The following is a 72,089-nucleotide window of genomic DNA, read 5'->3' on the forward strand; positions in this document are numbered from 1 at the left end:
CCCCCATATAACGGTACCTCCCGATATTCGGTATTTTGATGATTTTAGCGACATTATTCACCGGAATAGTTTTAAATTACGCATTTAGAGTTCGTTATGGGAACTACAGTCTGTGACAGCAAATTGTCTATACAAGTCCAGGTCGTCGTATAGGCCCCATATATCAGTACCTCCCTATATTCGGAATTTTTATTATTCGTTCAAAATGGTGAAGGGTATTCAAAGTTCGAAATTACTGTTTTTAAACTTGTTGTTTTTTTAATTTTATTGAATGAATCCAAAAAATATCGGAAATAGCATCAAATTTTAGAATACGTTTAGATTTGTTCGAATTGGTCATCTTTGGAATGAATTATGGCCAATGAAACCGTTACACGTTGACTGAATGGTATTTCGGCCCATTCCCGGCGAAGCGCTTGCTTGAGGTGATCGACACTTTGGTATTTTTAGTGCCAACCTTGCTTTCCAAAATACTCCAGACACAATAGTTCAACGGATTGGTATTCGGAGATTTTGGTGGCCATTGTGCGCTGGAAATGAAGCGAGAAAACTCATTTTGTAACCATTCGTGGATGGAGCTGAGGGCGATGGGGCTGAGTCCTGTGGGAATGTCCAAGTTCTTCGGCCAAAATATTTGCGTGACCTAAGCTTTAATACACCCTCCAGAATATTTTCGCTATAATATTCGGCATTTATTCTGATGCCAAGGTTGATTAATACGAGCGGAGAGCGACCATCGGCTGTTATGGCGGTCCTCACAATTGCCGGCGCTTGAGTTCTGGCGGCCAACCGAAGGTGCACATTTTCAGCGGACCTCTTTGGCAAGTAAACACGATCATTTTGTTTGTTTACAAACTGCTGAACAACGAATGTTTTCTCATCGGAGAAAACCAAATTCGGCAGTTCACCACTTTCGGCCAAGCGAAGCAACTCTTTAGCTCTTTTGAGTCTATTTTCTTTCTGTTGCGGTGTAAGTTCTTGCACTTTTTGGAATTTCAATGGCTTTACCTCGAGCTCAATTTTCAATATTTGCCGAATGAAATATTGCGATATGTTCTGCTCACGAGCCATTTTTCGGCCACTGCGACGCGGGTTTTGATCAGGTCGATTCTTTACTTTTCGAAAAATTTCTGCTAATGTTGCTGTTTTTTTCTGTCCACTTCCTTGTCGTCGGCCTAAGCTATCAGCTCACGATAACGAGCGATGGTACGAGACACAAAAGATTTAGTCACATTTAAATGCTGGAGTGCTCTAACGGTAGTCACTTGTGATTTTCCAGTCAAATATAAAGAAATCACACTATCACGGATGAATTCCACCACGAGTAACTTTTTTTCTGGAAAGTTCGCATCAAAATGCTTTTGTACGCTTGTAGACAATATAATGAGCTGTCACTGGAATAATTTTAACAGCTGCCGGACGAGTGGCTTAGAAATGACAACAGTCCAAAGTTGGTTGCAGTTGGTTTTCATCTCACCCTGTATATCATTTGATACGGCCAAAAAGTGCTATTTTTGTCAAACTTAGATCGAGTTCGGAGATGGGCAATATCGGTCCACTCCTTCTGGTACCTCCCTCACAAATGGTCAAAATGTTCATAGAAAATAATTTACCGCATATCAAGAGAACGGATGATCTGATTTTATTCAAATTGTCATATTGGTGTTACCGGGTGCGAGAATGGACAAGATCGGACCACCACTTTTAGTACACCCCCTCCCCCACAAAGGGTTTGCATTTGGAATATATAAAATATACCTCCCCCTTCATTGGGTCACCATTTTGAGTAACCAAATCGCTCATAGAATGCGAAATAGGCATCCGATTATTTTCAAACTTCGCACATCCCAACATTTCATCCAAAACATAATACATCACACCACTCCTTTGAATACCTTCCACACAAAGGGTCAAAATTTGGAATATCTTAAACGCTCATAAAATGTGAAATATGCACAAAAAAATATGCAGATTCTCTTTAAATTTCGAACATCCCAATATTTTTACCATTACATGATAGGGTGTGAAAATAGGATATACTGGTTCACATCTTCTGTTACCTCCTCTACAAAGGTTAAAATTTTGAATAAAGTCGGATATATCGGCCCATTCCTTCTAATACCTCCTCCAACAAAGGGTAAACATTTTGAATAATATTAACTATTATAAAATGTGGAATAAGAGTCCTATTGTCTTCAAAATTTCGCACATCCCAATATTCAATATTTTGAATAAACAAGCATGAGACAACTTGAAATAACCTTATGCTACATAAGATCTACTATGGAGATATAATATATCGGTCTTCTCTTTTTTTGTGCCTCCCCCACAAGGGGTCACAAAAAACCCTCATAACATGCGCAATATGTTAACGATTTTCTTCAAACCTTGCAGTACCTTCTTCATTTTTATACCCTACACCACTAGGTGGTCAGGGTATTATGACTTTGTGCATTTGTTTGTAACAGGCAAAAGGAAACGAGATAGACTCATAGTTCCTTTTGATGATCTGCATAGAATCACATTCTGACTTGATTTATGCATGTCCGTTCGTCCGTCTGTCTGTCTATGTATTTTTGTAAACAAAGTACAGTTCGCATTTATTGCCCTATCCAGATGAAATTTTGCACAAATCATTTGTTTGGCCCAAGGACGAACCCTATTGAAATAGGAGATAATCGGTCAAAATTTAGATATAGCTCCCATATATATCTTCGTCCGATTTGCCTTGTATTGTGCACCAAACGTGTAATATCAGTCCGAATAGTATGGAATTTTGCACGTACGATCAGATTGGACCTGAAAATAAGTATGCCAAATTTGATCAAATCGGTTCAGACATAGCTATAGCTCCCATATATATTGTTCATCCGATTTGTTATTTGTGTCCTCCGCAGCCGTAATATACACTCTGTAACAACAATATTTGGGGATATATATCATATACAGCTCAAAAATACATTTGCTAAATTTTATCGAGATCGGTTCAGATTTGGATATAGCTCCCATATACAACTTCGTCCGATTTATATTTTATTGTGCACCAAACGTCTAATATTTGTCCAAATTGGATGAAATTTGGCACTTACGACCGAATTAAGTCTAGAAGTTATTATGTCAAATTTGGTGAAGATCGGTTCAGATATAGCTATAGCTCCCATATATACTGTTCATCCGATTTGTTATATTTGTTACCCACAGCCGTAATATGCACTCCGTAACAACAATATTTGGGGAAATATATCAAATACAGCTCAGAAATATCTTTAAAAGTTACATACATACATACGAATTTAAAAGATACAAATGCTACGGCATATTTAGTCCTTTGAACTATAAATTTTAATTATAATCATAGAGTGTATGATTGAATTCTCTCCTAAAAAATTTTAATTGTTATGCGGAGCTCTACTTAATTAGCAAAGTGGTGTAGGGTATCATAAAGTCGGCTCCGCCCGTCTTTAAGGCTTTCTTTACTGGTTTAACGTTATGAAAACCGTGTACAATTCAGCACAACTTTAATTTTTTCGAAATTCGAAAATTGTAATTCTCTCAGGTTTTTCAAAAAAAAAAAAAAAAACTTTTTTCAAATATCAGAGAAATTTTTTCGAATTTCGAAAAAAAAAATCGGCACAATTGAGCACAATTTAGTCCAACTTTCCTTTTTTTCGAAATTCGACAATTGCTATTCCAAAGGACACCATATTGTGAACAATCTTCTTTCCATCCTCCACCCAAAGTTCCGTTATTACGTTAAAATGTTTGCCATTACACAACTATGTTGCTATTATGGAATTGCTTGTTACGTTAGCTATTAAATGTATAAATATGGTCCTTTATCTTCCCGCCCTAATCTCTTTTTGATGGCCTTGTCAATATCCATCACCTAATCTTATCCATCTCCTCTGGAACAAGAGTCCTTGCACATTTTGCATAGCGACAACAATAATGACTCTGCTGTGACAACACGCCTTTATCTCGTGCCTTTATCAATTCGGGTAATGTTCGCAATATGCTGCGTGTCTAGGCCATACAAATTCCCACCGAACAACATATTCTGCAACGACGACGACGACGACGACAAGTACATGTTGCATAAAAATATCAATTGCCCAGCCGATACAACAAAGGACGACAATGCTAATCATTTGGATATTATCTGTGAAATTTGTTGGGTTGTATGACATTCGCCTCGCATGGCCAACTGTGACATTCAACATCGAAGGCGAAGCGATAACAAGAACAACATCTGTGTTCGAAGTCACACCGGTATGTTGCAATTGAGAATAGTTAAGCAAACAATTGTCGATGTCGAAATAAAGATTAGGTGTTGTATGTTAGCTGTGTTTCGTAGGCTACCCGAAACAAATACACACACACATAGAGAGAGAGGAAGAAAGTGACAGTTGCCAGGCCCATAGATATGAACAGGTGAGTCAGGTAAGTGTCCTCTTTCTTCCCCATTGGCATATGTAAATGTTATCTGGTGTAACTGCAGTTAAAGGTTGAAAAAGGACTCGTACATCATTATTGTGGCATGTTGACAATTGTTAGTTTTGACTTTGAAAAAAATAAACAACAAGATTAATGGCTATGCCGATGTTGATCTTGTGATAATTTCTCCTAGGACTTTCTTTTTCGTTCAAATTTTCAAATTATTGAAAAATCCAATGTCTCATGAATTCCATCTAAAAAATTTTCCAAATGACTAGAGATTCTTTCCCCCCACTCCGTGGTTAATTAAAACTACGAATTTTTTGTCTCTTCTTGTCATGCCTTTGCAAACTTTCCAATTATTTAAATGTTTTTGTGTTCATGCAACAACTACTGCTGCTGCTGATGTCTGCTTCTCTGCTTCGCAGTGTGTAGCAACCGGATTTTTTTTTTAGCATCAATGCCACATTTATTCTAATGATAATAAATGAATGCATTAAGCATTTATCAACAACTGATGATGGTTCTTAAGTCTCAACATATAAATTACACCACATGCTGCATCCGATGGGAGCGATGCAATCGAAGCAGCAGCAGCAACAACATCAGCAACCGCGTCTCTGTCCAGCGCCAACATTCCCGATCAATTGCAAACATAGCTTTTCGAATTGAGTAGCAAAACATGGAACTTGTTGGCTTGTACCCAGGCGTTTCGATGAAAACAGTGGGCTACTACACAATTGGCGATCGTACAATGAATTGATTTATGATCGAGATTCGGGTGCTGGGATGGATCTAGAAATGGGAGAGAAAAACGACGTTATGTTTGGCTTGGTCAAAAACGGGAAAACTTGGCTTAAAGGCAAATCGGTCATACTCAAAACCCATCAAATTTGGAAGTTCCGCCGTTAGGATGTAGGTAGCATATTTTTTAAAACGATTAAATTTACCCACAAAGAACCTAAAATATTTAATATAATTTAAAGTTGGGGCGAAACCTCAAACCGCCAAAATTCAAAAGGTGCATTTATGTGGAGAATACACCTACATTAAATATTTTTAGTACCCACTGAGAATGCAAAATGTTAAATTTCAGATTGTATGGTCTAAAATTGGAAAAAAACCCTTTAAAACGCCTAAAATCAGGAGGCGAAGTTATATAAGGATGATGCCAAAAAGTGGAAAGGGACTAGATGGGGACTATACCAAAAAGTGGGCCTATATTAAACATTTTGTTTTTTGGAAAGTATTGGAGTACCCTCCAAGATGCAGAAATTGGGTCGTTGCAAGGGGGCTACAGCCAAATTTGGACCCACATATTTTATTTTTATTTTTATATATATCCTACACCAAATAGAGGTAAGGGTATTATGTCTTTGTGCATTTGTTTGTAAAATGGGGAAGGATGGGGAAGAAGGCACATAGTTATTTTTGAGAATCTACATAGAATCACTTTCTGAGTCGATTTTTTCATTTCTGTTTGTCCATATCTGATTGTGAAGAAATATTCCAAACAATTTTTTTTTGTCCCAAGGGCCAAAGCACATCAAACTTGGTGAATCGATTTAGATATAGCTATAGCTCCCATATATATGTTTCATCCGATGATATTTGTTACCAGATAACTTATGGAGGTCAAAAATACCTCTGTCAAATATTATCATGATCGGTTCAGATTTGAATATAGCTTCCACATATATCTTCAACCGATTTCGGGTTAATTGTGCACCAAACGACCAAGATCAGTCCTAATTACCTGAATTTTGGCAATTCCGACTGAATTCATCCTAGACACAAGTACTTTATATTTGATTAAAATCGGTTCAGACATAGCTGCAGCTCCCATATATATGCGTAATATCCACTCCACAACAATAATCTTCGGTAACAGATATCAGATACAGCTCAGAAATAAATTTTTAAAATTTTGTCAAGATCGGTTCAGATTTGGATTTGTCCAATATCAGCCCAAATAGACTGAATTGTGCTTCAAATTTTAATGAAAATCGATTCAGATATAGCTATAACTCCCATATATGGTTCATCCGATTTGGTGTTAAAGTCCCTCACATGCGTAATATGCACTCCACACTAATAATATTTGATACCAAGCATCAGATACAGCTCAGAAATAAATAATTAAAATTTTGTTGAGATCGGTTCAGATTTTTATATAGCTTCGATATACATCTTTGACCGACTTTTGCTCACCATAAATCTAATATCAACCGAAATTGAATAGATTTTTTCATATTCAACCGAATTTTTAAATTTGGTGAAACTCAATCCGGTATATATATATTGCTCAATATAAATTACAGAGTGAGATAAAAAAACTACGACCAAGTCAAACGCCATAATTTGTAAATTTTTTTAATTTTATTGAATGAAAGCAAAAGATGTCGGAAATAGCATCAAATTTTGGAATAAGTTAAGATTTGTCCGAATTGGCCACCTTTAGCAAGAATTATGGCCTTCAAACGGCCAATGAAACCATCACACGCTGCCCGAATGTTGTTCTGCGGTATTTTGGTCCATTCCCGGCGAAGCGCTTGCTTGAGGTGATCGACACTTTGGTATTTTTAATGTCAAAATTGCTTTCCAAAATACTCCAGATACAATAGTCCAACGGATTGGTATCCGGAGATTTTGGTGGCCCTTGTGCGCTGAAAATGAAGCGAGGAACCTATGTTTGTAACCATTCTTGGGTGGCACGTGCTGAGTGCGATGGTGCTGAATCCTGTTGGAATGTCCAAGGTCTGCGGCCAAAATATTTGCGTGTCCAACGCTTTAATATACCGTCCAGAATATCTTCGTGATAATATTCGGCATTTATTCTGATGCCACGGTCTATTAATACGAGCGGAGAGCTGCCATCGGCTGTTATGGCGGCCCACACCATCACCATGGCCTTGATGGCGCGTGAGTTCTGGTGGCCAACAGAAGGTGCACATTTTCAGCTGACCTCTTTGGCAAGTAAACACAATCACTTTGTTTGTTTACAAACCTCTGGACAACTAATGTTTTCTCATCGGAGAAACCTAAATTCGGCAGTTCACCACTTTCGGCCAAGCGAAGCAACTCCTTTGCTCTTTTAAGTCTATTTTCTTTCTGTTGCGATTGCGGTGTATGTTCTTGCAGTTTTTGGAATTGCAATGGCTTTACCTCGAGCTCAATTCTCAATATTTGCTGCATGGAATATTAGGATATGTTCAGATCATGAGCCATTTTTCGGCCACTACGACGCAGGTTTCGATCAAGTCGTTTCTTTACTTTTCGAACATTTCTGCTGATGTTGCTGTTTTCTTCCGTCCACTTCCTTGACTTCGGGCAACGCTATCAGTATATCGCGGTAACGAGCGATGGTACGAGACACAAAAGATTTATTCACATTTAAATGCTGGAGTGTTCTAACGATAGCCACTTGTGGTTTTCCAGTCAAATATAAAGAAATCACACTATCACGCTTGAGTTATATCACGAATAACTTTTTTTCTGGAAAATTCTCACCAAAATCCTTTTGTACGCTTGTGAACAATTTAACAACTGTCGGACGAGTGGCTTAGAAATGACAGCAGTCTGAATTTGATTGCAGTTTTTTCATCTCACCCTGTATAGCGGTTTTCATTTGAGCGGTATTCTTCGACGGAATTTCTTTTCAAAAATTTCAAGTTTCTTCCAAATGGTGGAGGCTATAAAAAGTTTTTTTTTAATTGTCCAGAGAAACCCGGCATAGGTTCTTCTGTACAGAAAATACTTGTTGAAGTTCTTCTATTTATTGAATACCTATTCAGCATGGCCTTCTATCCAGAGAAGACATTTAAAGGTTTTTGATCCAGAGAAGACCTTTCCTTGGTCTAAAGAAGGTTTATAAGAATTCTTCTGTAAAAACCCTTTTGTCCTTCAGAAAATATTTACAAGGACTTAAACCCATAAAGGACCTGTGAAATGTTTCTAACCTATAAAAAGTCTGCTGTCTGTAAATGACCTGTAGGGAGTTATTTGTCTGTAGAACTTCTTGAAAATATCTTCCTTCCTTCAAAGGCTTTTTTTAAATTTGCAACCCAAAGAGAACCATCAGCAGGTCTTCGGTCCTCCAAGAGATTTGTGACCTTATATTTGGCTGGGAAACCACAAGTGGCTATCGTTAGAGCACTCCAGCATTTAAATGTGAATAAAGCTTTTGTGTCTCGTACCATCGCTTGTTACCGTGATACTGGTAGCGTAGCCCGGCGTGATACTGGAATGGACGGAAAAAAACAGCAACATCAGCAGAAATGGTTCGAAAAGTAAAGAAGCGGAAGAAGAAGGCCCTAAAATGGCTCCGGAGCTGAACATATCGCAATATCCCATTTGGCAAATATTGAGTAATGAGCTCGGGGTAAAGCCATTGAAATTCCATACACCGCAACAGAAAAAAATAGACTCAAAAGAGCTAAAGAGTTGCTTCGCTTGGCCGAAAGTGTTGAACTGCCGCATTTGGTTTTCTCCGATGAGAAAACATTCGTTGCCCAGCAGTTTGTAAACAAACAAAATGATCGTGTTTACTTGCCAAAGAGGTCAGCTGAAAATGTGCACCTTCAAGCGCCGGCCATGGTGATGGTGTAGGCCGCCATAACAGCCGATGGTCGCTCTCCGCTCGTATTAATCGATTGTGGCATCAGAATAAATGCCGAATATTATCGCGAAAATATTCTGGAGGGTGTTTTAAAGCCTTGGACTCACAAACATTTTGGCCGCAGACCTTGGACATTCCAACAGGACTCAGCACCATCGCACTCAGCACGCACCACCACGCATGAGGTTCTTCGCTTCATCTCCACACAATGGACACCAAAATCTCCCGATTCCAATCCGTTGTACTATTGCGTCTGGAGTATTTTGGAAAAAAAGGTTGGCACTAGGAAATACTAAAATGTCGATCACCTCAAGCAAGCGCTTCGCCGAGAATAGGCCAAAATACCGTAGAGCATCATTCGGGCAGCGTGTGGTGGTTAAATTGGCCGTTTGAAGGCCATAACTCATGCCAAAGTTGACCAATTCGAACAAATCTAAACTTATTCTAAAATTTGATGCTATTTCCGACATTTTTTGCTTCCATTCAATAAAATTAAAAAAAAAATAAAAAGTTATGGCGTTTGACTTTGTTGCAGTTTTTTTATCTCACCCCTTATATCTACCTACACAAAGAGTCAATATTTTGAAGGATTATCTCACATTAATAAAATTAACTCTGGTGCAATAAAGGTCTGACTTCTGGTACCTTCCCCACAACGAATCATTATTTTGAATAATTGCAATTCTTATAAAATGCGAACATATCCAAAAATATTTTCTAGTTTTCTTCAAAATTCAAAATCTGTAGGTCCGATCTTTATGACAATTCTCAAAAAAGGATACGTAAATAAATTGTCAAATGCAAACCGACTGATACTTTTCAACTGGGGCTTTTAATTACCTCTATGACCACTGTTGTTTAAAGTTGCTGAAAACATTACAGAATATCACCCTCCTGATCTCTTCGACCACCACTTCCCAGCCTATTATATCCCACTAACAAGATTGTATTAAAGTAATGATGCTAAAACCATTTTCTTTTAACATTTCACTAAAACGAACCGGAGTGCTATGTTCTTAGCGTTCTTTTTAAGGAGAACAAGTAATGGTACATCAGTTTGGAAATTATTTATCCACCTTTCTCCCCTTCGCTACCTCACATTTAGCCACCAAATCCATACAACCCAAACCATGCCAAATTCCATTGTATGTGTGTTTGTGTGTGGTGGGGACATGTAGCAACGAGAGCGAAAGCTTTGTGTGTTGGTCCAATTTAGTGCTTAATTTGAATGTTATTCTCGTACATGCATAGTCCGCAATATCAGACTGAAACGCGACGGGACATAGGCGCCAGTTTCCTCCAGCACATAACAAAGCCAACAAAAAGAAAAAATAACATCGTTTCGTTTCATTGCATCTGCATCTCTCACCCGTCCGTCCATCCAACCACCCGTCAGATATTGCAACATTTAACAGCACAACAGGTAAATAACCTGAGCACGCATGCGTGAATTTAAGTTGTCAGTTGTGTGACTGGAATTCTTTTCTCGGTCAATGTGTACGAGTTCGGGCCCAGTGCGTGAGTGTTTTGGCTTTTCTAGAACTCCGTTTTTGTCGTTTGCATTGCTTATCATCATCATCATCGTCACCGTCCATTTCGGCTTGTACATTCCCTCCTGGTGTTCTTTTGTATTTTTCTTTATGTCAGTTAAACTACTTGACGCCGTTTTTCATAATCTCAGGGGATTTTAATTGTTTCTTCTGCTCGTGGAGTGCCCTATCATAATCCCGAACCGATGACATTGATCCCAAAACCCAAACTCCGCAGAAAGGTTAACATGTCCAATTGAGAGTCAATGAAAATAGATGATGTGTAAATCAATATCGAGTCATCGAAGGACAATGTTGTTTCTGAATAGATTTCAGTGGCATGGATACTCTACATTGGGCTTAAAATCAAGAAGGAATCCAAATTTGAGTTTCAATTGCTATTGTCTGTAGAAGACCTGTATTCGTCTACGGTCTATAGAAGTCCTCTACTCTACTCTACTTCCTATAGGTGCCCTGTAGGCGCTCTACTTCCTATAGAAGACCTGAAGGAGGTCTCCTGAAAGTCCTTAACGCCTATAGAAGACCTGGAGGTCTTCAACTGGCTATTAAAGGTCTGAAGTTATTCTACTGCTTATAGAATACTACAGGCCTTCTAATGCCTATAGAAGACCTAGAGGTCTTCTACTACCTATAGAAGACCCAGAGGTCTTATTCTGCCTTTGGAAGACTTGAGGGTCTTCTACTGCCTCTAGAACACCAGAAGGCCTTCTACTGCTCTAGAAGACTTCTACTGCCTTCAGAAGACATAGAAGTCATCTTCTGCCTGTAGAAGAACTACTGCCTAATCTGGAGACTTGGAGGTCTCCTATACTCTGTAGAAGACCTGGAGGTCTTCTATACTCTATAAAAGACCTGGAGGTCATATATGTTCTATAGAAGACCTGGAGGTCTTCTATACTCTCTATAGAAGACCTGGAGGTCTTCTATACTCTCTATAGAAGACCTGGAGGTCTTCTATGCTCTCTATAGAAGACCTGGAGGTTTTCTATGCTCTCTATAAAAGACCTGGAGGTCTTCTATGCTCTCTATAGAAGACCTGGAGGTCTTCTATGCTCTCTATAGAAGACCTGGAGTTCTTCTATACCTTCTATAGAAGACCTGGAGGTCTTCTATACTCTCTATAGAAGACCTGGAGGTCTTCTATACTCTCTATAGAAGACCTGGAGGTCTTCTATACTCTCTATAGAAGACCTGGAGGTCTTCTATACTCTCTATAGAAGACCTGGAGGTCTTCTATACTCTCTATAGAAGAACTGGAGGTCTTCTATGCTCTATAGAAGAACTGGAGGACTCCTTTGCTCTATAGAAGAACTGGAGGACTCCTATGCTCTATAGAAGAACTGGAGGTCTTCTATACTCTCTATAGAAGACCTGGAGGTCTTCTATACTCTCTATAGAAGACCTGGAGGTCTTCTATGCTCTCTATAGAGGACCTGGAGGTCTTCTATGCTCTCTATAGAAGACCTGGAGTTCTTCTATACCTTCTATAGAAGTCCTGGAGGTCTTCTATACTCTCTATAGAAGACCTGGAGGTCTTCTATACTCTCCATAGAAGACCTGAAGGTCTTCTATACTCTCTATAGAAGACCTGGAGGTCTTCTATACTCTCTATAGAAGAACTGGAGGTCTTCTATGCTCTATAGAAGAACTGGAGGACTCCTTTGCTCTATAGAAGAACTGGAGGACTCCTATGCTCTATAGAAGACCTGTAGGTCTTCTATACTCTCTATAGAAGACCTGGAGGTCTTCTATACTCTCTATAGAAGACCTGGAGGTCTTCTATACTCTCTATAGAAGATCTGGAGGTCTTCTATACTCTCTATAGAAGACCTGGAGGTCTTCTATACTCTCTATAGAAGACCTGGAGGTCTTCTATACTCTCTATAGAAGACCTGGAGGTCTTCTATACTCTCTATAGAAGAACTGGAGGTCTTCTATACTCTCTATAGAAGACCTGGAGGTCTTCTATACTCTCTATAGAAGACCTGGAGGTCTTCTATACTCTCCATAGAAGACCTGGAGGTCTTCTATACTCTCTATAGAAGACCTGGAGGTCTTCTATACTCTCTATAGAAGACCTGGAGGTCTTCTATACTCTCTATAGAAGACCTGGAGGTCTTCTATACTCTCTATAGGAGACCCGGAGGTCTTCTATAATCTCTATAGGAGAGCTGGAGGTCTTCTATACTCTCTATAGGAGACCTGGAGGTCTTCTATACTCTCTATAGAAGACCTGGAGGTCTTCTATACTCTCTATAGGAGACCTGGAGGTCTTCTATACTCTCTATAGGAGACCTGGAGGTCTTCTATACTCTCTATAGGAGACCTGGAGGTCTTCTATATTCTCTATAGAAGACCTGGAGGTCTTCTATACTCTCTATAGAAGACATGGAGGTCTTCTATAGTCTCTATAGAAGACCTAGAGGTCTTCTATACTCTCTATAGAAGACCTAGAGGTCTTCTATACTCTATAGAAGACCTGGGGGTCTTCTATTCCTTATAGAAGACTTGGAGGTGTTCTATTTCCTATAGAAGACTTGGAGGTGTTCTATTTCCTATAGAAGACTTGGAGCATATTAGCTACTGCTTACAGAAGACCAGCATGATTGATCGATCATGACCCAACTGCATGTGCAATCGAAACATATTTCGTTTATTTACTCATCAATGCGGCAATGCTGTCAGTGACTGTCACAACGAAACGAAGAAGATGTATTGCAGGTATTCATTGATTGATTCATCCATAAGGTAATGGACACCACTTGTGTGGGTCTTCTCCTCCTTTTTTTTCAATTTTGGGAAAGTGATACCCACTTTCCCTCAAAAAAAAAACTCCAACGAATGATCGATGTTCAATGTGGTTAAAGATCATTACCGCAAGATACCCAGCTGCTTGTCAATATAATTTTAAGTAGCTTAGGTCAAGGTTAGGAAGATTTCACCACCACAACAAACAAAAAGGGATTAACTTCATTGTCTGCCCTCTTAGCTTCCATGGATCACTTAATTAGTGACTTTTTTCCCTTCGTTTCTTTTTTTCGATTTTTTTTCTTCTTCTACCTTGGTCTTGATTTGTGATAAGAATCCTGACAGAGTTCATGTTAAAAAAGAATTTGTTCGGTTCAGGAACTTCTTTAAAACGGCAGCTTTAGTCTGATCTTCTTTTCTTTTCGCAGAGACACTGGACATGAACTCTTAGTAATTTTTGTGTCACAACAGCTGCTGCCGGTGCTGCTGGGACAATTTACCCAAGATCGCAATCGTAAATGCGGTTGCAGTTTCTGGTCAGTGGAGTTTATTTTCTGTTATTAAAGCTCCGTTTAATTGTTTCTTTTGAGAGCTTCCTCTTCTTTGTGGGCTTGGCCAACTTTGTTTTGTTATTGTTGTTGTATGCCAATTAAAGGAAAACGTTTTTTGGCGACCTTTCCCTTGGGTAGAAGTCCTTAACCGCATCGAGATTTGTAAATTTTGATAAGAATTGGCAGTCATGTTGGAAGTCAAATAAAGTCGTAAAGGTTTTTGGGTCTGTGAATGTTCTTTTTTTTGCAAAATAATGATTTAATTAACAAAATGCTATTTATAAGGGATACATCAGGTAGGTAAAGCAATCACAGGTTGTCACAGGGAAATGTCATATTTATGAGCTTGCTCGAACGGTTAAGGGTTTAAAATGTATACAATTTCCGCTACAAGCCCTCTGCTTGTTATTGCCCACACTTAACCGTACCTCAAGATTTGCGGTATTTTTAAAGTTTCTGACACAATTTCCAACCAAATTAGCTGAAACTTGACATTTGAGGTCCTTCCGAGATCGGTTCTTTCCTTGCGAAAAAAATGTTCAATTCAGGCACCTCCCGATTTTCGGTCTTTTTTAGGTATCTGCAATATTTTTTCAATCATTTTAGATTAATGTGGGTTTGGATGTTTGGGTTATTATACCCTTAGCCATATGGCTACGGAAGGTATATATCATTTGATACGGCCAAAACGTGCCTCATCGAAATAACGGTTTAAGGCCCTAGGTCTCTTTGGACTAACTCCGTTTTAGGACATTTGGGGTCGATCAAGCGATGTCCGGCTGTCCGTCTGTCTGGCTGGCTGGTGCGCACGATAACTCTCGAAGGGAGTATCCGATTTGGTCCAAACTTGGTACATCGTATTACCTTAGATCGAGTACGGAGATGGGCTTTATCGGTCCACTCCTTCTGGTACCTCTCCCACAAAAGGTCAGAATTTTATATTTTACTGCACCCAAGGAGAAAGGATAATCCGATTTTGTTCCAACTTTGCGAATCCTAATATTTTCATCAGTGCTAGATCAGGTGCGAAAATGGACAATATTGGTCCACTTCATCAGGTACCTCCCCCACAAAGGGTCTGGTGTGAAAATAAAATTTATCGGTCAAAATTTTGAATAATTACAACTCTTCTAAAATGTGATGTAAGAGTCCGATTGTCTACAAATTTCACATATCCAAATATTTTTATCAACCTGGTGTTAAAATGGAATATATCGGTCCACTCCTTCTGGTACCTCCCCCACAAAAGGTCGAAATTTTGAATTCCAAAAATCTGTTGTAAAGATGGGATATATCGGTCCACTCCTTCTGGTACCTCCCCCACAATAGGTCAAAATTTTAAATATCCACGAAGCTCATGCAGCACGAAATTAACATCCTATTCCATTCAAGACTTGGTACATCTCCATATTTACATCACCACAAGATCTGCTATAAAGATGGTGGATGTCGGACCATTTCTTTTGCTACCTGCCCCTCATACATATACAATATCTGTTGTGCAGATGATATATATCTGGGAACCCCTTCTTGTACCTCACTTACAAAGGGTCACAATTTTCTATACTTGTATATGTCATAACTTGCGAAACAGCGATTCTTTACAACTTGCTATATCTAAATATATGTCTCTCACCCAGAATTCTGAGACGAATATAGAATTTATGATTTTCCATAAATTGGATTTTCTTGTAATATTGTCCATACCATTAGGCCCATTCCTTTGGAACCTACTCCATAAGGGGTTAAAATTCAAGTCAAACAGATGTCAAAATATTTTAAAATAATCATACCTTAGCTGAGGGTATACATCTGTCGGCAAAACAGACAAATGCTTTTTAACTTGTTTGTGACACATTTTTCAACGGATTTATCTAAAAATTGGTATTTGTAGTTCATAATGGGTTCTACCTCCGGTGCCAGAATATTGAATATTTGGGACGACGTTTTCCTATAGCGCACATATATTGGTATCCCCCGATATTAGGTATTTTAATAATCCTAGCCACATTTACCCACGAAACTGTTTCAAATTTGGTATTTGATGACAATTCTTGAAGGTTCCCGCTTTGGTATGGCCCCCATATAAAGGTCTCACCCACTTTATGGTATTTTGAAAAGTCTGTCCTTCTGTGGAAATCACTCTAGCTTCCGAACGAAATGAAGTAGGTTGATAAAATTTTACTCAAAGGTATATTATGTTTGCAGGACTTTTGGAACTGAAAATAGGCCATGAAGGTCCACGTTTTGGTATGGTCCCTACATATTGTTACCTCCCTATTTTCGGTATTTTGGTGATTTAAGCTGCATTATTCACCGAAAATGTTTCAAATTTGGTATTTGAAGTTCGTAATAGATACTAAAGCCTAAGACAGAAAATTGTCTGTGCAGGTCCACGTTTTGGTATATCCCACATATAATGGTACCATCCTATATTCGTTATTTTGATGATTTTAGCTATATTATTCACCGATTTTTTTTTTTAAATTTCACATTTGAATATTGAAATGGCTTATGGCAAAAGTTGCCTATGCAGGTCCACGTCGTCATATAGATCCTAATAACGGCTAGATTCGTTATTTTTAAGATTTTAACAGAATTTTTAACGGATTAAATTTTTTGTTTATACCCTACACCACAAGGTGGTCAGGGTATTATGTATTTGTGCATTTGTTTGTAACAGGCAAAAGGAAACGAGATAGACCCATATTTGGCAACAATATTTGGCGGAAATATATCAAATGCAGCTCAGAAATACCTTTGCTAAATTTTATCGAGATCGGTTCAGATTTGGATATAGCTCCCATATATAACTTCGTCCGATTTACCTTTTATTGTGCACCAAACGTCTAATATTTGTCCAAATGGGATGGAATTTGGCACTTACGATCGAATTGAGTGTAGAAGCTAGTATGTCAAATTTGGTGAAGATCGGTTTAGATATAGCTATAGCTCCCATATATACTGTTCATCCGATTTGTTACCCACAGCCGTAATATGCCCTCCGAACAACAATATTTGGGGAAATATATCAAATACAGCTCTGAAATATATTTGTCAAATTTTATCGAGATCGGTTCCGATTTGAATATAGCTCCCATATATATCTTTATATGATTTCAAATTAATTGTGCACCAAATGGGCAATACAAGTCCGAATTTAAAGGATACATATGCTTCGACATATTTAGTCCGTGCGTGTATGATTGAATTCTCCCATAAAAACTTTTAATTGTTATGCGGAGCTCTACTAAATTAGCAAAGTGGTGTAGGGTATCATAAAGTCGGCCCCGCCCGACTTTAAGGCTTTCTTTACTGATTTTTTTTTTTTTTTTTTTTTGAAAATTGCCAAACTCGTTCCAAATGGTTGAGGACATTCAAAGTTCGGCCCGGCCGAACTGTCAGATTTTTTACTATTTTTTTCTTGTTTTTCTTTAGAAATACAAATGGCGATACCAAAACTGTTTTCGGAAGTTTTCAGACATTGAATAGATAGTAAACTGTTTTACCTAGAATTCTAAGACAATGTTACTAAGCCATCACATGCATTCATAACATAAAATAATTAACTTGTTCCCCAACTCTCTCTCTCTCTCCCTCTCTCTCTCACACTGACTATCAGAGCACCTAACGCCAATGATTGCTGCCATCAATTCGATACAGCATGAAAAATCAATTAAACTGATACCGACTGTCATTAATCGTATGTTCTTAAATGATAATCCATGATAAGTTCCGACATTTAGTGACACATAAAAATGATTGGCCGCAGACTATATAGCCAGCTACTTCCCCACAAAAAAAAAAATATTCTAAAGACTATGAACCAAAAACAAAATAAATTCATGAAAAATGTTCATCATTTGTGAGACGATGAACCTTTTCTTCATTGGAGTCGCTCACTTCCCCCAGAAACTAAATGAAACCAGACAAACATATTTTATTTGCATAATTTCAGAATAAACAACCCAAAAAAGAGTTGAATGTGCCATATTGCAGGGGTAAAGGCAGTGACAGCTATGAGGATGGCCATAATAACTGACAATAACGAAATTATAATGTTAAAGGTGCTAATTAAAATTATCTTTATGTGGACATTTTGGTAGTAAGGTTTTTTCCTCCTCTCTTTCCTTTCTCCCTCCCTCTGCCATATATGAATTGAAGACCGACGAAATAGACTTTAAGCCGCCTGAATTTTCAAAATGTCTCTAATTGAGCACATGGCTTAGTGGTCCCTGGCTAAGGGTTTATCTATGAAATGCATAATTTTTGAATTTATTTTAAAGATAACTGCCTGTCGGACAGTCTTGGGTCGTTCGCTTCGTTTTCCTTAAATGCATGGCTGAAAAAGGTGTTGGTAATGACTTTGGAAATTTGTCGTTAATAAATGATGCCATTAAAATTAAGCATTTTTCATCTGCCATGGAAATGTCCATTCAAGTGGTGTATTTTTATTGAATTGTAAGCTCTGGTTGTAGATGTCGAATGGAAAAAAAGAAATATAAAGCTGTGAAAGTCGGCGATAGGAAAGCAACATAAATGACCGACCTTTGTCGTCTGAAAAATTGCTTTCCAATATCGAAATCTTTTGAGATACAATTTTCTTACGAATAAAAATTTTCAATTTGTCTTGAATTCTTGACACGTTTTAACACCTTGATGACGATCTTTCTGCCTGGCTCGTACATAGTTACAAATGGAGTCATCTATGAATTGACATGAATTTTTCAAGAAATATATTTTTTTTTATTGGCCAATAATCTTCTTTGGGGCTTTTGACCTACGCACCGAATATTTCCAAATCCACTTGGAATTTTTCAAAAACCAGACTTGCTATTGGACAGTGAAATTATAAGAAAAATTGCAGCGAATTGAGAAAAAGTTCCAAAAATTTGGCAAAGATATTTCTGAGCTGTATTGGTATATTTCCCTGAATATCGTTGTTACGGAGTGCATATTACGGCTGTGGGTAACAAATATGACAAATCGGATGAACAGTATATATGGGAGCTATAGCTATATCGGAACCGATCTTCACCAAATTTGACATACTAGCTTCTAGACTCAATTTGGTCGTATGTGCCAAATTCCATCCCATTTGGACAAATATTCGACGTTTGGTGCACAATAAAAGGCAAATCGGACGAAATTATATATGGGAGCTATATCCAAATCTGAACCGATCTCGATAAAATTTAGCAAATGTATTTCTGAGCTGTATTTGATATATTTCATCAAATATTGTTGTTACAGAATGCATATTACGGCTGAGGAGGACAAAAATAACAAATCGGATGAACAATATATATGGGAGCTATTGCTATATCTGAACCGATTTCGATCAAATTTGGCATACTTATTTTCAGGTCCAATCTGATTGTACGTGCAAAATTCCATACTATTCGGACTGATAGTACACGTTTGGGGCACAATAAAAGGCAAATCGGACGAAGATATATATGGGAGCTATATCTAAATTTTGACCGATTATCTCCAATTTCAATAGGGTTCGTCCTTGGGCCAAACAAATGATTTGTGCAAAATTTCATCTGAATAGGGCAATAAATGCGAACTGTACTTTGTTTACAAAAATACATGGACAGACGGACGGACGGACATGCATAAATCAACTCAGAAAGTGATTGTATGCAGATCATCAAAAGGAACTATGGGTCTATCTCGCTTCCTTTTGCCTGTTACAAACAAATGCACAAAGACATAATACCCTGACCACCTTATGGTGTAGGGTATAAAAACAAGTACAAATGCTGCAAGTTCGGCCGGGCCGATCCTTGAATACCCTCCACCATTTGGAACGAATTTGGCAATTTTCAAAAAAAAATTAATAATAAAATCCGTTAAATATTCTGTTAAAATCTTAAAAATACCGAGTACAACGACGTGGACCTGCAAAGGTATCTTTTGTCATAAGCCACTAGAATATTCAAATGCGAAACTTGAAACCGGAGAATAATGTAGGTAAAATCATCAAAATACCGAATATCGGGAGGTACCGTTATATGGGGGCTATACGAAGACGTGGACCTTCAAAGACAATTTTCTGTCATAGGCTGAAGTATCCATTACGAACTTTAAATTCCAACTTTGAAACAATTCCGGTGAATAGTGTCGCTAAAATCATCAAAGTACCGAATATCGGGAGGTACCGTTATATGGGGCTATACGAAGACGTGGACCTTCAAAGACAATGTTCTGTCATAGGCTGAAGTATCCATTACGAATATCAAACACCAAATGTGAAACAATTCCGGTGAATAATGTTGCCAAAAACAATCATAAAACCGAATATCGGGAGGTACCGTTATATTGGGGCTATAGGAAGACGTGGACCGGCACAGACACTTTTTTGTCATAGGATGTAGTATTCATTACGAACTTCAAATACCAAATGTCAAACAATTCCGGTGAATAATGTCGCTAAAATCATAAAAATACCGAATATCGGGAGGTACCGTTATATTGGGGCTATACGAAGACGTAGACTTACACAGACAATTTTCTGTCGTGAGCTGTACTATCCATTACGAACTTCAAATACCCAATTTGAAACATTTCCGGTGAATAATGTCGCTTAAATCATCAAAATACCGAATATCGGGAGGTACCATTATGTGGGGGCTATACGAAGACGTAGTCTTACACGGACAATTTTCTGTCTTAGGCTGTAGTCGAATCGAGTCGTTACGAAATTCAAATACCAAATTTGAAACAATTCCGGTGAATAGTGTCGCTAAAATCATAAAAGTACCGAATATTGGGGGGTACCATTATATGGGGGCTATACGAAGACATACACAGACAATTTTCTGTTTTAAGCTCTACTATCCATTACGAACTTCAAATACCAAATTTGAAACATTTCCGGTGAATAGTGTCGCTAAAATCACCAAAATACCGAAAATAAGGAGGTACCATTATATGGGGGCTATAGCAAAACGGGGACCTACGTGGCCCATTTTCAACACCAAAAGTCCCGCAGACATAATATACATTTGAATAACATTTTTCAACCTTCTTCATTTCGTTCGGAAGCTAGAGTGATTTCCACAGACGGATAGGCGGACGGACATCGCTAAATCGACATATAATTTTATGCTGATGAGGAATATATATACTTTGTGGGGTCTAAAAGGTATATTTCGAGGTGCTAGAAACGGGACGACAAACTTAATGTACCCTCCATGAAACCGTCACACACTGCCCGAATGTTGCTCTGCTGTGTTATGGCCCATTTCCGGCGAAGCGCTTGCTTGAGGTAATTAAAACTTTGGTATTTTTTGTTACGGGTACTCTACTAAATACGCATAGTGCTATAGGGTATCATATAGTCGGTCCCGCCCGACTTTTGACCTTTCCTTACTGGTTATATATGTAATTATGGATGTAAGGCAGTATCGACCAGACGGTTCACATTAGTGACGAAAAGTTTTTGCTATTCACATGGATACGTCCTGAACGCACACAGTTTTTGAAGAATTGTATAAAGCCTGCCCTACACATTATAAGCAATTATATCCTGCCAGTAGCCCTAATATTCGAATAATATATACGTTCTTAGTTCTCTCTTTGAAAAATATCATGTTAATATTATTATTCGTTTTACGATTATTACGACAACCCTAATAAAGCAAAAACAAAAAAAAACATTGTCTACAATCACGTTATAAATGATATTCATTTTCAATACTCAGCAATATTTCATGTTATACCATCATTAATTATGTCTCCAAATAGCCAAAAACAAAAAAGGAAACATAAATTATGTCCTTTACGGCTTCCCAAATACAAGACAATAACGAGGCAATACTTACACGGAACGAAAAAAAAAAACGAGGGGGAGAGAAGAAAATGGAAGCAAAAAATACATAATGAAATTAAACATCCTCCCTTTCAAATAAAAGTACTCTCTCCCCACAGAAATGGGAACAATATTGAAAAGCATAAAAATAGGAATAAACATACAGCGGGCTCCAATCCGCAACGGAAGCTTTGGCTGTAAACAAACACCACATGAGGTTGGTTTCATTATTTCACTCGGCATATTTCGGCACACCATCCATGCCTTCCTGTCCTCCCTTTCAGTTGTGGCTACCAACAACAAGCCATACTCAAATAAAACAACAAATATAACAATAAAGTAGTATCCATACCAAAAAAAAACACAAACCTTTTTAAGTGTCCATATTTTCTTCCCTTGTTAGGACAGAGGAAGTTTCCTTATTTCACACCATTGCGAGAAACAACACCGCCATAAACATTTGTATAACATGATTATGAATGCCCCTCTCTTAGGGTGGTGGTTGTTTCCTCTCTTTTGTTCTCATTTTTTTAAATGGGTGGTTGTGTTATTTAGCTACTGTTTGCCGAAGACCGTTTAATTGAGCAACAGGGAGAATGAGAGTGCTGAGAGAACACTTCAAATTTGTTACACGACTGTCGGTGTGTTGGTGCTTATCTATGTGAGTTTTGTATGCCTGAGTGTTTGTTTTTGTTTGTTTGCCTTTTGGCTGAATTGTGCCGTGGAAGTCAAAAGAGGCGGAGACTATTTGTGGTAATTTATGGTAAATGAATTCATTCATAATTGGATTGTGGTGAGCAAAATGGGTACTAAAATAAACAAAGCCAAAGAAACAAACGCACACATTCCCTCTTGGCAACGAAAAGAGATGCCAGATGTGCTAGTAAACGAAATGTTCAATACATTAAAAATATAGGTATGTATGGTTAGAGTAAAAATAGTGTTGTTGAGTAGTAAATAATAATTTTATGTTTATTGAAATTATGTACATAAAATATGTACGTTTGTACCTATGTTATTAGAATTTATGGTCATGTTTACTTGACTTGTCTTACTGCTCAAATAATAAAATAGTGGGGGTCCCTACCTATTATTTTCATTTTCCAGATAAGGTATATTTAGCTAATGGCACACATACATTTGCCATAATGAATGAGACCAATGCTATCAATATTTTTTGAAGTACCTACTCGAAACTTGCAAGCTTGTAAGGGACCCTTTAAATTATGATAACGTAGGTGCACCTAAGGTCAACATGGTCGTCAATTATTTGTATTTAAAATAAAAAAGAATTTTCACTACCTAATATAAAAATAGACTTATGTAAGCTTTAAGGATACCCACTCTCTGCATACAATTTCGTTTGAGAAATTTTTTCCTCAATTTCGGCATTAGTGTTTTTAGATATTCGGTATACTTCCAGACAAAGTGGTTGTAGGTTGTATCCGAGCTAAACACCTTTTTAAAAATACTTCCAGACAAAGTGGTTGTAGGTTGTATCCGAGCTAAACACCTTTTTAAAAATTTTCACTACCCATAATTTTGGAAGGTCCAAACTACATTTTTAAATCTCCTCCTTCTGGTAACTCCCAAAACGAAAAGTCGAAATTAAAAAAAATATATTTTACTGCACAAAAAGAGAGAGGACAATCTGAGTTTGCTCTATCTTTGCAAATCCTAATATTTGTACCTCCCCCACAAAGGGTCAAAATTTTGAATAATTATAACTCTTATAAAATGTGACAAAAGAGTCAGGTTGTCTTCAAATTACACACATCACATTACTTTTATTAACCCAATGTCTGGTGTAAAGATGGAATATATCGGTCCATTCCTTCTGGCAGCTCCCCCACAAAGGGGGGGAGTATCCATGAAGCCCATAAAACACGAAATTAGCATCCGATTCCATTCAGACTTGGTATATGTCAATATTTCTATCAACACAAGATCTGTTATAAAGATGAGAGAGGTCGGACCATTCCTTCTGGTACCTCCCCCACAAAGGGTCAAAGTTTTTAATAATCAAAACGATCATAAAATCCAGAGTAAGCATCGGATTCTCTTCATATTTTACACATCCCATTTTTTCTACTAACACATCTGCTGTAAAAATGGCATATATCAATCCACTCCCTCTTGTACTTCCCCCACAAAGGGTCAAAATTTTGAATAGGCCTGAAGATCATAAAACGCGAAATTAACATCCAATTCCATTCAGACTTGGCATATGTCAATATTTTCATCAACACAAGATCTATTATAAAGATGGTAGAGATCGGACCATTTCTTCTGGTATCTCCCCCACATAGGGTTTAAGATTTTGAAAAAACAAAATTAGCATAAAACCTGAGATAAGCATCCATTTCTCTTCAAATTTCACACATACTATTATTTCTACTAGCATAAGATCTGCCGAAAGGTCGGATATATCGGCGAACTCTTTCCGGTACCTTTCCCTCAAAAGGGAAAACAGACTGATAATTTTTTTTTAACTGTTTTTGTTTGTTTAATTTTTTTTAACATAGTTATAAGCCCTTAATATTCGACCTCTTTACCATTTTTTTCTTAGGCATATGAATTGGCTCGGTAAGGCTGGAGGACAATTGAAAAAATGTAAATTTAGAATAAATCCTCCTTTCTCAGCGAAATTAGTATTTTTAATTTTGTCATTCTCCTATGAAAATCTTACATAAAAATTTCCTTTTTGTATTTTTGTAGAGAATTTAAATATACAATACTTAATTAAATGGTACAATGTACGAGTAACAAATTGGGATTGAATATAAAATATTATCAACTATTTGATATCGCTCTTAAAGCAAATGCGATGATTTAGTGAATCACCCGTTTAAAACCCATTTCTTTTTTAATGAATCTTTTTTCCAATAAATATACAGCACAAGAAAAAACATACCCCATCATTTAAATACAAAAACCCTAAAAAGTTATTTTTTAACCACAAGATAAACATAAACGCCATCGCTTAACCGTTCACTGCTCACATAACCACAAAAAAACAAACACACAGGCCACAAACAAACCTCAACGAATTAGAAACCAATCCAAAGCCATGAAAATGGACATTAGCCGATATATAAATACTAGTAAAAGACACATTCATAAATGTTTTCGAAGAGGTGTGAATATGGAGAGAAATACAAAGCCATACAAACATTGCAACAACGACAAAAACAAACAACCCGCTTTTGTGCAAATTCACTCCAACTATATTATGTTGTCTCTTTCTAACCTTTGGTGTCTCTCATTGGGTGCTCATAATCAATATGGCCACCAGAGTGAAATATAACAAACAGATTATAAGGGTGAGAGAGTGTAAAACTTTTTTGTTTACCAAAACAACAACAACGTGAATGGGACACACACATACACTCAGATACTTAAAGAAGAGCAACCAAATAGTAGGGCTGTTGGTATTTGCTCTTTGTTTTGTTAAGGGGCATGGAGAAGAGCCCAAAAAGAAAACAAATGAGCTGCAGAGACACTAATGCTGTGGCCGTCATCGTCGTTGCCGTTGCTGTCGTCGTCGTCGTCGGTCGCCGTCTTCTTGCGGTGAATTAACCAAACGAGACTCAGTCAACATTTAGAACTTGACGACGACGCGTGAACGTGTGGTGGAGTAGAGTAATTGTGTGTGACGTCGCGTGTTTTGTTACCTTTGGTTCTCTGGTTCAACGTCGTCTTTGCCAAAGTTTGTTTTTCCCAAATGTAAGCGGATGAAAAAAGCGTCAACATTTACACAAGAGAAAATAAAGTGAAAAGATTTTTTAAAGCAAAAAATTAAATTATAAATTGAAAAGAGAAAAATATTGAAAACAAGAAATAACAACAAAAGAAAAAAATACAAAAATTAGCACAAGTGTTTCTAAGTACCTATTAGCCGCGTACTGTTTTGATTTACATCTCTTATAATACATATAAAACAACAAAATGCTGGTGCCGTCGGATATGATTGCGGCCCAATCAAAAATGGTCTATCAAATGAATAAATACTGTGCAGATCGTGTGCAGACACGCAAGGCCCAAATACACAAACAAATCTTGGAAGTGTGTCGCATTGTCCAAGATGTCCTCAAAGAGGTGGAGGTGCAGGAACCCCGTTTTATATCCTCCCTCAACGATTACAATGGCCGTTTCGAGGGTCTGGAAGTTATATCGCCAACAGAATTCGAAATCATTATCTACCTCAATCAAATGGGTGTTTTGAATTTTGTCGATGATGGCACCCTGCCCGGTTGTGCCGTGCTAAAGCTAAGTGATGGCCGCAAACGATCCATGTCACTGTGGGTGGAATTTATAACAGCATCTGGCTATCTATCGGCAAGAAAAATCCGTTCCCGCTTTCAAACGCTTGTGGCTCAGGCCTGTGATAAATGTGCCTATCGTGATATTGTCAAAATGATCGCCGACACAACGGAAGTGAAGCTGCGCATACGTGAACGTATTGTTGTACAAATCACACCTGCTTTCAAGTGTGCCGGCCTATGGCCACGTTCAGCCTCCCACTGGCCCATACCCGGTATACCATGGCCACATCCGAATATTGTGGCAGAGGTTAAGACTGAAGGATTTGATATGTTGTCCAAGGAATGCATAGCGTTGCAGGGTAAAAATTCCGCCATGGAAGGCGACGCATGGGTGTTGAGTTTTACCGATGCCGAGAATCGTTTGCTGCAAGGTAAGATTTGTTTTTAAAACGAGAGACGTGTATTGTATACAGTTGTGTGTATTCAAATGCCGTCGGTAAATAGAGAAGTATGATTTAAATATAGTCGATTTGAAGGTAATAGGAATTCCATCCAGTCAGGTGTTACTGAAAGATCTTTAAATGGAAGATTATGCCATCAGAAGATTCTAAACGAAGAAAAAAAAAGCTTACAGGCGACATCCGAAATACACAAAAGGCGAACTTCTGGCTTTTTTGTGTTGATTTCGTTGACGAATATAGTCAAATATCGTAGACAAACAAATCATATAGATGAGACTCAATTTGGAGACACAGAGGGCCTCTTGTTTTTGGGGATAATCTCAAAATATTTAGGGGTTCAAATGAACCAAAAACAGACAATTGTTCCTGATCACACAATTGAAGCCAATCGAAACGCCTGAGAAGAGAGCTAAGGACAGGGAAGAAGTCTAGCATTTTGGATGACCATTGGATTATATTTAGCTGTAAAATGGATCACAACAACTAACATCACGACGGAGAGCGTAAATATTGTGCAAATGTCTCTGGTCAAGAAGCTAAGGGCAACATCTGGGCAGTGCTCCATGACATAATTTCAAAAGCGAAATCTTCCAAAATGGATTTAAACATAAAGGGGTGTTGTAGGTCGACCCTCACCACTATAGCGTTTGCTTGCTTTTTTTGTCTTGAAAATGTGTCATAAAGCGACAATTTTTAGTACAGCCACGATATAACAAAAACGGTTGATTTGATCCGAATAGGAAGTATCCTAGAGGGGAAATGTTCAAATAGGTCCAAGTTTTGGTAAAGACCTCATATAACTGTACCTCCAGATTTTTTGCCGCATTTGAAAATTTTAGGTCCATTTTGTTGAAGAGAATTTTTGCAAAATTTACGAGTTTCTTCCAAATAATGGAGGATATTCAAAGTTTGGGCGGATCGAACTTAGCTTCTTTTATTCTCGCTTTGCAATTAGAATTTTTAAACAGAAAACAAAAAAATAAACTAAAAATACAAAAACAATTAAAAGAGAAGTTATGTTCGGCCGAGCCGAACTTTTAATATCTTCCACCATTTGGAAGGAACCTGAAAAATTTCAAAAAATTCCGAAAACTACAACTTAAATAAAAACGTTATATAAACGTTGTATAGTCCCCATACAAAGACCTGAACTTGCGTACGACATTTTTGCAATAGGTTGTAGTACCCATTGAGACCTTCCAATACGAAATTGGAAATGATTCCGGTGAATAAATTCGCTGAAATCATCAAAATACCGAATATCGAGAGGTTCCGTTATATGAGGGCTATACGAAGACGTGGACCTGCACAGACAATTTTCTATCTTAGGCTGTAGTATCCATTTCGAACTTCAAATACCAAATTTGAAACAATTCTGGTGAATAATGTCGCTAAAATCATCAAAATATCGAATATCGGGAGGTTCCGTTATATGGGGGCAATACGAAGACGTGGACCTGCACAGAAAATTTTCTGTCGTAGGCTGTAGTATGCATTACGAATTTCAAATACCAAATTTAAAACATTTTCGGTAAATAAATTTCGGTCGCTAAATTCATCAAAGTACCAAAAATATGAAGGTACCATTATATGTGGGCTATACGAAGACATGGAACTGACCGCACAATCTTCTGTCTTAGGCTGTAGTATCTATTACGAACTTTAGATACCAATTCCGGTGAATAAATTCGCTAAAATCATCAAAATACCGAATATCGGGAGGTACCGTTATATGGGGGCTTTACGAAGAGGCGGACCTGCACAGACAACTTTCTGTCATAGGCTGTAATATCCATTACGAACTTCAAATAACAAATTTGAAACAATTCTGGTAAAAAATGTACATAAAATAATTAAAATACCGAATATCAAGAGGAACAGTTATATGGCGGCTCTACGAAGACGTGGACCTGCACAGACAATTTTCTGTCTTAGGCGGTAGTATCCATTACGAACTTCAAATACCAAATTTGAAACAATTCCGGTGAATAATGTCACTAAAATTATAAAAATACAGAATATCGGGAGGTACCGTTATATAGGGGCTATACCAAAACGTGGACCTCCATTCCACTTTATCAATCTACTTCAATTCGTTCGTAAGCTAGAGTGATTTCCACAGACGGACAGACGGACGGAAATCGTCATAGAATTTTATGCTGATCAAGAATATATAAACTTTGTGGGGTCTAAAATGTGCATTTCGAGGTGTTACAAACGGAATGACCAACTTAATATACCCTCCATACTATGATGGAGGGAATAATAAAAAACAAGAGTACGATATAAGTTCTTCAACACCCCGCTACGTTCTTTTTTATATCTCAATAAAGCAACAATAAGGTGTTTTTAACAAATTATTATGTTTATTAAACAACCAATATTCGCCTGTTTAATTACACAAAACCCATACAATTTTATTTCAATTCCACTTTTATTGAACTCATTGCGGTGTATTGTTTAAAATAAAAAGCGGTACCGTTTCACAGATTTATGCATGTGAGAATAATTTTGAAAACGATGAACCAATACAATGGCCAATTGTCGGCTATTTTGTGTTAATTTAATTAGAAGTTATGAATAAAATTGATATAATTTACTAAAGATGTACACTCGGGAAAAGAGATTAGTTGGAGTGATCAAGAAAAAACATTAATTAATAAATAAAAAAATAAAAAAAAAAAAAAAACAAAAAACAAAAAATAACTATGCGACAAAATTTAGTTATTCCTATAATTAGGGGGAAAATCTAGCAGATTATAAAAGTAGAGTTTAAACAAGTTAAAAAGTATAAGTCGGTTTTACCGACAGATGTATACCCTCAGCCAATGTTCGATTATTTTTTAATATATATTTTGATTTCTGTTATGATTATTCAAATTGTTAAACCTCTATGGAATAAATTCCGAAGGAATGGGTCAATATTATCCATTTCGTATCGGACCTAAATAAATATGATATTATGGTTATATTCTTCACTATATATGAGATATGTGATAATTTTTAGAAAATGTTAAAATGTGATATCGTCGACCAAGATATTGGTATGGGCAAAATTAATGGAAAATCGAACATTTATATCCAATTTTATGTGAAATCATAAATTCCATATTCATCTCAGATTTCTGGTTGAGAGAAATATTTTGATATAGCAAGTTGTAAAGAACCACTGAATTGTTTCACAAGATATGAAAGATAAAAGTAATGAAAATCGTGACCCTATGTGGATGAGGTCCCAGAAGGGGTATAATGTATTTATTCCTATAATTAGGATATATAGCATCTTTACAACAGATCTTGTATTAGCAAAAATGTTTGTATGTGTGAAATTTGAAGAGAGTTGGATGTTTATTTCGCTTTGTTTTTCAAAATCTTGAACACTATGTGGGGCGAGGTGCAAGAAGAAAAGGTGCGATCTCCACCATCTTCATAACAGATTTTATGCTGATGGAAATATTGAGATGTGCCATGATTATTCGTGGATATTGGGAAACGTACCAGATAGAATGAATATACCATCTCCACACCAGATCTTGTGTCAGTAGAAATAATGAGATTTGTGAAATATGAAGAGAACCGGATGCTTATTTCAGGTTTTATCATCGTTTTGGTTATTCAAAACTTTGACCCCCTGTGGGGGAGGTACCAGTAGCAATGGTCCGATCTCTACCTTCTTTTTAACATATCTTGTGATGATAGAAATATTGAGATGTGCCAAGTCTGAATGGAATCGGATGTTAATTTTGCGATTTATGAGCTTCGAGGATATTCAAAATCTTGACGCTTTGTGGGGAACGTACAAGAAGGAGTAGAACGATATATCGCATTTTCACACCAGATATTGTGTCAGAACCTTCCCCTTCCCTACCTTCTTTTTAACATATCTTGTGATTATAGAAATATTGAGATGTGCCAAGTCTGAATGGAAGCGCATATTAATTTCGCGTTTTATGAGCTTCATGGATATTCCAAATGTTGACCCTTTGCGGGGGTGGTACCAGAAGGGGTGGACCGATATTTTTCATCTTTACAGCGGATATTTTGTCAGTAGGTCCGATCTCTACCATCTTTATAAAAGATTTTGTGCCGATGGAACTATTGAGATGTGCCAAGTCTAAATGACATCGGATGTTAATTTTGCGTTTTATGAGCTTTATGGATATTCAAAATGTTGACCCTTTGTGGGGAAGGTACCAGAATTAGGGGACCGATATATTCCATCTTCACATCAAACATTGTGTTAATAAAAATATTGGGATGTGTGCACAATCGGACTCTTACATCGGATTCACACAATCGGATTCTTACATCACATTTTATAAGAGTTGTAATTATTCAAAATTTTGACCATTTGTGTGGGAGGTACTTGATGGAGTGGACCGATATTGTCAATTTTTTCACCTGACCTAGCACTGATGGAAATATTAGGATTTGCAAAGTAGGAGCAAAATCGGATTATCCTTTCTCTTTCTGTGCAAAAAATATATGTTTTGGAAAATTTCGATCGGGGGAGGTACCAGAAGGGGTGAACCCTTTACACCAGACCTTGGTTTTATAAAAATATTGGGATGTGTGAAATTTGTAGACAATCGGACTCTCAAACCACATTTGATAAGAGTTGTAATTATTCAAAATGTTGACCTTTTGCGGATTTTTAAGATTTAAAAAGTTGGAGCAAAATGGTATTATTCTTTCTCTTTCTATACAGTAAAATATTGTTTTTGAAAATGTTGACCTTTTGTGGGGGGAGGTACCAGAAGGAGTGGGCCGATATTGCCCATCTCCGAACTCGATCTAAGTTTGATAATAATATAACGATGAACCAAGTTTGGACCAAATCGTATACTCCTTTCGAGAGTTATAGTGCACACCAGCCAGCAGACAGAAAGACGGGCGGAAGGCCATCACTAGATCGCCTTCAAATATCCTGAAACGGATTTGGTCCAAAGAGACCTAGGGTCGAAATCCTTTATTTCGATGAAGCACGTTTTGACCGTATCAAATGATGTATACCCTCTGTAGGCTTATGGAAGAGGGTATAAAAAGACTACACGTGTATCGACATCGCAAAGTAATCCCCCTTTTTCCACAATCCCTGAATTTGAATAAATTTTAAAATTTTAAACCTCAATAGACTTTTGGGCCCTCTTTTAGAATTTGTTTAAAAGCTGCCTTTAAAGAGGATCATAGTCAGATAAAATATTTTACAAAAAAAAAGAAAAAAATGGGAATATCTGGCACTGAAGCTATTTATTTTAACTTTGCACTATGCATTACTTTTCAACGAAATTATCTCCAAATTGCCATTTTGTGGCATAATTTTAATCAAAATTATTCCTTTCAAATAGTGGCCCCTCCCGGGCCCGGAACATAGCTTTTTTGCAGTTGTTTTATAACAACATTTTTTAATTCGGGAACTCAAATTTCAATAGGAAGTCATATAACATTTATTGACGAAAATGAATTTCCTTCAAAGAAATTTCATTATAAAATATATTCGGAATAATAAATTCTGAAAACCAAAAAAAAAAATCTTAACTGTAATGGGCATGATTTTGCAAAAATTTTGAAAATTTATTCAAACATGTGTCAGACAAAAAAATGTCAGCTATGTCCGCTGGCTTAATGCAATAATTTAAATACCATGAAAAGAAAATCTCCAGCTGTCAATATTTTTTGTTGGCTGGTAATTTGAATTACGAGCGTGAGATCAAATAATGACTAACTTCTAGATCGGAAATTTACCAATGTCCAAGAGACAAAGACGCCAATTAAAACAGCCACAAACAAAGAACAGGTATGATCAATATATAATGCCGAGCTCCACATAAACAGCAGGTTAGCAGAAAGAAAACATAAATAAGTCACACACACCAACCAAAGATCTTTCGTTCTCTCTCTCCCTCCTCGTGCGATCGTCGATCGTTGTCGTCTGATTTCTTAGACTTCTATCAAAAAAAATCTATTATCGCATTCGCATTTAATTTATAAGTCATTATATCAATCGGCATTTAAAGCCCCCTCAAATAAATCAATTATGGTTAAGTGTGTCACTGATTACTGCCAATAAATACGACAGACGACCTGGCATTTGATATTTTTCTGCTTTCTGGCTTTCAAATGGCTGGACTGGGCTGGGGGATTTTAGTTTCACGCACTATCACTCAAAAAAAGAAGAAAAAAGAAAAACTGGTGTTTCTTTTGTTTCAAATTTTTGAATTTGTAAACGGAACAAGAACAACAACAACAACAGCAGCGAACAACAACAACACCAATGCCAATAAACATTTGACATGATATTTTCATAGACATACCACACTTCCAGCTGGGAGCTATTTATTATTGATTTCGCTTTGATTGTTTTTCTTGTTGTTTGTTTTATTGTTTGTGGTCGTCATAGGTGTCGTCTACGAAATCTCCTCACAATATTTTTTGTTTGGTGGCGTCTAAGTTGTTGGCCAGTTGGTAGTTGTTTTTGTTTCGCCAGCTATGCTGATGCATAGACAGCTTATGTTTAGCATTGTTGTTGTTGTTGTTGCTGGTGCTGTTTTAGTTAAGATTTTAAGTATTTATAGTTGTCGAAAGTTGACACCTTAATTTGTGATCACTTGTTTGTTTGCTTTGCAGTCAGCAAGTCAGTCAGTCGGTCACTGACTGCTGCAGTTGTTGCCGGCTAAGTGATCATGGAATCAGTTAACATTTTCAATTTTTTGATAACTTTGATTTGTTACTTTTCAGCAAAAGATATGAAGCGCCAGATAAAATGTAGGCATAGCCAAGAGAAGAATCTAGGAAATTTGAGGGACGGGGTTTTCCAGCACCACTTGGGAAGTTATGCTGGGCATAAATATGGGAGAAATTCAAAAAATTCGAAGCACTTTTCTCCAAGGGTATAAGAGAGAGATAGAGAGAGAGAGAGAAAGAGGGAGAAGAGTGAACTGATATTTAGACGATGTGTATGTAAATATTCTAAAGGAGTTTCGGGTCCTTCAGTTTCAGTTCGAAAAGTCCGCCTTAACATTTCGTGTTCGGCCTTTTTATAACCTACACCACATAGTGATCAGGGTATTATGTCTTTGTGCATTTGTTTGTAACATGAGGAAGGAAGCGGGATAGACCCATAGTTACATTTGTACTTGTTTCATAGAATCACTGTCTGAGTCGATTTATGCATGTCAGTGCGTCCGTCCGACCGTCCATGTATTATTGTGTATTGTGAACATAATGCAGGTCGCATTTATTATCCGATTGATATGAAATTTTTCAAACAATATTTTTTAGACCGAGGACCAACTCTATTGATTTTTTTTCAGAATCGGTTCAAATTTAGATATAGCTCCTATATATATATCTTCAACCGATTTCGTGTTAATTGCGCACCAAATGGGCAATATCAGTCCAAATGACCTGAATTTTGGCACTTTCGACCGAACTTAGTCTAGAAGCAAGTACATCATATGTGTAATATGTTCTGCACAAGAATAATAATTGGTACCACCATATACAGCTTAGGTGTTTCAAAAATTTTTTGAAGATCGGTTCAGATTTGGATATATCTTCCATATATATACCTTTATCCGATTTCGGGTTAATTGTGCACCAAATGGGCAATATCAGTCCAAATGACCTGAATTTTGGCACATTGGACCGAATTTAGTCTAGAAGCAAGTACATACAATTTGGAGAAAATCGATTCAGATATAGCTATAGCTCCCATATATATGCTTCATCCGATTTGGTGTTTTATACACTCCATAACAAAGACCTTTGGTACAAGATATCAGTTATAGCTCAGAAATAAGTTCCTAAAATTCTTTCAAGATCGGTTCAAATTTGTATATAGCTCCCATATATATCTTTATCCGATTTCAGGTTAATTGTGCACCAAATGGGCAATATCTGTCCAAATGACCTGAATTTTGGCACATTGGACCGAACTTAGTCAAGAAGCAAGTACATCAAATTTGGTGAAAATCGGTTCAGATATAGCTATAGCTCCCATATATATGCTACATTCGATTTGGGGTTTTAAATCCCTCACATGCGTAATATGCACTCCACAACAAGGATATATGTTATCGAACATCAGATACATCTCAAGAATATCTCTGGCAAATTTTATTGAGATCGGTTCAGATTTTTATATACCTTCGATATACATCTTCATCCGATTTAACAGTTATTGTCCGCCATATATGTAATAACAGCCTAAATTAGATAGATTTTTTCATATTCCACCGAATTTTTACATTTTTGTGAAACTCGGTCCCGAATATCTACAGGGTGAGATAAAGAAAAAACTGCAACAAAGTCAAACGCCATAATTTTTACATTTTTTCAAAATTTTTTTGAATGAAAGCAAAAATATCGGAAATAGCATCAAATTTTAGAATAAGCTTAGATTTGTTCGAATTGGTCACCTTTGGCACGAATTGTGGCCTTCAAACGGCCAATGAAACCGTCACACGCTGCCAGAATGTACGGTATTTTGGTCAATTCCCGACGAAGCTGTTGATTGAGGTGATCGACACTTTGGTATTTTTTAGTGCCAACCTTGTTTTCCAAAATACTCCAGACACAATAGTCCAATGGATTGGTATCTGGAGATTTTGGTGGCCATTGTGCGCTGGAAATGAAGCGAGGAACTTCATTTTGTAAACATTCATGGGCGGCGCGTGCTGAGTCCAAGGTCTGCGGTCAAAAAGATTTGCGTACCCAAGGCTTTAATACACCCTCCAGAATATTTTCGCGATAATATTTGGCATTTATTCTGATGCCACGGTCGATTAATACGAGCGGAGGGCGACCATCGGCTGTAATGGCAGCCCACACTATCACCATGGCCGGCATTTGGGTGTTATAGACAAAGCCATCCGATCACCATCTTGTGGATAGGCAACCTCCGCCCAGGCACGGAAAGACCTTCATGATCTAGAGAGAGAGCCTTTAGATCAACAGGCCTATCAAGCGGGACTGATTATTATTCACTCTAGTGCGGTCTCAGAAGCCATTAAAGGATATAGAGTGAATACTGTGCTAGGAGACCATCCCCCTCCCGTCGCATCTGAATAACGAGAGCTGCCCCGAAAAACCCGAGTTGTTTTGGCTCAATTACGATCCGGTTGGTGTAGCCGCCTAAATTCCTACTGGGCCCGGATTAACAGCGACGTGCAGAACATCTGCCCAGCTGGTGGCACAGGCCCACATGACACGCTGCACCTATTTCATTGCCCAGCCAAGCCTACTCACTTAACTCCAGTCTCGTTATGGACACAACCCATACAGGTTGCATCCTTTTTGAGACTGGACTTAGAGGCAGAACCTAATTGAATGGAGTCGGGAAAATGGAAACCAAACGAACAGAGAAGTATGAGCTGCTACAACAACAACAACCATGGGCGGCGCTTGAGTTCTGGTGGCCAACCGAAGGTGCACATTTTCAACTGACCTCTTTGGTAGGTAAACACGATCATTTTGTTTGTTTACAAACTTCTGTACAACGAATGTTTTCTCATCGGAGAAAATCAAATTCGGCAGTTCACTACTTTCGGCCAGGCGAAGCAACTATTTAGCTCTTTTGAGTCTGTTTTCTTTCTGTTGCGGTGTAAGCTCATGCACTTTTTGGAATTTCAATGGCTTAACCCCTAGCTCATTTTTCAATATTTGTTGAAAGGAATATTGCGATATGTTCAGCTCACAAGCCATTTTTCGGCCATTGCGACGCGGGTTTCAATCAAGTCGCTTCTTTACTTTTCAAACCATTTCTGCCGATGTTGCCGTTTTCTTCCGTCCACTTCCTTGACGTCGGGCTACACTACCAGTGCCACCGGTAACGTGCGAAGGTACGAGACACAAAAGATTTATTCATATTTAAATGCTGGGGTGCTCTAACGACAGCCACTTGTGGTTTTCCAGCCAAATATATAGAGATCACACTATCACGCGTGAATTCCATCACGAATAACTTTTTTTCGGGAAAATTCTCACCAAAATGCTTTTGTACGCTTGCAAACAATATAATGAGCTGTCATTGGAATAATTTTAACAGCTGTCGGACGAGTGGCTTAGAAATGACTGCAGTTTGAAGTTGGTTGCAGCTTTTCCATCTCACCCTGTATATGTATATATTTTGTAGGGTCTCGAAAAGTTACAAACGGAACGACAAAGTTTATACACCATCCATAATATAATGGAGGGTATAAGAAATGGTAAAATGGCGAACTTTGAAAAAAAATCACACAAGTTTTGCATTTGGCAAAAAAAAATTTTTTAAACCACCTGAAAAGAATTGCAGTTTTTTTCTGATAAGAATAATTCCCCCAATGTCTGAATCATATGATTCCAACCGAAATATACAATGGGAAATTACTCTTTTTTTTGCAAAACCTGACGTTATTATTAACAAGAACAACAACAATTCCACATTTAGTGTGCCTCATGAGATTATCACTAAAAGATAAGCTTTTCGTAGGGATTATTTTTTCTTAGACTTTGAAAGATTTGTGTTATTGGTCGAGAACAACAAACAGCAGAAAAACAATAACAACAATAATAATTTTAAAACACCGAGAATTTAAAACATTTCTTGCGGCTGCGACAAACTCTTTTAACATGAAAAGTGCTCATAAATCTGTGTGAAACATTGAAATGTAATCTAAACGACAAGAGGCCAGCAAAGATTTGGGGGGTTTGATATCGTCGAAAATTGTTTTTGTAGATTTTTTGTTTTGGTTCTGGCTTGTTTCGTCGGCATTTCATTTTGTCGTTTGTTTCGAAGCAAAAAAAAAAAAAAAAATCCAAAATCGAAATGTCTACAAAAAATTTCAAAGAAATTCTGTGATTTGTTTGGTTGTTAGCAGCGTCGTTTCAATGAAATCGAAGGTGCTTGCATGTGAACTCAAAACGCATTTTTTTTTTTTGAAAATAAACAAGTTTTTGAATTTTGTATTTGAATTTGTTGTTTTTTTTTTTTCATTTTGGGGTTCGGTGGTTGGTTGGCCACCTTCTCAACTTCTTTTGTTCTCGTGTCTCTCATGTCTCTGTGTTCAGGTTAATTTGTGTTATTGTCACATTTTATAGATTGAATTGATGATGGCCACAATCAGATATTGACTTGGACATTTTTGTGCGGTTTTTGGAAAAGAAATTCATAAATATTTCAATATTGAAGCAAAGTAGTTGTAAGGGGGAAACAATTTGGTGGGGACGACATTGTAATGCCCTACATGAAAGAGAATTGGAATATCTTCTCTCTGGAAGTTTTGACGATATTTTGTTCAAAGAAAGATCTCTAAAAGATATCCTCTTGACTTAAAGATCCCTGAAAAGTCTTCTAGCTGTAGAAAATCTAGGAGATCTTCAAAAAACTCACAGAAGGCTCCTTTGGCATTTTCCTGATGATATAAGAACTTTGGAAGTACTTCTGTCAAAACAAAACAGCTATAGAGTACCTTCAGACAAAACTACACCTTTTTACGGGTTTCGGTCAGTATTAGAATCTTGGAAAGTCTTCTTCTGCCTATAGAAGTCCTACGGTTTTCTAGAAGGATCTCTTAAAGGTACTTCATTGAATAAAATACCTCTGAATGGTTTTTCAGTTACAGAAGACCTGTAGAATGCTCTCCGGCAATAGAAGACCCATAAAAGATATTCGCAAGAGTCATAAGAAATATTTTGGCATTTGCATTTTTTCGGACAATATAAGAACATTAGAAGTTCATCTGTGAAAAAAACAGCTATAGAATGTCTTCAGACAAAACGGCACCTATATAAGGAGTTTGGTCCAATAAGGCTCTTGGAAATTCTTCTGCCGATAGAAGACCTCCGGTAAACGTTTTTAAAGATAACAGACTTTTAAGAAGATTTCATCAACAGCAGATCTATGAAGGATTTATCTGTCATGAGAAGACATTTCGAAGATCTTCTGTCAATTGTATACATTTTAAAGGTTCCCTGTCAATAACAAACTTTAGGAAGGAGTTTTTAATATTCTTGGAAGGCTCTTCCTTCAAGATCTTTAGAATATCTTCCCGTTGTAATGGAAGTTATGAAGGTTCCCTAGGAGAATCTCTTAAAGGTATCCCATCGAATTAAAAAGGTCCCTGTATGGTCAATAGAAGACCCATATCAGATCTTTAGAAAAAAATATAGGAAATATTTTGATATTTGGAATTTTTCGGGCGAAATTCTTCTGTCAAAAAACATCTATAAAATGTCTTCAGACAAAATGGCACCTTTATAAGGGATTCGGTCAATATAAACCCCCTTGAAAGTATTCTGTCAATAGAAGACCTCCGGAAAGTCTTTTGTCAATAGTATCAGACTATTTGCAGGTTCTCTCTTAATTACAAACTTTAGAAAAGTGTTCCCTTGATCGAATATTTTTAGGAGGCCTGCTGTCTATACGAGAGCTTTAAATTGTTTTTTCAATAGAAGACGTTTAAAAACACTCTGACCACGGAAGACCTTGAGATGGTATCTTTTTTAATGGGGGACGTGTAGAAGATCTTATGTAACTGAATATCTAAAGACAATTTCATTTCAATAAAAGACCTTTAAAAGGTTTAGGTAGGAGTTCTCTTAATAGAAGATTTTTAGGAAGTCCGCTGTCTACAAAATACCTTAAAATGGTCTTCTGTCTATAGAAGAGCTGTAAAATGCCTCTGCCCATGGAAGACCTCGAGATAGTAATTTTTTATGAAGAAGATCTCCTCTGAAAATAGAGGATCTTCATATTGTATTGACTACTATAAATTGAAATCGTTCAAAAGTTCGCCTGTCATTAGCAGAATCCGATAAGAGATTTTGTTAATAGAAGACTCCCAATAGAAGATTCAGAAGATTTTGTTTTAACGGAAGATCTCGAGAAGTTCTTCTGTCAATAAAAGATCTATAAAAGGTATATTATTAACAGAGGACTCTCGGAAGATCGTCTTTGAATAGAATACTTTAAAAATAACCCCTTCTAATCGGTTTGTCACTAGATGATCAGTGGGGAGTCTCATTTTAATAAAATATATTTAAGAGTTCGTCTTTCAGAAGCAGGCAGTTATTCTGTTATTCTGTCAATAGAACCATTAAGAGGGCATTTTCTAAATTAAAGAGCTGTAGGTTGTCTGTTAATACGAGGCTTCAAGAATGCCCAGTTTAAATGAAAGACGTTATAAGGTCTTCTGTTACTTTTGTCACCATCAGAACTTCAAAAGGTCTATTTTCAATAGAGGACCTTCAGAAGGTCGTCTGAAGATTTTTTTATCATTTAGAAGATTTTTTGAAAGCTTTCTTTCAGTAGTTATCTTTTCGAAAATCTTCTTTCAGTAGAAAACTCCGAGAAAAGCTTTTGTCAATAGAACCCCAATGAACGACAAATATGATTACGGTCTTCTTGCAATAGCAGACCTCAATAGAAGATCCTTAAAATATATAAGAAGTGAAACGCCCTCTGTCGATACAAGACCACGAAAGGGGGTTCTGAACTTCTATCGACCGCAGACATATAGGCCTCAAGGCCGCAAGAAGGTATTCATTTAATATAAATCTTTTGAAAGATCTTCTGGATGTAAAATGTCGGAAATAGCATCAAATTTTAGAACGTGTTTAGATTTGTTGGAATTGGTCATCTTTGGCACGAATTATAGCCTTCAAACGACCAATGAAAGCGTGACACGTTGCCCGAATGTTCCTCTGCGGTATTTTGGCCAATTCCCGGCGAAGCGCTTGGTTGAGGTGAGTGACACTTGGATATTTTTTAGTGCCAACCTTGCTTGGTATCCGAAGATTTTGGTGGCCATTGTGCGCTGGAAATGAAGCGAGGAACCTCATTTTGTAACCATTCTTGAGTGGCCCGTTCTGAGTCCAAGGTCTGCTGCCAAAATGTTTGCGTGCCCAAGGCTTTCTTATTGCGAATTTTCGCAATAATATTCGGCATTTATTCTGATGCCACGGTCGATTAATATGTTGTTAGCTCTTTAGCTCTTTTCAGTCTATTTTCTTTCTATTGCGGTGTAAGTTCTTGCATTTTTTGGAATTTCAATGGCTTTACCCCGATCTCACTTTTCAATATTTGCCGAATGGAATATTGCGATGTGTTCAACTCACGAGCCATTTTTCTGCCGATGCGACGCGGGTTTCGATCAAGTCGTTTCTTTACTTTTCGAACCATTTCTGCTGATGTTGCTGTTTTCTTCCGTCCACTTCCTTGACGTCGGGCTACGCTACCGAGCGATGATACGGGACACGAAAGATTTATTCACATTTAAATGCTGGAGTGCTCTAAAGATAGCCACTTGTGGTTTTCCAGCCAAATATGAAGAAATCACCCTATCACGCTTGAATTCCATCACGAATAACTTCTATTCTGGAAAATTATCACCAAAAAGTTTTTTTTACGCTTTTAAACAATAAAATGAGCTATCACTGGAATAATTTTAGCAGCTGTCTGACGAGTGGCTTAGAAATGACAGCAGTCTGAAGTTGGTTGCAGTCTTTTCATCTCACCCTGTATAAAAGTATAACATAAATTGTTTTTTATTTCCGACGAATTAAGCACTTGTTTCGAATTCGCCGCAAACTTTCTTATAATTTGTCTTTGGGTCTGTCCTGTCGGGACTTCCAAGCAAATAGTACTCAGTTTTGTAGATCAAAATCCTATAAGAATGTTCTTAAGTCACATTTTCTAAGGCTTTTATATATCCTTGCCCCTATTCAAAGGGACCCGAGTATTTTGTATTTTGAAAATTTATAGGATTTAAAAAACCGGCCATATTGGTACACTTTTTGCTGTCGGACAAGTGGCAGTCTGAAGTTGGTTGCAGTTTTTTCATCTCACCCTGCATAGAAAAATAACATCAATTTTAGTCTCTATCTTTTTTATTTTCGAAAAATTAAGCACTTGTTTCGAATTCGCCGCATACTTTCTTATAATTTGACTGTACAATAGCCAATCTGGCTTTTGAAAGTGCCAAGCGGATTTCATAGGACTGTGTTTATAGATCAAAACCGCAAAAGAATTTCGGGTTCTTAAACCAATATTTTGAGATTTATTTCGAAATATTTAAAATAGAGCTTTGAAAATGTTTAGAGAGCTTTGTATTAATTCAAAAGTCATTGGTTTAAAAATATGGGTCACATCGATCCAATCTTTGCTGTAGTTCCTATAAAAGGGTGTCAAGACCGATTTCAAATATTTTTTACACTCTTGTCATATTTTCTATTTAATGTCAGCAAATTCTGGTATTTTAAGTTATTTTTGTGTAGAAACCCTACTGGCAAAAAATATCAATATTGGTCCAGATTTTGGTACAACCCTTGTTTAAACATTTTAGTAAATGCTAGAGTTTTGGCCATATTTTCCAATTAATTTTGTTGGATTGCGGTTTCTTCTGACTCAAAGTATTCTATATTAGTGTATATTTCGGAATAGCCCCCTTGTTTTTTTTTTGTCATCTACAGAAGACCTATGACATATCTGCTAGTGTTAGGGTAGAACTGAAATTATTTTTAAAAACAACATTTTTAACTATTTTCGATTAGATTGCTGAAAATAGTATTATTTGTGTATTTTTAAAATTTTTGTTGATTTACCTCTTCAAACTTATCGTTAGTCTGGTGACTACTAAAAACCGGGCAGATTTCACATTGACCCATAGAGTGACTAGCTTTTAGATAATTAAGCACCTACTTGAGATCAATGAATGTATTTTGGGGGACATATAAACGTAGATTTCTTTGTTTATTTGTGTCTGTTATTCGTAACAGATAAACAATGAATTTATTTCCATTTGTATGTCATAGCAATTTGTTTTATAACAAATAATTGCTGATAATTTTAAATTTAGTATTTTTGTTTTTTGCCGGAGAAAAATAAACTATTCTAACATTCTCAAGTGTCGTGTCAACTTAACTTAGTTCAGTTCAGTTCGATTCGATTCAGTTGAGAGTTGTGAAAGTCGTGTGACTAAATATGGCGGACCATGGATGATGAACTCTTGTACGTAATATCATGAGACCCATGTTATGGGCACAGTGGTCACAGGTCTTCAATAAATTAAAATTTAAAAAAAAAAATCAAAATGAAATCTACATACATGATGTGTTATACTTTTGTATGGCTGTCATGTGACAAGTTAGTCAGCTCATTATTGCTCTGTGGACAATAAATTTATGGGATAAATAAATAAATAAATTTTATGGGATTTCCTGCTTTGTACAAAAAAAAGCAAAAAAGAAATTGAATTATTTATTAGCCTGTCAGGCGGCAAGGTATTAACTTATGTCTGATTAATATGGAGTAACCTGGAACTGAAACGAAAATGCAATTATACACAAATTATATGAAATTTATTAACTTCATGATGATGATGACAAGCCAGAGCTGTGGATTATTGGAATAATCAAATAATCGTATTAAGGGTAGAATAATTCTGTGTGGAAAAGTACCACTTTAATATATCCTTTACAGGTCTATATCTCTGTGACAAATCGAAATTGAACACATTAAAAATCTAAAACTTACCTAAATGCCAGCAATTCACATTCATAATTTAAAAATTAAAAAAAAAACTTTCTAACGTTAAATCCGTACTTCATGTGAGTTTTTACATAATACTGCTACATGGCATTATTTTAGAATGATGGCATTAAAGACAAAATTATTCTTCATAAAATTTCAGTATAAGTCATCAGCAAAAAGAAATCTCTATTCCCATTCTATATCAAGAAAATATATTAATCAATGTTGCCAAAAAATTTGTGAAAATATTTTCTAATTTTTTTCATAAATTTTTTCCTCGGACTTTTTTCGAGTTAATGCCTGAAGTTAACATAAAATTTCATTTTATACAGAAATTGTCAAAAGAACAAATATTCTACACAAAATTTCACTATAAATCTCAGAATAAATCATATATCTAGGTATCATAGTTTCAAAGAAAAATACATTCGAAAATTATATTTTACAAGTGATAATTATTTTACGTTTATTACTCCCTATTTAACATGTTTCGATTCAAAGTCAAAATCTCCCCTAATACTTCATTGTTGGGAAAAAGTGTCAAAGAAAGAAATGTTCTATACAAAATTTCACCATAAGTCACCATACAAAATATATCTTAATTTCAGTTATATAATAAGAAAATATTTGCATCAATGTTGCCAAAAAAATAAGAAAAGATTTCATAATTTTTTTGATACATTTTTTTGGGTCTTCTAACGATTTGATGTCTTAAAGTACCACAAAATGTCGTTTTAGGTAGACACTGTCAAAAGAAGAAATATTCTACACAAAATTTCACTATAAATCTCAAAATAAATCATATATCTAGGTTTCATAGTTTCTAAGAAAAATACATTCGAAAATTATATGTTACAAGTGAAAATAATGTGTTTACATTTATTACTCCTTATTTAACATGTTTCGATTCAGAGTCAAAATATCCCCTAATACTTCCTTGTTGGGAAAAAGTGTCAAAGGAAGAAATGTTCTATATAAAATTTCACTATAAGTCACCATAAAAAATTTAACTCAATTTCAGTTATATAACAAGAATTTATTTGCATCAATGTTGCCAAAAAATCAAGACAAGATTTCATAATGTCTTTGGGTCTTCTACGATTTAATGCCCTAAAGTAACACAAGATATTGTTTTAGATAGACACTGTCAAAAGAAGAAATATTCTACACAAAATTTCACTATAAATCTCAAAATAAATCATATATCTAGGTTTCATAGTTTCTAAGAAAAATACATTCGAAAATTATATGTTACAAGTGAAAATAATGTGTTTACATTTATTACTCCTTATTTAACATGTTTCGATTCAGAGTCAAAATATCCCCTAATACTTCCTTGTTGGGAAAAAGTGTCAAAGGAAGAAATGTTCTATACAAAATTTCACTATAAGTCACCATAAAAAATTTAACTCAATTTCAGTTATATAACAAGAATTTATTTGCATCAATGTTGCCAAAAAATCAAGACAAGATTTCATAATGTCTTTGGGTCTTCTACGATTTAATGCCCTAAAGTAACACAAGATATTGTTTTAGATAGACACTGTCAAAAGAAGAAATATTCTATACAAAATTTCACTATAAATCTCAGAATAAATCATATATCTAGGTTTCATAGTTTCTAAGAAAAATACATTCGAAAATTATATATGATAAGTAAAAATTATGTGTTTACGTTTATTACTCCTTATTTAACATGTTACGATTCAGAGACAAAATCTCCCCTAATACTTCATTGTTGGGAAAAAGTGTCAAAGGAAGAAATGTTCTATACAAAATTTCACTAGAAGTCACCATAAAAAATTAATCTCTATTTTCGTTATATAACAAAAAAATATTTGCCTCAATGTTGCCAAAAAATCAAGAAAAGATTTCATAATTTTTATGATCAATTTTCTTTGGGTCTTCTACGATTTAATGCCTTAAAGTACCACAAAATGTCCTAAAACGAGACTGTCAAAAGAACAAATATTCTAAACAAAATTTCATTATAAATCTTAGAATGAATCATATATGTAGGTTTAATAGTTTCTAAGAAAAATACATTTGAAAATTATATATTGCAAGTGAAAATTATGTGTTTACGTTTATTACTTCTTGTTTAATAGGTTTCGATTCAGACTCAAAATCTCCCCTAATACTTCATTGTTGGGAAAATTGTCAAAGGAAGAAATGCTCCATACAAAATTTCACTATAAGACACCATCAAACATTAATCTTTATTTTCGTTATATAACAAGAAAATATTTGAATCAATGTTGCCAAAAAAAGCGAAAATATTTCCTAATTTTTTAAATCAATTTTTTGGGCTTCTAACGATTTAATGTCTTAAAGTAACACAAAATGTCATTTTAGTTAGACACTGTCAAAAGAACAAATATTCTACACAAAATTTCACTATAAATCTCAGAATAAATCATATATCTAGTTTTCGTAGTTTCTAAGAAAAGTACATTCGAAAATTATATATTACAAGTGAAAATTATGTGTTTACGTTTATTACTTCTTATTTAATAGGTTTCGATTCAGAGTCAAAATTTCCCCTAATACCTCCTTGTTGGGAAAAAGTGTCAAAGGAAGAAATGTTCTACAAAATTTCACTATAAGTCACCATCAAAATTAATATCTATTTTCGGTTTATAACAAGAATATATAGGCATTAAAGTTGCAAAAAAGATATATATTCTAATAATTTTTATCAATTTCTCCTCGGGCTTATTTTCATGTTAACGCCTGAAATTGACATAAAGTTTCATTTAGACAAAAATTGTAAAAGGAAGAAATATTCTATACAAAATTTCACTATAAATCTCAGAATAAATCATATAACTAGGTTTAATAGTTTTTAAGAAAATCTCATTCGAAATTTATATATTACAAGTTAAAATTATGTGTTCAAATTTTTTACTGTTAATTTAATATGATTCCATTCGAAGTCAAAATCTCTCTCAATACTTAATTTTTTTGGGGAAAGTGTCAAAGGAAGAAATATTCTAGATCAAATTTCATTGGCAGTCTCCGAACACAAGAAATGTATATACTTAATATGTACCATAGAAAAGTCTCACCAATTTAGGTTTGTATAACTCCATTTTATTATTTTCCACAGTAGCACTTGTTTCGAATTCGTTGCAAACTTTGATATAATTTCACTCTCCAATAGCCAGCCTGGACATTGGAAAGTGCCAAGCAGATTTCATAATTCTCGGTTTGTACATCGAAAATACCAAAATTTGAAAAATATGGTCAAAAACCTCATAATAAATAAAATCCGGGAGTTTTACTAAAACGTGGACCTATATTCATTTTTTTTTGTTTATTGTTATCTGTAATATTGTCAAATCGAAAGGATTCCAAGGAATATTAATCCGAAAATTAAAAAAAAAATGTAGAGGAGACTTTGACCTTTTTATATAGATCAATGGAAAAGTACACAACGCCGATACACATGTCGTCTTTTTTAGCTCTACTTTCATAATATGCTGAACTTTTCTCATAATTTTTGAAAAAAAAAAATAGTTTTGTAGCATCAATTCGGCTGAGCCGAGCTTTTAATAGTCTCCATCATTTGGAAGGATCTTGCAAAACGTAAAAAATGTTCCGTTGAATAATGGCGGCATAATTTTAAAAATTCCCATTTTGGGGGCTATACGAAAACGTGGACTTCTGCCAGAGAAAGTAGTACCTATTATGAACCCCAAACACCAAGTTTGATATAATGCTGTTAAAAAAATATATATAGTTAAAATCTTAAAAAATACCGAATATGTTAGCTATACAAAAACGTGGACTTTTTAGCCAATTATATGCCAGAGAAGGCGGGCCAGAAGATCAGCCACCAAGTTGAGATAATTCTGTTGAAAAATTGAGAATATTGGCAGGTACCGTTAAATGGGGGCTATATGAAGGCGTGAATCGATTCAGGAAAGTCTAAATTTTGAATTTGAAATATTTCTATTAACAAGTGTGGCTAAAATCGTGAAAATGCCAAATAAGTTGAGATTTCGTTATATGGGGGCTATACGAAGATGTGGACCTGTGCAGGCAATTTTCTGTCATACAACGTAGTATCCATTACGAACTCCAAATACCAAATTTGAAACAAATTCGGTGAAAAATGTGACTCAAATCATAAAAATACCAAATATCTGGGATACAGCCATAAAATACAGGGTGAGATGAAAATACTGCAAACAAGATCAGACTGCTGTCATTCTAAGCCACTCGTCCGATAGCTGTTAAAATTATTCCAGTGACAGCTCATTATATTCTTTACAAGCGTACAAAAGGATTTTGGTGAGAATTTTCCAGAAAAAAAGTTATTTCTGATGGAATTCATACGTGATAGTGTGATTTCTTTATATTTGGCTGGAAAACCACAAGTATAGCACTCCAACACTTAAATGTGAATAAATTTGTCCGAAAGTGGTGAACTGCCGAATTTGCTTTTCTCCGATGAGAAAACATTTGTTGTCCAGCAGTTTGTAAACAAACGAAATAATCGTGTTTGCTTGTCAAAGAGGTTAGCTGAAAATGTGCACCTTCAATTGGCCACCAGAACTCAAGCGACGGCCATGGTTATGGTGTGGGCCGCCATAACAGCCGATGGTCGCCCTCCGCTCATATTAATCGATCGTTGCATCAGAATAAATGCCGAATATTATCACGAAAATATTCTGGAGGGTGTATTAAAGCCTTGGGCACGCAAACATTTTGGCCACAGACCTGGGACATTCCAACAGGACTCAGCACCATCGCACTCAGCACACGCCACCCAAGAATGGTTACAAAATGAGGTTCCTCGCTTCATTTCCAGCGCACAATGGCCACCAAAATCTCCGTATACCAATCCGTTGGACTATTGTGTCTGGAGTATTTTTGAAAGCAAGGTTGGCACTAAAAAATACCAAAATTGTCAAGCAAGCGCTTCACCGGGAATGGGCCAAAATAACGCAGAACAACATTCGGGCAGCGTGTGACGGTTTCATTGGCTGTTTGATGGCCATAATTCGTGCCAAAGGTGGCCAATTCGAACAAATCTAAACTTATTCTAAAATTTGATGCTATTTCTGACTTTTTTGCTTCCATTCAATAAAATTTAAAAAAATGTGTGTGAAAATTATGGCGCTTGACTTTGTTGCAGTTTTTTATCTCACCCAATATATATTCATATTGGGACAATACCAACATTTGTAGCTATAAGTACAGTTTTATGCAAGGATAGATACTGGGAACACAAACTACAAACAAATAACAAGCAACTTCGGATTAAAATTGTGACTAAAACAACCAAAATACCTTAAATCTTCATGTAAAGTTATGGGTGAGGTCTATACCAGAACGTGGACCTATATGGTCCATTATCGATAACAAAATGGTGCAGACGTAATATATATCTGAAAAAAATATTACTTAAAATTTAAAACAATGAAATGGAGAAATAACTTTTGTTACACAAAGAATGAAACTTCGAACAAAAAAAATCTGAATTTAACCATGGTACATTAAGGAGGTGAAACGGCTTCGTAGAAATACTAAAGTACAGCTAGCTCTGAGGCGATGCCCGCTTTCTGTCAAAATTATATGTAGGAAATTGTTCGCAATTATTTATTTTTTTTTCCTCATTTTTAGAATGAATAAAAATGCGCCAAAAATGAATGAAATGCTTAAATTGATCCAGACTTTTAAATAATATAATTTCATGGCAAAAACTGGTTAATGCCAAAAATACGCGCCTGTAAAGTATGTTTTTTTTTTCAAATCATTGATTTTGAAAATATTTTGTTTTAATTTTTCAAAGCAATAAATACATACATTTGCTGAATTCTCCACAGTCTAGCTCTATCTTACCTTTTTATCGTACTAAATATTGATGTTATTTTCATTTCTAAATTAAAAACGAAATTTAATATATTTATTTAAAAAATAAAAAAATCGCTTGACCCCGACGTGATTTGAACACGCAACCTTCTGATCTGGAGTCAGACGCGCTACCGTTGCGCCACGGAGTCCGTTATGTGGTATTGTACAAAGCAGTCACTTAAACACAACATTCATTTGTTAGTTGTGTTCTAAAAATAGAACGAATACAACTGTGGTGAGAATACAATTTGTGTGCGAGAGAGAGAGAGAGTGAGAGAGAGAGAGGCAATGGTACTCACTAAATGTTAGCAACAAATGTTTTGAAAAGAGTCTCTAATAGTTATTTTTAAATCTTTGAACTAATTGTATGGTGGCGTTTGGGGGAGAATGGTACCTAATATTATTATTGTTCTTGTTGTTTTTTTTTTTCATTTAAACAATTGCTATTTATGCCTAACAATGTGTGTGTGTGTTTTTTGTTTTTGTTTTTTTTTTCAGGTGCCAGCCGACGTCGTTGCCTTAGCATTTTGAAAACCCTGCGTGATCGTCATTTGGATTTGCCCGGCAATCCAGTTACCTCGTACCACTTGAAAACACTGCTCCTCTATGAATGCGAAAAACATCCACGTGAAATGGAATGGGAGGAGAACTGCATTGCCGATCGTATCAATGGGATTTTTTTGCAATTGATTTCGTGTCTGCAGTGCCGGCGTTGCCCCCACTATTTCTTGCCGAATATGGATTTGTTCAAAGGCAAATCGCCGGGTGCTTTAGAAAATGCCGCCAAACAAGTTTGGCGCTTAACACGTATCATGCTGACCAATGCGCGATGTTTGGAGGAGTTGTAAGAAGTGGCCCGGCAATAAAATGGTAATGTACCATGGTTGGTTGGTAGTTGTTGTTTTCGTTGTTGGAGCAAAAAAAAGACAGATGGACGGACGGACGTATTACTGGACATACATTTTAATTTGATTTTAAGCAACAACAATAATGTACTGCATACAGTAACAACAACAACGAGACAAGACAAAAAGTTAATACAAAGATATAAAACACATGTTAAATTGTAAAATAGTTAAAACACAAAAAAAAACCTTTAGTTTGCCACAAGTTAATTTAGTTCATAGTTCATAAGGTTTGCTAGTTAGTATTTTTTTATTTCCTATGTTATAAAGTTGTATTTATTTAATTAGTAGACGATTATTTAGATATTATTTTGAAAATTGTAATTTATTTAAGGTGATAATACATAAACAGCTTGGCATCAAATATTTCTTGACATATATTTTAAAGGGATGTCAGAACCTGCTGCTTATTTATCATCACCTTTATTCATTCACCAGTGAAAAAGAATTCAGCAAATTTACCTGTTGATCTTGAAAGCATTTCTATTTTTCATAAAAAAGTCGTTTGAGGTTTGCTAAGAGCAATGTTTGGAAGGGAGCAGTTTTGGGACAGTAAAGCGATCATTTAAATAATGTGTATGTGTGTACGACATCTCAATATTTTGGAATAATGTGTACAAAGTCCAGCAAGTAAAATGTTGACAGTACCTGTACTACTGGCAGCATAGACAAATGAAAATATAGACAACGGAATGCTCTCAGCATCATCGAAAAAATTAGAATCAGCAGTTGCCGACCATGTCGTTTCAGGGTTATGAAACATACCTAATTTAAGCCCATTTCAATTTGAAAATATTCTCAGCCTCCAATAAAATCTAAAAATTATTAATTAATTTAATATCTAAAATTGATATTGAGATATTTTGAATTAAATATTACGAGCAATAAGAGTTAACAGATGAATTGCGATGAGGTGAGGAGAGCAACAAGTAAAAAAGCTGTAAGTTCGGCCGGGCCGAACTTTGAATACCCTCCACCATTTGGAACGAATTTGGCAACTCTCAAAAACAATAAAATCAGTTAAAATGTCTGTTACATTAGGGTCTATATGACTACATGGACCTGCGTAGGTACATTTTGTAATAAGCCATTGCAAAATGCGAAACTTAAAAAAAAATCGGTGAATAATATAGCTAAAATCATCACAATACCGGGAGGTTCCGTTATATGGGGGCTATACGAAGACGTGGGCATGCACAGACAATTTTCTGTCTTAGACTGTAGTATCCATTACGAACTTAAAATACCAAATTTAAATAACTCCGGTGAATAATGTAGCTAAAATCATCAAAATACTGAATATCGGGAGGTACCGTTATATGGGGGCTATACGATGACGTGGACCTGCATAGACAATTTTCTCTCATAGGCTGTAGTATCCACTACCAACATCAAATACCAAAATTTGAAAGAATACCGGTGAATAATGTCGCTAAAATCAGCAAAGTAAGGAATATCGAGAAATACAGTTCTATGGGGGCTATACGAAGACGTGGACCTACATGGCCCATTTTCAATACCAAAAGTCCTGCAGACATAATATACATTTGAGTAAAATTTTATCAACCTACTTCAATTCGTTCGGAAGCTAGAGTGATTTCCACAGACGGACAGACGGACATCGCTAAATCGACATAGAATTTTATGCTGATCAAGAATATGTATATGTACTTTGTGGGGTCTAAAATGTATATTTCCAGGTGTTACAAACGGAATGACAAACTATGGTCGAGGATATAATAACAAGGAACAGATTTGCTCGTATTGTCTTGGGAGTGAAACTTACTCAAGATGGGAATTACTCAAAGAGTGGCCGATTTATACGGAGTTTACTCTCCACTCTTTTGTTTTGTGAGGGAGCGGTCCCGTATCCCTTCTGCTAGAGTGTGAGTCGCATCGCTCGAAATAGAGTGAGAGTTGGCTCTAAGAGTGAAAACAAACGATACCTCTCTATATTCGGTATTTTGTCGATTTAGTCATATTTTCGGTATTTTGTCGATTTTAGTCATATTTCGGTATAATTGACTTACATCGATATATTAATAATTTTGACGGTTTTTCTACGGATTTTTTTTTTTAATTTTGCAAGTTTTTTTCTAATGATGGAGAATATCAGTGGAATAGAGGGCCGTTAAAAATGAGCCTCATCGAAGTAACTGTTTTAGACCCTAGGTGTCTTTGGATGAAATTCGTTTTAGGGCATTAGGAGTCGGTCAGGTGCGAAAATGTTTAATATTGGCTTACACCTTTAGTATTTCTATCACCATATTTCTACCAACTCTATATTTTTTATAAAAACTAGGCACAACGGACTACTTCTTCTGGTAATTATACGACAACCAGTCAACATTTGAATGGCCATTACGCTCATAACATGCAAAAATATCCTATTTTTTCACACTTCGTACACCCCAATAGCGAACCACCTATTCTGGAACCTCCCCGACAGAAAATAAAAATTTTGAATAAGTATTACCCTTATAGCATGCGAAACCAATCAGCATTTTTCTTGAAACTTCATATATCACAATATCATTGCTGTGCATATGAAATCGAACCAAATCGGATGAAACAAAAACCGATGCCAAAACCGCTTTATTTGGGGTGATATTAACCATTTGGTGCCCAATAAGCCAAAAATGGGATAAACACATGTATGGGAACTACATACAAATCTACACTGACCTTGAGAGAGGTATTTCTGGTATCTGATATCAGGTATGAAATATCATTGATATTACAAATGTGAGGAACTGAAACACCCAATTGGATAAATAAATGGGAGCTATAGCTATATTTGGACCGATTTTCATCAAATTTGAAGTATTTATTTTTAGGCTGAATTTAGTATGGCGAACAAGAAATTGAAGTTGGACAATGATATATTTATAGGAGCTATACATAAATTTGGACCAATTCTCACCAATTTCAATAGGGTTCGTTCTTGGGCCAAACAAATAATTTCATCTCAATCGGAAAATATATGCGATATGTGCTTTGTTTACAAAAATAAATGGACAGATGGACGGACATGCATAGATCGATTCAGAATGCGATTCTATGAAGATCGTTCTTTTGAAATTTCTATTTCTTTGCGCATTTGTTTGTAACAGACAAAGGGAAACGAGATAGACCCAAAGTTTTTTTTTTTTTGATGATCTGCATAGAATTGCATTCTGAGTCGATTTATGCATGTCCGTCCGTCCGTCCGTCTGTCCATTTTTTTTACAAATAAAGTACAGGTCGCATTTATTGCCCGATCCAGTTGAAAATTTGCACAAGTCATTTGCTTGACCCAAGGACGAACCCTATAGCACCAAACGTGTAATATCAGCCCAAATAGCATGGAATTTTGCACATACTACCAAATTAAGCCTCAAAATAAGTATGCCAAATTTGATCGAAATCGGTTCAGATATAGCTATAGCTCCCATATATACTGTTCATCCGATTTGTTATTTTTATCCTCCGCAGCCGTAATATGCACTCTTTAACAACAATATTTGGGGAAATATACCAAATACAGCTCAGAAATACCTTTGCTAAATTTTATTAAGATCGGTTCAGATTTGGATGTAGCTCCCATACATAACTTCGCCCGATTTACCTTTTATTGTGCACCAAACGTCTATTATTTGTCCAAATGGGATGGAAATTGGCACTTACGACCGAATTGAGTCTAGAAGCTAGTATATCAAATTTGTGAATATCGGTTCAGATATAGCTATAGCTCCAATATATATTGTTCATCCGATTTGTTATTGCACTCCGTAACAACGATATTCAGGGAAATATATCAAATACAGCTCCGAAATATCTTTGCCAAATTTTATCGAGATCGTTTCCGATTTGGATATAGCTCCCATATATATAACTTTATACGATTTCAAATTAATTGTGCACCAAATGGGCAATACAAGTCCGAATTTAAAAGATACAAATGCTTTGGCATATTTAGTCTTTTGAACTTTAAATTATAATTATAACCATAGCGTATATTATTGAATTCTCCCATAAAAACTTTTAATTGTTATGTGGAGTTCTACTAAATTAGCAAAGTGGTGTAGGGTATCATAGAGTCGGCCCCGCCCGACTTTAAGTCTTTCTTTACTTGTTCAAATCTGCTCAGTGTTGACATAATCTCCATGAAGTAGTGCTGTCCCTCATTCTGCCTCTCTCACACACACACACAGAAGAAATTTTTAAGTTTATGTACTAAGTTTATAAAATTCCGAACATTGCCAACACTTTTAAAGCCTTATTCAAATTTCAAAAATTAGACGATTTTGAAATTAGTTTTCTCTAGAAGGGAGCCTTAAAAAATGGAATATTTTTTTAGAAAGAAAGCGTCAGACTGTTATAATTTTTTCCCAAAATTTTAGCGCACAAATCTCTAGCTCTTTACAAACCTCAAAACTTTATTTCCCTAATAAAAAAAATTTATTGCATTGCTTTTGTACATGATATCCCAAAAATTATTTTTTAGAAAATTTTAAAAAATTATTTAAAATTAATTAATTAGTTTTAAACATTTAAGTATAATACAAAATATATGTAATTAATTACACAATAATGTAATAGTTTGCCAATCAAAAAACATGAAAGAAGCCCAAAAATATAATTAATTAATAAAACAATGAAAAATGTATACGATTTTTTTCGAAAAAGTTTTGATGCAAAATTTTCTCAAACAAAAAAAAAACATTGAAACATAATGCAAATAAAATTAATCAAAAATATTTATAAGAAAAAAATATTATACAATAAAAAAAAACAACCCTACAAATATGCATTATATGACATATATAAAAAAAAAAAAAAAAAAAAAATGTATCCTATTATTATAATGTTTAAGTTGTATTATTTATTTTTTTTATTATTTTACAAAAAAAAAAAAAAACGCAAAGATAAAATGAAAAAACAATTAAATTGTATAAATTATAATGCTAAAACTACAAAAAAGCCAAGTTTGCATGACACACAAAAAATATCCAAATAAATATAAATTAAAACAAAACAAATGAAAAATACAAATATATTAAGCAGAAACAAAATTTAAAACTAGTGCGTTTCATTTCATTTAGGACGTGCTTCTTGCATTCCCTGTTAAATGTTTTTATAATTTATTATCGGCATTGCACTCCAGCTCTTTGTGACGGCTGTTGCTGCTGCTGGTGGCGGTGCTGCTGGTGTAGGAGTTGTAGTTTATGGCCGTTGTTATGTTATGTCTCATGTCTTGTCTTTCTTGGTCACAAACATGAACATGTCTGGCATTCAAAATCAATCAGTTGGTCGCCTCTTCGCCCAGTTGCTCGGTGATGTGCCATACCATTTGCTTGGACACTTAACAATGGCCATAAACTATAGTTAAATGGTTGGAAATAGTGTACCTCGAATGAAATTTAATTATTTATTTGGAATACCCATTAAATATGCCCGCAAAATCGGGGGCAATTTATGAAATGGGAATTTCAATTCGTCATGTTGTCAAATGACAAAGAAGGAGGAGAAAAACGAACAAAGTGTATCATTGAATGACAATTATTTGTGTGTAGAAATATAATTATTAAGAATAGGGTGATGATGTGGGTATGTATGCATATCAATATATGAAAAGATTAAAAAATTTCACTTCAGATTCGCTGTGAGACAAATTTAACTTTTTTACAACAGAGTAGATTTTGAAAGTAGAGCTAAAAGTATGAGACCCTTGTGTTGGCGTTTTAAAACTTCGGGAAGTAACCAAAATATCGATAAAAGGTCACCCATTTTTTTCATTTTTAAAATATTCGAGTTAGGATAACATGGAACTCATGCATTTTAGATGTTTACTGGCCAAATATGGGGAATATTTCTGTAAAGCAAATTAAGCTTCATTCAAATTACTACAAGTGTCTTTCAGGTAATTTTCATAAAAACAAAACGTTTAAAAGCACAAACAACAACGGTAACATCAAGAAGTAAAAAACAGCTATTCCCTCCGCCATTTGGAATAAAATTAAAAAATGTCGCGGAAATCATCAAAATACAGACTATTGGGGGGCATATTATATTGTGGACCTATATAGACAATTATCTTCTAAGCTAACTCCCTTCCACGGGGTTAAGTACTCAGAAAGAACTCCCTGTGTGGATTTTAAGATGATTCCATTGAAAATGTGGCTAAAATCATCAAATAACCGAATATCGGCGGCACTATTGCATGGGGGCTATACGAAATCGTTAGCCTATATAGATAAATCTGCCAGGGGTTAAAGTTCTCACAAAGAACTCTCAGACAATTCCATAGAAAAATATGGCTAGAATTATCAAAATACAGAATATCGAAAAGGGGGTTACGTACTCACAAAGAAAACCTTGTATAGAATTTCAGACAATTCCATTCAGAAAATGTGGCTAAAATCATCAAAATACCGAATTTCGGTAGGTTCCGTTATATGGGGGCTATACGATATCGTGGACCGATATAGCCCCTCTTCGAACTTGACCTGCCTGCAGACAAAAGGCAGATCTGTGCAAAATTTTAGCTTCCTATCTTAATTTGTTTTAGCAGCCAGATAAACGGACGGACAGGGCTAAATCGTCTTAGAAGTTTACGCTGATCAAGAATATATATACTTTGTTGGGTCTAAAATTAATAATTCGATGAGTTACAGACCTTGCTACTGGCTTGGGGTTTGCTAAAGGATATTTAAGATGTGGGTACATAAGCAGCTTGCCATCATTGCTTGGCATATAAATGTCAAATTATGAGGAAAAACATCGTCAGTATTCGAGTGCGGCTCTGGCATCCCTTTATGATGTGTCACAAAATATGTCATGCGGAGACTTCATGCTGCTTAGGTAATTTTCAGAATCATTGAATTCTGGATCTGTCTTCCGACTAAGGTGTGGGTACATGTGCCATTACCGTAACCATATAAAACAGCTGTTTACAAAAATCATTTAATTGATTATTTGTAACATACCATAACGCCATAACCATTACCGTAGATACGAATTGAATTTTGTTTTTTTTTCTGCCATAGCCATATTTGTCATTTTACCCTATAACACTATGTGTTGGGGGTATTATTAACGTGACCATACGTCCCGCTTTGGGCGGGACAGTCCCGCTGTCCCCAGCGAGAGCAAAAATGTCCCGCTTTCGAAAATACTGGATATTGATACTGATGAAAAATACATAAGTTATTTTTTTCCCCGTGAACATATAATTTATTTGCATAGTTTTTTTCAAGCAATATTAACATTAAAATTAACTCGAAAGATTTTGTAATGCTAATGCTGGAGTTAATGTCGACGTCGTCGACGGCGTCAAATGTCAAAAAAATTGAATCGTCTGAAATTTTATGAGAGCAGTTAATCTTAACGCCGTAAGAAATTCGACGCCGAAAAAGTTCAATCTGTTTCAACTTTTTCGGCGTCGTCGACGGCGTTGACATTAACTCCAGCATAACAAGGGAAATCACCAAATTAAAAATGCTTATAAAACAGAAAAAGTTTCTGTCACTCTGTCAGTACCCTAAGCATAGACGCTCTAAATTGTTCTGGTATCTTTTCATCGCGGAGTCGGAGAAGGCGAGCAAGGTCAAACAATTTATTTTCAATATTAGTGATTGTAACATTACAATAATGCCTAAGCGCAAGTGTACTTTTAACATTTCTTTGCAAAATAAGTATCCATTTATAAAACAAAGAAGTGGTGAATCAGACGTTACGTGTGAAAAATGTCGTACTGATTTTAGTGTTGGACATGGTGGTGCCAGTGATATTGAGAAGCATTTAAAATCGGAAAAACACAAGCTTTCTGATCAAGCTGCCGCTTCAAGCTCGTGAATGCTTTCTTTTTTTAAAAGAACAAATTTGGCGACTTCCAAAGACTTGGATATAGCTGCAGCGGAGGGTGCGTGGGCGTACCACACAGTGCAAGAAAACCACAGTTTTCATTCGAATGACTGTGCTTCAAATCTAATACAAACATGTTTTGAGCAAAAATTTAGATGTGCCCGTACAAAATCACAAGCTATAGTTGTAAATGTGCTGGCACCTATGGCGATGGACGAATTGAAAGAACACCTTCACGAAGCCCACTGCATATCTTTATTAACCGATGCTTCCAATCATGGCTCAATAAAATTATTCCCTGTTTTAGTTCGCTATTTTGTACCATACGAAGGCGTGAGAGTCAGGATTTTAGAGTTTCAAAAGCAGCAGGATAAATAATGTTTACGCGAAATTGAACCTATCCGTCGGAAGGCAGCTCATTGGGATTGGGTGTGGAGCCCATATAATTCATAATGCTATCAAAACAGCCGCAGATTGTCTCCCTGTTGACTTCGAATGCATCATTGTGAAAATTTATTCATTCTTCTACATCTACAGCATTCGGGTAGAAGTTCTGAAAGAGTTCTGTGATTCCACCGACACCGAGTATCAGAAACTGTTGGGCTACAGTAAAACAAGGTGGCTTGCTTTAATGCCGGCGCTTGAGAGAATTTTAAAAATGTTTCAGCCTTTGAAAACCTATTTTCTGAGCATAGATAAATGCCCTACTATTTTAAAAACGTTTTTCGAAAATCCCAGCTCTGAATTTTGGTATATTTTTTTTGGACGCACAAAACGTGTCCGCTATAGAGTCTGCGAATGAAATTAATCGTCTCCGAGATAACTTAGAACTTAAAGAGAATTCGATTTTCCTTCCTCATTCCGTCCGCAATCTACTGGTAAAATTACAAAAAACTGACGTTGCTGTTGATGATCAGAATGTGAAAACTGCGGCAGCGGATTTTTATAAGACAAGTAAAGAATACTTGGAACAGTGGTGCCAGTTCAATGCACAACCAGCAGTATTTGAATGGTCAAATTTGAGAAAAGTCCCTACTTGGGAAGACGTACAGAATGTGACGGATTTGCTGATCACACAAAGATTTCTTAGCAGTAGCCAAGATACGGAGGTGTTCGATGAGTTTTCGCTTATTTCCAGTTACGTCACAGTTGAAAAAATCAAAAGCTGGAACGATGAGAATGTTGCTACTGAAGACCGTTGGGTGGAGCTGTTTAAACACTTCCGTGCTAATAATCTCAACTGCACAAACTTTCGCACAATTATTGAGTATGTTTTATGAATGCCTGGAAGTAACGCACCTGTCGAAAGAGTTTTTTCCCTAATGAATAAAATATGGACAAGTGAAAAAACGCAGTTAAGTGTGACTGTTTTAAAAGCTATTTTAATTACTAAGACTAACATCAACAAACAATGTAATCAGCTCCATTCCTACTTGAAAACTAGACCCGACATTTTAAAACTAATCTGCTCTGCTGACAAATATAAAACATATACTTAGACATAAGATTAATTTCATAAATTAGATTTATACGTATTCTCTCCGAATAAAATTTGTTTTTAAATGCATAATTATTTTTTTTACAAAATTCCGCAGGCGTCCCGCTCTGACGAAAAATATAAATGGTCACATTAGGTATTATACGTTTTATTGGGACATAAACGATGTAATGCCATGTTTACGTTAGAACTTTTTGTAGGGTTAACCTACTTTGAGAGGATTTATTTGAAGTATAAGTAATGGATATGACAATTTTAATCCAAATCCAGTCGGTTAACACATTTATATATAAACGTACGAAATGTCGTTTTCCGACATAGGAAACTATATATGGATCTTTCTATCTCGCCGAGCTGAGTCGATCTAGCTATGTATGTCTGTCCATGTTAATTTGTAATCACGCTACAGGTCGCAATTATGGCCCGATCCTCACGAAATTGAAAATGTAGGTGGGCTTAGGGTCAGAATAGAAGCCAATTGTTTTTGGAGATGATCGTAAATTTTAGGGGTTGAAATAGACCAAAAATATAAAAAAATTATAAATTTGCTTTTTCTCTACATGCCACAATTATAAACCAATCTTGCATGGAATTGGAGTTTAGGGCTGGGCAGTAGCCTACCAATTTGGACGTTCATCGGACAATATTTAGCGGGTAAAATAAACCATAACTTTGTGTCAAAAATACGTTTTTTTCAACTAAACAGCGAATATTTTTAATCCTAGCGAAATTACAAATACAATAAAAGGTCTCTTCTGATCGTTACAGATATATCCAAAATATCAGATGTGTAAGTCAATAACCGCTTATAAGTCCATTACCGCTGGACTGATTTTCACAATTCTCATCAATTCGGAATGGTCACTTGCAAGAAAAAGATAAAATCTATTAAAATCGCGTAAAAATATGACAGTGAAAAACCGAATATTTGTTGTTATTTTTTTTTAATTTTTGACATATGTTTTATTTATTTTTTAATTTGAGTTACATTTTTGAATTGTACATTTTTTAAAGTTCTATTACATTTGTAATACTATGCGTTGAGGGTGTCATGTACAGGTCGTAATTATCATCCGATCTTCAGAGAGTCAAGGTCAGAATTAGGGCATATTATTTTTGAAGATGTACCTTTACAAATGGACCAAAAAAATAAAATTTTCCTGATTTTGCAGTCGCTCTTCAGGTCACAATTGAAAAACAATCGACGCAGAATTTTACATGAGAAGAGAGTTAAAGACAGGAAAGAAGTCTAGAATTTTGGATGACCATTGGATTATATTTACCTGTAAAATGGACCACAACTTTCGTGTGAAATTGTTTTGAATAACTAACAATAAGACGGTTTTGCGTAAATATTGGGCAAATACACCCTGTCAAAAACTTAAGGGTAAGATCTGGACAGGGATCCATGATATTATTTCAAATTATTATGTACATTTATTTAAATATTTTTGCAGAAACCTGTAAATAACAGAAGTTTATGGTTAAGGCATCGCTAATCGAAAACATTTAATGTGTGTGCGGTTAATGTTATGGATATGGTTACGGCGATGTTGTATGTCAATTCTAACTGAAAGAAAATCGTTACCTGGGAGAGCTTTTTGAACTGGCTGTCAATCAATGATTTCTACAATAAATACATGAGTAGTGGCAAGGGACTCTTTCTCCATTCTGAATCAACGTCAAATGAACGACCTAAATATTTTCTCCGGAATATCTAAGTACCCGAATATTCCATAACCACTGATTTTTATACCCTAGACCACACTGTTGTCAGAGTATTATGACTTTGTGCATTTGTTTGTAATAGACACATAATTCCTTTTATTGATCTGCATAGAATCGCATTCTGAGTCGATTTATGCATTTCCTTCCGTCCGTCTGTCCATGTATTTTTTTAAACAAAATACAAGTCGTATTTGTTGCTCAATCGCACAAAATATTTGCTTAGCCCTGTGCCGAATCCATTTGAAATTGAAGATAATCGGTCGAAATTTAGAAATAACTCCCATATATATCTTCGTTCGATTTGCTTTTTATTTTGCACCAAACGTGTAATATTAGTCCAAATAGGAAGAAATTTGCAATATCCGACCTAATTGAGCCCAGAAATAAGTATGCCAAATTTGGTGGAAAACAGTTCAGATATAGCTATAGCTCCCATATATACTCTTCATCCGATTTGTTAAATTTGTCCTCCACAGCCATAAAATGCTATGGAGAATATGCAACGATATTCGGGTTAACATATTAAATACAGCTCAAAACTACCTTTGTCCAAATTTTATAGAGATCGGTTCAGATTTGCATTTATATCTCATATATATATTTACCACATTTCAAGTTTATTGGGCTCCAGATGGTTAATATAAGCCCCAATTGAATGGATTTTGGCACATACGAACGAATTCAGCCAAGAAGAAAATGTATTAAAGCGGAAAATCGGTTCAGATATAGCTATGGGTCCCATATATATGTTTCATCCGATTTTGTACAGCCTCACAACAGTAAAATGCGCTACACAGCAACTATCATATATAGAATAGAAATACCTTTGTTAAATTGTAAGGAGATCGATTCAGATTTATATATAGCTCCTATAAATATCTTCATCCGATTTCACGTTTATTGTGCCTAAATGGTGTAATATCAGCTCAAATAGGATGGATTTTGATGAATATCGATTTCTACTCCGTCAAATTTAGTAGAAATCGATTTAGAGGACGATATACCTCCGATATGTTAGTTCCTTTTGGCTTCAAACGCATTAAAAAAACGATCATAATTGGTAAGATTTAATTCTCATAAATTTCCCATAAAAATGTTTATTTGATATGTGCAGCTCCACTTAATATGCACCTAAAATAGATCGCTATATTGGCATAATGCAAAAATTTCTAAAAAAGACTCGATTCAGGATTAAAATTTTCGACCAAGCTAATCCTGGAATACAGACCAATAATTCCATTTGGATTGCCAACTATTGGTATTCTAAAGACTTAGTTGTTATGAGATCAAGAGTAGTACCCCTAAGTGTTTCAAATTCGCAAATAATTATGCCGCTTTTGAAAAAATTTTAAATTTACAGATAGTGGCGCCCAAGAAAAAAAAAAACAATTAAGTAATATTTTTTTTAATCTTCTTTAAAAATATTTATATTTTTTTGTTCGACCAAGGGAAAATAAGGCATACAATGTCAGCTGTCAGCACTATAAGTTTTCCACAAGGCAAATCAAACTTATTTTTCTATTTCACCACATCACAAATTTCAAAACCATTTCACAATCAGCCATCACAAATCAGTGGGGGGACTTTTTGTTTTATTTTCTTTTTTTTTGCTATTTTAACTAATTTTTATTTATAACTAACGTAACATCACGGTATGCCCATATGCAGGAACAACGGTTCTTTAATTTATTTAAAACCGAGATTTCAAAGATAAGATAAGACATCGGGTTGCTGTTTGTTTTCATTTCTTTGGCAGCGACTCTTTCCATCGGGTCATGTGTGGTTCACATTGAGTGAGTCCAACGCACATATTTCGCCTAATTAAATAATGGAGTCTGTTTGTCTATCGATCAGATTTTTAAATCCGATATGCAAACGATATCTTATTGTTTTTTTTTTTTTTTTTTGTTAAATCTCCTGCTGAGTTTGGCCGATTAACATAAATTCGAGATAAAATAAGTCGTTCGTTCGGACATTCGATTGGCAACACTGGCGGAGCACAAAATTGAAATACAAATACTTATTGCCGCCACCACCGTCGTCAGTTCGATGGAAAACAAGAAATCTATGATAATATATTTTGATTTGTTAATCAATTATTCGCAAAACAAAAATAAAAATAACCTAATTAACTGGGACATAAATATGAATAAATAATAATGATAAAATAAAAAAATAACAATAATAATAAAAACAAGAAATATTTGAATTGGAATCTATTGAATGGCTTCCGCTTTGCGAGAAGAAAATAAGTTGGCATTTTTATACCCTCCACCATACTATGGAGGGTATATTAATTTTGTCATTCCGTTTGTAACTCCTCGAAATATTCATGTCAGACCCAACAAAGTATATATATTCTTGATCAGCGTAAAATTCTAAGACGATTTAGCCATGTCCGTCTGTCTGTCTGTGTGTCTGTCTGTCTGTCTGTCTGTCTGTCCGTCTGTCTGTCTGTCTGTTGTAATCACGCTATCTTTCGAACAAATTGAGATAGAAGTCTAAAATTTTGCACACATGTATATTTTCCCAGTAGGCAGCTTAAGTTCGTAAATGGGCCATGTAGGTCCAAGTTATCATATAGCCCCCATATAACGGTACCTCCCGATATTCGGTATTTTGATGATTTTAGCGACATTATTCACCGGAATTATTTCAAATTTGGTATTTGAAGTTCGTAATGGATACTACAGCCTAAGACAGAAAATTATCTGTGCAGGTCCACGTCTTCATATGGCCCCCATATAAGGGTACCTCCCGATATTCGGTATTTTGATGATTTTAGCGACATTGTTTCCCGGAATCGTTTCAAATTTGGTATTTGAAGTTCGTAATGGATACTTCATCCAAAGTCAAAAAATGAGCCATGTAGATCCACGTCTTCATATAGCCCCCATATAACGGTACCCCCCGATATTCGGTATTTTAATGATTTTAGCGACATTATTTACAGGGATTCTTTCAAATTTCGCATGTGAAGTTCGTAATGGATACTTCAGCCCATACCAGAAAATTGTCTGTGCAGGTCCACGTCTTCGTATATCCCCCATATAACGGTACCCCCCATATTCGGTATTTTGACGATTTTAGCTACATTATAAACAGATTTTTCTTCATGTTCGCATTTAAATATTGTAATAATTTATGACAAAAGTTGCCTATGCAGGCCCACGTCGTCGTATAAGCTTTCGGTATTTTTAAGATTTTAACAGAATTTTTAACGGTTTTTTTTTTTTTTTTTTTTTGGAAATTGCCAAATTTGTACCAAATGGTGGAGGGTATTAAAAGTTCGGCCCGGCCGAACTTACAGCTTTTTTACTTGTTGTTTTTTAAGTGTCAAAGGAAATGAGGAAAAAATGCATTCTAATTCAGAATTTGATTAACATTTTATGTATAAATTATATCAGGTTTTACCCGGTATACCCAAGATGTATACCCTCTGCCAATATTCGATTATTTAGATATATTTTGACTTCTGTTTTGATTATGCAAACTGTTGACCCTTTATGGCGTATGTTCCGAAGGAATGCGCCAATATTGTCCATTTCGTATCGGACCTAAATAAATATGATATAAATATTGCGACGTGCTAGGTTTGGGATATATCAACTACTTCCTTCACTTTATATGAGATATGTTATAATTTTGAGAATATATTAAAATGTAGGTGAGGTACCATTGAAAACTGTCACTCTTTGTGGTGAGGTATCAGAAGCGGTTCGCAAATATATATATCATATTGACAAAAGATCTTGTGTTAGCAAAAATTGTTGTATGTGTGAAATATGAAGAGAGAGGATATTTATAACGCTTTCCTTGGGCATTTTGTTTTTTAAAATCTTGAACTGTATGCAGGGGAGGTACCAGACAGATCTTGTGCTGATGGAAATATTAAGATGTATCAAGCCTGAATGAAATCGAATGTTAATTCCGAGTTTTATGGGCTTCTTGTAAATTAAAAATGTTGACCCTTTGTGCAGGAGGTATCAGAAGAAGTGGACCGATATATTCCATCTTCACAGAAGATCTGGCGTTAGTAAAAATATTGAGATCTGTAAAATTTGAAAAGAATCAGATGCTTATTTCGAGTTATAAGAGCTTCATGACTGTTCCAAATTTTGACACTTTGAGGGGGAGGTACCAGAAGGAGTGGAATGTGGAATAATGGAATGTGTGAAATATGAAAAGAACCGGATGCTTATTTTGGATTTTATAATCGTTTTGGATAATCAAAATTTTGACCCTTTGTGGGGAGAGGTACAAGAAGGACTGGTCCGATATATTTTATTTTCACAACATATCCTGTGTTAGTAGAAATAACTGGATGTGTGAAATATGATGCTTATTTCGGATTTTATGACATTTTGGGATGTTTGAAATGTTGACCCTTTGTTGAGGAGATACCAAAAAGAATTGGCTCATTTCTTCCGCCTTTATAACAAATATTGTGTTGATAGAAATATTGCATGGAATCGGATGTTAGATTCGCGTTTTATGAGTTTGACAGATATTCAAAATGTTAGCCCTTTGTGGGAGAAGTACTAGAAGGAGTGGGCCGATATATTCCATTTTTACGCCAGACTTTGGGTTAATAAAAATATTGTGATTTGTGTAATTTGAAGACAATCGGATTCTTACATCACATTCTATAAGAGTTATATTTATTCAAAAGATTAACCCTTTGTGAGGGGGTAGCTGGGGAGGAGTAGACCGATATTGTCATTTTTCGCACCTGATCTAGCACTGATGCAAATATTAGGAGTTGCAAAGTTGTAGCAAAATCGGAGTATCCTTTCTCGTTCTAGGAGGAAAATTATTTTCTTTGAAAATGATGACCTTTTGTAGGGGAGGTACCAGAAGGAGTAGGCTAAAATTGCGCATCCCCTAAATCGATCTAAGTTTGATAATATAATTACGATATACCAAGTTTGTTCCAAATCGGATATTGCTTTCTTGGGTTAGAGCAAGGCAGATGGACGGACAGCCCTAGATCGACTCCAAATGTCCTGAAACGGATTTGGTCCAAACAGTCCTAGGGTCTAAAACCATTACTTGAATGAGGCACATTTTGGCCGTATCGATGTAAAAACTGCGAACATTTGTGTGGAAGATAACAAAAGCGTGGGCGAGGTGGATCCATATTGCTCATCGCCGAACTTTATCTAAGTTGAATAATAACATTACCATGTTTTTTTTCCAAATCGGAAAAAATCCTAACCGTAGATTTCTTTTATTTAAACATTTTTTGATAACGTACCGAACATTTTTTTTTTAATTTTTATACCCTCCACCATACTATGGAGGTTATATTAATTTTGTCATTCCGTTTGTAACTCCTCGAAATACGCATGTCATACCCAACAAAGTATATATATTCTTGATCAGCGTAAAATTCTAAGACGATTTAGCCATGTCCGTCTGTCTGTCTGTCCGTCTGTCTGTCTGTTGTAATCACGCTATCTTTCGAACAAATTGAGATAGAAGGCTAAAATTTTGCACACTTGTATATTTTGCCAGGCAGGTTGAGTTCGTAAATGGGCCATGTAGGTCTAAGTTATCATATAGCCCCCATATAACGGTACCTCCCGTTATTTGGTATTTTGATGATTATAGCGACATTATTCACCGAAATTGTTTCAAATTTGGCATTTGAAGTTCGTAATGGATACTAAAGCCTAAGACAGAAAATTGTCTGTGCAGGTCCACGTCTTCGTATAACCCCCATATAACGGTACCCCACCACCCCCCTCTCTCCCCCAATATTCGGTATTTTGATGATTTTAGCGACATTATTTAACGGAATCGTTCCAAATTTGGTATTTGAAATAGATACTTTAGCATAAAACAGAAAATGGGCAATGTAGGTCCACGTCTTCGAATAGCCCCCATATACCGTACCCCCCTAATATTCGGCATTTTGATGATTTTAGCGACATTATTTACAGGGATTGTTTCAAATTTCGCATGTGAAGTTCGTAATGGATACTTCAGCCCTTGCCAGAAAATTGTCTGTGCAGGTCCACGTCTTCGTATAGCCCCCATATAACGGCACCCCCTACATTCGGCATTTTGATGATATGAGCTAAATTATAAATAGATTTTTCTTCAAGTTTCGCATTTAAATATTGTAATAACTTATGACAAAAGTTGTCTATGCCGGTCCACGTCGTCGTATGGGCATTCGGTATTTTTAAAATTTTAACAGAATTTTTAACGGATTCTATTTATTTTTTTTTTTGGAAATTGCCAAATTTGTACCGAATGGTGGAATTTTTAACGGATTTTATTTATTTATTTTTTTGGAAATTGTCAAATTTGTACCGAAAGTTCGGCCCGGCCGAACTTGCAGCTTTTTTTCTTGTTATTCCTAATATATTGACGGCTTAGATGCTGGAAATATATTTGGTTTTTGAAAAACCTTTAAAATCCAAAAAATGTCAGATAACATCTCTCTCCAAATATTAGACCCATGACACTAGGCCTACATAACGTCGGCCTGTAAACCCGACTAAGTTTTCTCTCAAAAGACATAGTTGTGATTTCAAGTTGAGAGAGAGAGAGAGCCAAATCACAATAGTTGACACATTTCCTCTAACATCTGTTGTACCCATCATTTATCGGGAAAAACGTACTTAATTTAATTTTTATATTTCATTCAAAAATTTGTTTTGATTCCATTCAAAAATTCTCCCCCCTTTTTTTAAATAATTTCCACTTATTTTCACCCAATTAATTTTGTGCCAATGCAATTTTCCATTTAAAAGCTAAGTGGCGCTTAACTCATGGCATAATTTTGTTTACATTTCTTTAATAGGCAATTGCTACGATAAAGTAGTCCGTTCACAATACAAACAAGGTCATTACGAGGAACAGCTCTGTGTGGCTGGCTGTGGCGACGATTTGCAGCGACGCACAAACATCGCCACATAACTACGAGTAGTCTAAATAACAACACTCATCCTGTGTGGTCGCAATGTTCTACCAATAAAATGATGTTGCGGACGACGGTGATGATGATGATCAGCAGCAGCAGCAGCAATCGAGGCGGTGTTGATGATGGCTTTTGGCCTTATAAGGTACTTTTTCTTCTTTGGTGTAGCTGCTTGTCCGTCCGTCCCATTTTCCCCCAAACGGCCCGAACAATGTGTAATTAGGTGCTTTTTATGCTGTCATCACCAGCGATGATGATTATAGGTTCCACAACTGATGTCAAGAATAAAGTAAATATTAATTTAATTTCTACTCTTCAATGCAAACGCTCCGTGCTCCCTGCATTGTTCGTTGGCTTGAAAAGCGAAGAGTAGTTTATGAAATTAAAAAAAAAGGCAACAAAGAACCACCACTATAAATTGAAGTTCCTGATAGTTTGTCTCTGGCTGACAGGTTGGTTTTTGCTGTTGCCTTGTGTAGCCCCAGCCACATTCTGCTGCTTAAATGTACATTTTTATGCATCTTTAGAGGTAAGTTTTGATGCCTAAGTACGCCTTGAGGCCACAAAATTTTTTTTTATTTCCAAGCCAAGCTAAGGCTTTTGAGTGATGTACACAGAAGGTTTGGTTGTACACAACGACGATGACGAACCCCAATGTGTGTCCAACATGTGTGCAAGTTGAGTTGAGATGAAGAGCAAAAAACAAAAACAATTTGAAATGAAAATTTGTTCTCTGGGCAGACATAATTATGGGTTGGAAATTGATATAATTAAAGTACAGCAAACATGCAGAGAATTCCATCATCATGGTGTAGGTTTTCAAATATGGAAACTGTAACAACGGTTTGCCATCAACGAACGGTATGATCTACTGCTGCGGGGGATTTTGCTTCAAACCTCATTATTGTTTTTGGAGATATATTAAGTAGTTTTTTTCACAGGTGTCATTTTTTCAAAGAAAATTCATTGTAACTTAGGGATATGGAATAGAGTTATATTATGTACGAAATATTTTGTAACTAGTCCATTCAAAATCGGCATTTTGAAAATGCATAAATTTCCCCAAAGCGGAATTTTGGTGTACAGAAACAGTTCTTCATTAAAAAAATTTGAATTTCACATAAAGTTCGGGTCAACGACTAATATTTGGAATTTTGGTGTACCGACACAGTTCTTCTTCCACCATAGTATGGAGGGTATATTAAAGTTTGTCATTCCGTTTGTAACACCTCGAAATATACATTTTAGACCCCACACAGTATATAGATTCTTGATCAGCATTAAATTCTATGTCGATTTAGCGATATCCGTCCGTCTGTGGAAATCACTCTAGCTTCCGAACGACTTGAAGTAGGTTGATAAAATTTTACTCAAATGTATATTATGTCCGCTGGACTTCTGGTATTGAAAATGGGCCATGTAAGACCACGTTTTGGTATAGCCCCCATACAATGGTAAATCCCGATATTTGATATTTTGATGATTTTAGCGACAATATTTATCGGAATTGTTTCAATTTTGCTATTTAAAGTTCGTAATGGATAGTACAGCCTAAGACAGAAAATTTCAATTTCAATGTAGTTTGACAAATTAATTTTTGTACCAAATTCCGTCGCTCATTCCAATTTTAATTGGAATCTGACATACATAGAGTCTTTGGTGCATAAAATTGATGAAATCGGCCTAAAATACATATACGGCCTAAAAATCTGATCCGATTTCAATATAACTTGACAAATAAATGTTTAGACAAAATTCTGTTAATCAATAGATATGTGCATAGATGTACAATTTTTGGGGGCACCACCGATTCTAATGCAATATCTATATATTTGGAGCTTTTTAAGAAAATCCTACAAGCATGAAATTAAACAACTTTTCGCCGAGGCTCCAAAAATAAAATTAAATATCAAATAAATATCAAAATAAAAAAAATTACATAATTTTTATATTACATAGGGTAAGTGTGCCTAAGTTCGGCACTTTTTATTTTTAAGCCCAAATAAATGAAACTATTATAACTAAATGTATTTTGCTTACTTCAAATATATTGCCAGCTATCTTTTTGTACAATTTCGCTAAGAAAAGATGATTTATTCTAATAAAAATTAAATTTTTGTCTGTGAAGGTCCTCAACAATTCATATTCTTACGAAAAGTACAATAAAGACGTCGAATCAGTTTAACTAAACAAAAATATTATATTTTAATGAATTAATTTATTATTATTATTAATTATGCTTACAAAAAAATTGGTATGCCGACTGTTGGAACATGCCATACCGACAATTGGCTAGGGGTGCCGAATACTGGCAAAAAAGCATTGTTTTAATAAAACTACAAGTTTATGAAATTTAATAAAAAGTTATTAAAACTTTATTTATTATTGCAAAAACTATACAAAATGTCGAATCTGAATAAATTAACTTTGTAATAATTGAAAAGTTCCACTCAGAATGGTGAGCGATTAAAAACGCGAAAATCCTAAAAGTGCCGACTACTGGTACACTTACCCTATATTTTTATATTTTTATACAGCCTATGCCTACAAAGGGTATACATCAGCCTATGGTTACATATACCCTTTGTATGTGGCCATACAAAGGAGTCCGTTTAGGAGTCTTTCTTGTGGTGTCCATTCGTTCGTCTAACTAGAAGGCGGACACATCAACTCTCGAAGGGAGTATCGAATTTCGTCCCAACAGCACATAAAGAGAAATAATAATCCTAATATTTTTGTTAGTGGTAGATCAGGTGCGAAAATGGACAAAAGCGGTCCACTCCATCAAGTACCTCCCCCACAAAGGATCATAATTTTAAATAATTTTAACTCTTATAAAATGTGATGTAAGTGTCCAATTGTCTTCAAATTACACACGTCCCAAAATTTCTATTGAACCAAGGTCTGATGTGAAGATGGTCCACTCCATGAAAATTTTAACCCACAATGGGTTAAAATTTTGAATATTCATGACGCTCATAAAACACGAAATGAACATCCGATTCCATTCAGACTTGGCAAATCTCAATGTTTCCATAAACACAAGATCTGTTATAGAGATCGGATCATTCCTTCTGGTACCTCCCCCACAAAGGGTCAAAATTTTGAATAACCAAAACGATCATAAAATCCGAAATAAGCATATGGTTCTCTTCATATTTCACACATCTAATTATTTTTACTAATACAAGATCTGCTGTGAAGATGGGAGATATCGGTCCACTCCTTTTGGTACCTCCCCCACAAAGGGTCAAAATTTTGAATATCCATGAAGCTCATAAAACGCGAAATTGACATCTGATTCTATTCAGACTTTGCACATCTCAATATTTTTATCTAAACAAGATCTATTATAAAGATGGTAGAGAAATGATAGGTACCTTCTTCTGGTACCTCTCCCCAACAAAGGGTCAACATTTTAATTAACTAAATCGATCATAATACCCGAAATAAGCATCTGGTTCTCTTCAAATTTCACACAAGCCATTATTTTTGCAAACACAAGATCTGCTGCGAAGATCGGATATATCGGTCCACTCCTTGTTGTACCTCCCCCACAAAGGGTCAAAATTTTGAATATCAATGACGCTCATAAAACGAGAAATTAAAATCCGATTCAATTCTTGGTACATCTCAATATGCCAATCAACACAAGCACGTATGCAATTTTTTGTTAAATAATTTCTTCAAGACTATCTTACTATTTCCTTTACTTTTTAAGAGCTTCTTAGCCAATAGTCCGAGTTGAGTCGGTCCAATTATGTGTATCCGCCCGTCTGTCCATGTTAATATCACAAAATTTTGCATGAAGTTTGGGTCCGAAAAGAAGCTATTGTTAAGGGAGATGATCACAAAATATTTAGGGGTTAAAATGACATAAAAATAGATTTTTTGCGTTGCAGGCGTTCTATAGGTCACATTTATAATAGCGGGGTTACATATAATTTTCCGCGGGGTTACAGTCTAGGACAGGGCTGAAGCCTATTATTTTGGATGATCATTGGATAATATTATAATTTCAGATCTACGGAAACTTTACCGCAAATTATAGTGGCATAGGGAATCCCATGATCGGCCTCGCCTGACTATAGAATTTAGTTATTTGTCTTAAAATAATTTTAAGATTCCTGATCGAAATTATGAATTTTATTTCAAGGAATTTCTGAAAAATATAGAATTGTATTATCACTCTTGTAGGTATCGATTTTAATTTTGAGTGGAAGAAGCCTAACTTTTGGTTATTTTCAAAAGCTCAAAAAAATATTAAATTAATTTATTTGTTAGAATTGTTAAATAAAATTTTGTCGCCAGTGGTGTTTTCAGAGTTTAAAATTCGCTGGAAACCCTGTTCGTACATGATGATA

General features: G+C 35.7%; 1 protein-coding gene and 1 non-coding gene across 2 annotated transcripts; one reads left to right on the top strand and one right to left on the bottom strand.

Annotated features, from left to right (window-relative positions):
• The first annotated feature begins 25,207 nt into the window (after positions 1-25,207).
• Positions 25,208-50,126, top strand: LOC101899181 (protein mab-21). The gene is made up of 2 exons (XM_005183195.3): positions 25,208-26,416; positions 49,317-50,126. The coding sequence occupies exons 1-2, from the start codon at positions 25,669-25,671 to the stop codon at positions 49,664-49,666; spliced, it is 1,098 nt and encodes a 365-aa protein (XP_005183252.1). The 5' UTR covers positions 25,208-25,668; the 3' UTR covers positions 49,667-50,126.
• TRNAW-CCA (transfer RNA tryptophan (anticodon CCA)) lies at positions 48,896-48,967 on the bottom strand. Its single transcript has one exon. It is a non-coding gene; the product is annotated as a tRNA-Trp (tRNA).
• Positions 50,127-72,089: the final 21,963 nt, after the last annotated feature.

The sequence above is a fragment of the Musca domestica genome, unplaced genomic scaffold (assembly GCF_030504385.1).
Source record: "Musca domestica strain aabys unplaced genomic scaffold, Musca_domestica.polishedcontigs.V.1.1 2, whole genome shotgun sequence".
NCBI classification, from domain to species: Eukaryota; Metazoa; Arthropoda; class Insecta; order Diptera; family Muscidae; genus Musca; species Musca domestica.

Excerpts from the sequence above, each read along its gene's own strand:
- LOC101899181 (XM_005183195.3), top strand. The coding sequence starts at position 25,669 with ATGCTGGTGCCGTCGGATATGATTGCGGCCCAATCAAAAATGGTCTAT. Across the intron at positions 26,417-49,316 it reads CGAGAATCGTTTGCTGCAAG|GTGCCAGCCGACGTCGTTGC; the intron begins GTAAGATTTGTT and ends TTTTTTTTTCAG.